Source organism: Onychomys torridus, chromosome 1 (assembly GCF_903995425.1).
Source record: "Onychomys torridus chromosome 1, mOncTor1.1, whole genome shotgun sequence".
Classification (NCBI taxonomy): Eukaryota; Metazoa; Chordata; class Mammalia; order Rodentia; family Cricetidae; genus Onychomys; species Onychomys torridus.
The window spans coordinates 152,949,179-153,003,148 of record NC_050443.1 but is presented as its reverse complement, the minus strand read 5'-3'; the positions used below and the strand labels follow the sequence as shown (position 1 = coordinate 153,003,148).

Below are 53,970 nucleotides of genomic sequence, written 5' to 3'. Positions count from 1 at the left end.
CTGTTGCCTATGCTCACATGTTTTATGTAGTCATAGAATAGACTAACCCACTAGATAAGCCAAGCTGAAGCAGACTGTCGGGTGATATTCTAATTTCCAGTTCAGTTCTAGCTCTAAATGAATCATAATAGCCAGAACAGCACAAGCGGCTGGAGCCCATGGCAGTGTGTAACAAGTGGAAGGAGCTGTAGATTGGCCTTAGTTAAGTGTCAATGTAGATAAGAGCTCCAAGTGAATTCTGTTAATCACCTATATGGCAGTACCCTGTTGTTGACATTCATTGGCCGTTTTGCTGAGACATTTTGGGTATATCTGCAGATAATCCTGAATACGAGGGCATTTGGATCGTCAATGCAAAAATGCACTGTGTTCCAGGATTCAGTTCTTGCTTTTCTCTGTAAACATCCAAACTACACCACGTTGTACCATGCTCATATCTGGCAAGGAAGGACAGACATCTCTTCTTGGGCAGGCAGGACAGAGTGGTGTTGTTAGGTTGACAGTAAGACACTAAATAAGTACACTTCCTGGGGCTCACCAAACCCCTCACCACCACACTAAGCACCCCAGATATTTACTTTGCATTAATGGCTATTGCTTTCAGATCATTTCACATCTATTTCATAATGCTTAGTTTAATCAAATCTCTATCAGCAAGTGGCTAAAGTAGTACTTCAGTTAAAACAGCAAAAAATGAGAAACTCATGAGGACAATTTGACAATGGATTAAATGTAAAACTTCACAGAGAAAGCAGACCTGGGTTGCATACCTGTTTGCTGATTTGTTCACTGGATTCAAAGCTGTGTGAAATTTAACAAAAATGTCTACCTCTTTGACTTGTATTTTAGGTATCTAGCACTAAATTGTTGGCTGACAAAATGAATGAATTAAAATGTTTGTATATGTAAGTCCAATGTTTTAATTACTACACATCTGCCCTGACTTTTTTCTACAATATGGCATTCACACAATACAGTCATTAGCAATTCATAAAACACTCTTTATTCACTGTTTTCTGAATGCAATTAGCATTTTACTGGGCTTGAGTAGCTGTTGCAAAGTTAAAGCATTATAGTGAATTATGTGATATGTTTCTGAAAGCAGCAATCACAACATGTGATGAATATGTGTAAACCTAAAAGCAAATGAAATGTGAAAGTGGCTGATATCTTAGCAGAGAGGGACCATGCTCCATACCTCTCCAAGTCATCAGTCAGCCTTCAGCCTTGCTCATAACATTTGAAGGCTGTTGACAAACCCAAGGATGCTACAGGCCTCCAGGTCTAATGCATTTCTCTTGTTTCATTAAAGACAATTTCTCTGAACAATCAATAATTTTATCCCTGGTAAATAAAGTATTTGTGGGTTATTTTTTATTGTTTGTAAAATGCCTAGTTGAATCAACTTCAGATTTCTTATGAAGAAAACTTGAATTCTAAATATTGGCCGTAGGAGAAATGTCCATCTTACAGTAACTGTTTCTCTGGTAGTTGAATGAATAATGATTTTTGGAAAACATTTACAGCTTTTCTGCAAGTCCCCACTTCAATGTACATACATGGTAGAAGTAGGACCATATAAGATGTGGGCTTCTGTGACAGACACATTAAAGATGAAACATGGCTAATCTTTAACCATTCTGTCCAAATACTTTCTATCCTGCCCCCTAGCGTGCGTACTTGTAGCTTGTTTTATTTTTGTGGTCCATACCATGAAATTTAGTCCTCAGGGAGGAGGCTTTCAGGTCAGTTCCAGTTCTGGGGCCTCTGGACCCTGTTTCTGCAATGTGTGGTGTCTTCAGCAACGGGGACTTCCCTTCTGCCTCTGGGGCCTAACCAAAGGCCACAGCAATGCTCTCTACTCTTTTGCAAGTCTTTTGGACCCCCTGGACCCACAACTTAAAGAGTTCTTCTCATGCCTGGTGTTGGGGGTTTTGTTAGATATTCTTTGACTCTTGGAGAGAACTTTGTCAGCCCAGATTGGAAAAGTTTATTTAAACTAAATATGTATATTTATCCATGTACTTACGTGTATTATAGGCTAGAAGTAGATAGTTAATAGTATAATTCTTTATTATGATTTTATCAGAGATCCTTACTATTATTCTTCTGTATTTATCTCCCTCCCCCTCCCCATAGATAATTTATACCCTGCTATTCCCTCTGTCTTGCTCCTCCCACCCTCTCCTTGGTCCTGTTTTCCTTTCCTGGTTTTTGCAGTTGCTCCAGACTGTGTACTCACGTCTGAAGATTGGGAGCTAGGAGCCTCCATTGAGAGAACACACAATTGTTTTTCTCTTTTCTTTCTGGGTCTGAGTTACCTCACTCAGTATCTTTTCTAATTCTATCCATTACCCTGCAAATTTTTTACTATTTCATTTTTCTTTATATCTGACTATCGTTCCATAGTATACATGTACCACATTTCATTATCCGTTTACTTACTTGTTGGAGTATACTTGGGTTGTTTCCATTCTCTAACTATTGTGAATACCAAATGATCAGCCCTGAAAACATGTATACAAGAAACATTATACAGAGTGAGCAGGTTGTATTTTTGTATTTAGGAATATGAGGGGGTGTGTGCATACAAGTGTATGTAAACGTATCTATAAATGTGTATAACAATAAAAAAGAGGCCATGAATTTGAAAGAGATCAGGGTGGAGTATGTAGGTGATTTCTAAGAGGGGAGATGGAAGGGAAAGAACAAAGTCATTATAGTAATTATGATATAATCTCAAAAAAGAAAAGAAATATTTAAGTAAAGAAAGTAAGAAAATGTCCAATATGTTCTGTGAAAGCCAGAGGAGCCACGCCTTGTTCTCCTTCACATCACCCACTATAAAAAAAGAGAAAGAAGCCATTTACTATGGTGTTTGGAAACCAAATCCAGTGTAACCAAGGGAGCATTGGAAAAGCCTTGTAGGACTTACAGAACCACTCTGCTAAGAACTGAAATGAAAGGGATGGAAGAATGAGTTTGGCCAAATGAATACTAATTCTCTTACAACTTTACCCGCGATCTGAGTAACTTTGTTATATTATAAACTCCAGCTAATCTTTTATTTGCTTAGATTAACTAGTGACGAAGGAACAGTCACCATGTGTTTCACAGTAGCTATGCAACTAAGTCAACCCAAACACTAACACTACCTGGAGTGACAGAGACACTCCTGTGAGTCCTTTCCAAGACTGAAGGGGTGTACATTCATTGCTCACACACGGTGATTCTGCAAATTGAGGCAAGCCTCCCTAGGAAAGTGCTTTGTATAGTCAGAGCTAAGGTTTCCAAGGAGTAGCTAGGTGAGCCTAAGATCCACATTATTTTCATAGGGAATGGAAAGTTTTCCTGCCCTAGTGAAATCTTACATAAGCCATTTCCCCTGAGACCCAATTCTCAGTGGGGTTTTTATTTTGCTCTTGCGTGGCCTGTTCCCTAAAGATTAGCTGTCCCTTCTACCTGAGATCTGAGATCTGTTTTCTGTTTTGCAGATTCATTGCACAGTCAAAATTAGCAGGAAATTCACAAACCTTCCCTTCCTGGGTACTCTCTAGCCCTAAATTACTGGAGTGGATCACACTGTCTCAGTGATGAGCTAAGAAACAGCATTGGAGAAGGAAGGGTACATGATGCTCACATTGGAAATGGGTTACCTCCAAACGTACTGTGTAGCAAACCTTTCACCACTCTGTGTAGGGACCTACTTCAAAAGAAGAGAGCTGCTCTCTGGTATTTCAGAGAATGGTCTAGGAGAGGGAGTGATTATAGGACTTCTACCTTGAAATTTGTGGTCCAGACTTCTAATTCTGGCATGCGTGTGTGTGTGTGTGTGTGTGTGTGTGTGTGTGTGTGTGTGTGTGTGTACTGTTAGTCTGTCTTCCCTTCCTTGAGTATATTTAGCCTGTGTTATGGCTTGAATGTGAAATGCTTCCAACTGGACCACATATCTGAACACTCAGTTCCCAGTTGGTGGTGCTGTTTTGGGAAGTTGTGCGACATGATTAGTGTAGGGATCACTGGGCATGGACTCTAATCTCCCTGCTTCTGTTTGCCACCACTTGAGGTAACATCATACCAGCCCCATCAGGATGGACTCTATTCTCTGAGCCAAAATAAAGACTTCCTCCCTCAAGTTGTTTCTGGCAGGTGTTTTGTTATCAAGGCACAGAAGTAACCAATGCATTCTGTATGGTTGCAAGTCTTTTCAACCTGTCAAATTGGAGAATGTGTTATCTTTTCTTAATGGGGGTCCTCTGATACTGTCTAGGAAAATAGTCTGATTATAATTATAGACCTGTGACCAATAAATAGATTGTATTTTATGGCACTGTGGCTTGGCCACAATATGCCTTGGAGTTTGTGCTGCGGATATTGCTCTGTATAAATAAAATGCTGATTGGTCAGTAGCCAGGCAGGAAGTATAGGCGGGACAAGAGAGAAGAGAATTCTGGGAACAGAAAGGCTGAGAGAGATGACGTTGCCAGCTGCCACCATGAGTAGTAACATGTAAGATACCAGTAAGCCATGAGCCATGTAGCAAGGTATAAATTTATAGAAATGGGTTAATTTAAGATGTAAGAACTAGGTAGTTAGAAGCCTGAGCTATTAGGCCAAACAGTTTAAATAATGTCAGAGTCTGTGTTTATTTTATAAGTGGGCTATGGGACTGCCAGGGTTTGGTGGGAGCTAGAGAGAAACTCTCCAGCTACAGGTTTGAGAAAGGTTGACTTAATTATTACAGCATGTTTAATTATATTTTTATTGTAAGAGAAAAAGATTATAGAATCCCCTTAAGTGTATTCTTTTATGATACTGTATGGTGATATGGGAAGACTGTGTTGAATCCTCTGATGGTTCAGAGGCCAAACAAGACCCGTTCTGTATTTTCTCAAAGAAAGTCTGGAGAGGAGGGAGATGATGACACAAACTGGGGCCCAAATAAAGCAGATGGGAAGCCTCTACTAAACACTTACCCCCATCCATTCTGGTAAGATTGAGACTGAGGCTCCCCCAAACAAAATCTTAATGAAGTAGGAGAGGTCTTGCAAAAAAATGCCTATTGAGACTCTCAAATGTAGAGAGAAAACTTACCAAGCTTTACCACTATCATACAGCTGTAGAGCCAGGAAGACCAGATTATTGAAATATGATAAATATGACTGTCAAGGCGATGTACCTCAGATAAATGAAAGAGGTGATGAACAGATGATATTGACCACATAATGAATGAGCTTACTTTAGCTAATAGCTGCCACATATAAGGTTTTTCACAACAAAGAATAATGCCTAAAGCCAGAAGTCAAGTGCCAATGGCTTCCTTTATCCTGGCATCTGGAGGAAAAGGAAGAAGGCCTGGGCAAAAGGTGAGCATGGACCAGGTAAAAATCAGTGCACTGTAAGGAAGTATTGGTCCGGGGTCTCGTAATAATGGGAGATAGACCATCAAAGTCTATTAAACCAAAAGCAAACTTTGTTTCAGAAAAATAAAAAAGTAAAAATTAAAAAATAAAGCACTGCGGAGCACAAAAAGCTTATCAGCTAGCCAATGTTGGAATTCTGGGCTGTGGCAGTGAAGGCAGTTACTAGCCCCCTTTTATAGTATCAGGCACAGGGTGCATGCTAGGAGTCACATATAAATAACTATTAAAGGTTAACTTTGGTCCAGGCAGTTGCTGCTATAAGGGACAAGGGGATTAAAAGTTAACCCCTGGCTGTGGACAGCAGAGCTGGCTGTAAAGCAGACAGCCATTGTTAGCAGTTAACCCTTAGAGCTGATGACTGTCAGTTTTCATCTCATAAACTTATAATTTTATATTTCTATACTCCTGGACCCTTCAGAAGATGGCCTTTAGGACAGCTATGTTTTGTAGTTTCCCTCTGAATTGAAACACTCCCTCATAGAGAAAAGAGGGACATTCCAGAAGACTCAGAAGCCAACACAACTAACAAGGTTCAGGAAGCTCTGATGCTTGGAGATTAGAGAGGCCTGTCTCTGAGGTTACATAAGTTCCCTAGTGGTGCTGATGGCAAATCATGCAGGTAGGCTCACAGAAGCAACCTTTGTAAGTCGTCATCCACACTGAAGGTGTGCCTTTGAGTCATCCACACTCCAGTAAGTAAGCCCAACGACCTCAACAGCTCTCTATGTAGACTCGAGTGGAATCATTTCTTTTGTCTGCTGATAGTGCCTTATTTGGTATGAGTACAAGTTTATTTCTCTCCAGAAAAAGCTGCCAAACAGATTGCCTTCACACTCCCCAAACAATGGGAAATTCTCAATAAAAGACTTGTTCTCTAAATGTTGGGGATGGAAGAAGGCTTGAATGAGGACTAGGGAGGCCTTGGGACTTCTACAGATTTGATCCAACCTATTTAAATTTCCCCCAGGATTCTTGTGGGGACCTCAAGATGGGTCCTTTCATTAGTTTTTTTAATGTCAGCCAGGTGATATCACTTTAAAATGTAGCTTTCTTTGCATTCTGTAGTTATCCAAATCCCTCTCAGGAAAACTAAATGATTGTTAAACCCTTTCCCCAGGACAATAAGATGAGCAGGCTCTTCCTTATAGTTATGGATAATCCCTGTGGGAAGGGAACAACAAATTTAAGAATAACTGTCTTCAAAATTTTATAAAAAGTAAAACCTGAACTCTGGGCAAAAAGCATTCTAGGAAGGACCAGGAACTTTCTACTCATGCATGTTGAGCTAAAGACCCCACATAGGACTCCACGTTTGAAATAATGTTATAGCAGGAAGCTCAGAGGGGCACCCACCCAGACAGTCTTAAAAACAACTTCAAATCATGATTTAATTTGACTCCTTTAGTTAGCCTCCAGTACTTCCAGTAAAAAACTTGAAACTTCAGCAGGTTGAAAAATAAATTAATTATTAATTAATTGAAAGCCAAATAAACAGAAAACAAAACAAAAACTTGATTTCGGGGCTGGAGAAATGACTCAGCAGTGGCTTCTCTCTCCAAAGAATCAGGGTTTGACTCCCAGAATCTACATGGCAGCTCACCACTGTCTGTTACTCCATGCCCAGGGTCTCGGACACACTCCTTTTCTGGCTCCATGGGCACTGCACAGATGTGGTACACAGGCATACTTGCAGGCAAAACACCCATACACATCACATATAAAACAAAGGGAGAAAAACAAAACAAACGAAGCTGATTTAGATGAATACTGATTCTTTCAGAACTTAGAGGCTGTAAGTGATATTGTCTAGGACATTCAACAGTGGTATGCAACCACATGCTTCAATGACTAATGTTCCAGAAACCTATGAATAGGTTCCATGACTTAAAAGATGCTGCTTGTGGTCTAGGGAGAAGACTCAGTGGTTAAGAGTGCTTGCTGCTCTTGCAGAGGATCAGAGTTCAATTCCTAGCACCCCCATGGCAGCTTGCAACCTTCTATAATTCCAGTCATAGAGAATCTGTTATTCTCTTTGGGGCTTTGCAGGCACCAAGCACATGTGCGGTACACATACATACATGCAGGCAAGCACCCATATATATAAAATAAAACGAATACCTAAAAATTATGTATATAGACACATTTATAGATTATACCCTAGAAAACAACTCTTACTTGCCTTAAGGGCAAGATTATAGCACAAATGCTTCAATGCTGCACTGCCTTTCCTCATAGGGAGGTATTACTAAATTTCATTTACTTTTCTTGGTTTTACTTTCATATACATGGAGAGGTACATGTTGCTCTATTGCCTCCAGTTTCTGTGTTTTTCTATGATCCAAACTGTGGGCATGAGTGATTGGTAAGTGCAGTATTTACCCTGGGACTTAAGCTCAGAAAGATTCAAAGTTTCCTACAAGCAATTCTGTGAATGAAAAGAATTTGGGTAACAAAGGATAAGCTATACTTTGAGGGGAGAAAGAAGAGCTGAGAAGACTCCTAATAAATATGAAGAAGGAGATGTTCTTCAGTGTGGCTTGCACAGTGATGGGGGTTAAAAACATTACTGCTCAACACCCAAGAGCCTGACTTTGATCCTAGGAGCTGATAAGAAGCTAGATATAGCGGCACAGATCTTTAACTCCCAGTGATCCTACAGCAGATCTTCAATCCCAGTGATCCTACAGCAGATCTTCAGTCCCCATGATCCTACAGCAGATCTGCAACCCTAGTGATTCTACAGCAGATCTGCCACCCTGGTAATCCTATAGCAGACTTGTCCTGAAGCTTGTAGACTATCCTGCTCGCTCTCTCTCTCTCTCTCTCTCTCTCTCTCTCTCTCTCTCTCTCTCTCTCTCAATATTAAAACAAAAATACCTTTTTAAAGGATTGTGTATGAGACAAGGCATGGCTTCACATCCCTTGCTTTCCTTTAACCCAGGACTCTGGAGGCTGAGGCATGACTGCAGTTTCAAGGCTAGCCCAAACCACATAGCAAGACCTTGTTTTTGTTTGTTTGTTTTTGTTTTTTTCAAGACAGGGTTTCTTTGTGTGTAGTCCTGGCTGTCCTGGAACTTGCTCTGTAGATCAAGCTGGCCTTGAACTCACAGAGATCCACCTGCCTCTACTTCCCTAGTGCTGGGATTAGACATGCTCCACCACTACCCAGATAAGACCCTGGGGTGTTTTTTTTTTTGTTTGTTTTATTTATTTTTTTAAGTTTATATATGATTGAAAGTATAAATAAGCCTTCCTGCCACAAAGACCCTGTTCTCAAAAGTTCTTTCTTGTAAGACCAAGTCTCTGTTCCTTAAGGATTTACTGTCCACTGAAATTTGTGCTTTATAGATTAACTTTACACTAATGTTAACCAGGAATACACAAACTCTCCCTTCTTAAGCTCCTCCTAGTTCCAAGTTATGAAAAAAGTCTCAAATGGAAGGGTGATTGCTGGAAATCCAGTTTATAAACTATACAAAACATCAGACACCAGTCACTTCAATATGCTCAGAAATTTATCACTAATGTTTTCTTCCAATCATGTTAAAGACCTTAACTCTGTGGATCTATGTAAAGTGCTGCAAGCCACAGGACAATGTAAGGAACCAGCTACTACCACAAAAGTCACGGACTTTTCCGACGGTCAAGCCATGGCTTAAGAAGTCTTGGTATGTATATTAGCTGGTTCCTACAAGGATTTTCTTGTAATGCTATGTGTGCTTCCAAGAACTCCTAACAGTGTGTCTACCTAAAATACCCATCAGGCATCCAAGGCCAAACGATCTGAACTGAGGGAAAAACCCTTGTGGAAATGATGCCTGTTTCCTAGGTCAGGCAGATAGCTTTATTTCTTGTGCAATTTAAGCTGAGACTCTCCTTTTTCTTACAGCCTTACTAACATTATAGATTCCTAACTTCTTCTTCTTTTATTATTATTATTATTATTATTATTATTATTATTATTATTTTATTACTATGTGTTTTAATTTTATACATCAGCCATGGGTTCCCCTGTCCTCCCCCCTCTCGCCCCCACCCCACCTTCCCCCCAGCTCCTCCCCTCCATTCCCATGTTCTCCAGGACCAAGACACCCCTGGGGATTAATTTAAACCTGGTGGATTCAGTACAGGCAGGTCCTGTCCCCTCCCTCCAGGCTGAGCATGTGTCCCTGTGTAAGCCCAAGGTTCCAAACAGCCAGCTCATGCACTAAGGACAGGTCCTGGTCCCACAGACTGGGTGCCTCCAAAACAGATCAAGCTATTCAATTGTCTCACTTATCCAGAGGGCCTGATCCAGCTGGGGGCTCCACAGCTTTTGGTTCATAATTCATGTGCTTCCATTTGTTTGGCTATTTGTCCCTGTGCTTTTTGCAATCTTGGATTCAACAATTCACACTCTTGCAGTCCCTCCTCCTTCTTGACAGTTGGACACCTGGAGCTCCACCTGGGGCCTGGCTGAGGATCTCTGCATCCACTTCCATCAGTTATTGGATGAGAGTTCCAGCACAACTGTTAGGGTGTTTAGTCATCTGATCACCAGACTAGGTCAGATCAGGCTTTCTCTCGACCATTGCCAGCTGTCTACAGAGGATATATCATTGTGGATTTCTGGGGACCTCTCGAGCACTCTGCCTATTCCTATTCTCATGTGGTCTTCATTTATCATGGTCTGTTATTCCTCATTCTCCCTTTCTGTTCTTGATCCAGCTGGGATCTCCTGCTCCCATAAGCTTTCTTTCCCTCAAATCTTGCCCTTCATTACTCCCACTGTTGTTCAGGTTGTTCATGTAGATCTCATCCATTTCTCTGTCATTGGGTGATCCCTGGGTCTTTCCTAGGGTCCTGTTTTCTAGGTAGCCTCCCTGGAGTTGTGTAGGAGTCTAGTCATCTTTGTTTTACATCTAGTATCCTACTATGAGTGAGTACATACCATGTTTGTCCTTCTGAGTCTGGGTTACCTCACTCAGGATGATTTTTTTCTAGATCCATCCATTTGCCTGCAAACCTCATGATGTCATTGTTTTTCTCTGCTGAGTAGTACTCCATTGTGTATATGTACCATATTTGCTTTATCCATTCTTCAGCTGAAGGACATCTAGGTTTTTTCCAGGTACTGGCTATTACAAACAATGCTGATATGAATATAGCTGAGCAAATGCCCTTGTGGTATGATTGAGCATTCCTTGGGTATATGCCCAAGAGTACTATAGCTGGGTCTTGGGGAAATGGATTCCCAATTTTCTAAGGAAGCGCCATATTGATTTCCAAAGTGGCTGCACAAGCTTGCATTCCCACCAGCAGTGGAGGAGAGTTCCCCTTGCTCCACATCCTCTCCAGCATAAGCTGTCTTCTGTGTTTTTGATCTTAGCCACTCTGACAGGTGTAAGGTGGTATCTCAGAGTCGTTTTGAAATTCCTTAAATGTCTTTCAGCCATTTGAACTTCCTCTGTGGAGAATTCTCTGTTTAGTTCTATAGCCCATTTCTTAATTGGACTGTTGGGCATTTTGATGTCTAATTTCTTGAGTTCTTTATATATTTTGGATATCATCCCTCTGTCAGATGTGGGGTTGGTGAAGACCTTTTCCCATTCTGTAGGCTGTCGTTTTGTTTTGTGGATCATGTCCTTTGCTCTACAAAAGCTTCTCAGTTTCAACAGGTCCCATTGATTGATTGTTTCTCTCAGTGTCTGTGCTACTGGTATTATATTTAGAAAGTGATCTCTGGTGCCAATGCGTTCAAGAGTACTTCCTACTTTCTCTTCTATCAGGTTCAGAGTAACTGGATTTATGTTGAGGTCTTTGATCCACTTGGACTTAAATTAAGTTTTGTGCATGGTGACATATATGGATCTATTTGCAGCCTTCTACACATTGACATCCAGTTATGCCAGTACCATTTGTTGAAGATGCTTTCTTGTTTCCATTGTACATTTTTGGCTTCTTTGTCAAAAATTATATGTTCATAGGTGTGCGGGTTAATGTCAGGCTCTTCAATTCTATTCCATTGGTCCACATGTCGGTTTTTATGCCAGTACCAAGCTATTTTTATTACAGTAGCTCTATAGTAGAGCTTGAGGTCGGGGATTGTGATGCCTCCAGAGGTTGTTTTATTGTACAGGATTCTTTTGGCTATTCTGGGTTTTTTGTTTTTCCATATGAAGTTGAGTATTATTCTTTCCAGATCTGTGAAGAATTGTGTTGGTAATTTGATGGGGATTGCGTTGAATCTGTAGATTGCTTTATGTAAGATCGCCATTTTTACTATGTTAATCCTGCCTATCCATGAGCATGGGAGATCTTTCCATTTTCTGACATCTTCTTCAATTTCTTTTTTTTAGGGACTTAAAGTTCTTATCATATAGGTCCTTCACACACTTAGTTAGAGTAACCCCAAGGTATTTAATATCTTTTGTGGCTATTGTAAAGGGTGATGTATCTCTGATTTCCTTCTCAGCCTGTTTGTCTATTGTATATAGGAGGGCTACTGATTTTTTTGAGTTGATCTTATATCCTGCTATGTTGCTGAAGGTTTTTATTAGCTTTTTGAGTTCCTTGGTTGAATTTTTGGGGTCACTCATGTATACTATCATTAGACTCCTAACTTCTTATCTAACCATTTCTAGGAATGTAGACTGAGAACATAAATCCCCCTTTTCTTGATACACTAACCTATCATTAGCTCTTAGTTGACTTCCTCCTTTACTACTCCTTTTTTGAATTGTAAAAGAAAGCCTGATGGTCACTCCCTGAGGAAAACTCTTGTCTGCCTTTATGACCCTGTAAGAATTCAAGCCTGGTGACCTTGCTTGGCCAGAAGATTGCTATTGCTTAGGTTTATAACTAAATACCTCAGAGACCTTGGGAGACCAAAGAGGGATAAGGAGAAGTATAAGGAGACTTGGAGGAAGATTTGAGGGAGAGAACTTGAGGACAAGACAGAGAAGAGAAAAGAGAATGGAAGAACTAGATCGGTAAGAACTGGAGAGGAACAAACTAGATGGGGAAGAACTAGATTGAAGGGCTAGAAGGGAGTACTAGAAGAACAAGATGGAAGATGAGGAAGAACTAGACGGGGAAGAACAAGATGAGAGAGAAGGAGATGGGAGAGGAGCTGAGATTGGAAGGAACTAGATGGATGAGAACCTAGATGGGAGAGAATTAAGATAAAACTTAGAGGGAACAGCAGATAAATGAAGAGAGAAATCAGGCAAGAGAGGAGCTAGGCATGAGAGCAGAATAGAAGCTGTGTAGAGAGAGATTTGGCTCAGAAGAATAAAGTGTGTGGACTAAAGAGTTTTGTGTACATAGATTCATTTCATATCATCAAAGATTAAATTATCATCTGGTTGCAGATTCTTCCCAGACCCTGGGAGGGGACTATTGAGGAGCTGGAATCCCATAGTCATCAATAGTGAAGGAGATAAGATAATAACCCTTCAAAATAATTCTGTTTGAAACAGAAAAATGAGGGACCTGTCTCTTTAACCTATGTATCTTTCCTTGAGAAATCATGCTAAAGACTTTCCTTTGGAGCAAGAGGGTAAAGGTCCTTGAAAGAGACAACCTGCTATCTTCTAAGATGCTGGCTTGTTAATAAAGCCTTCCTGACCCATCCTTCCTTCTTCTACCACTTCATTCTTGGACTCAGTCAACATGACATGAATTGTCTGTGAGCACACTAATTATTTCATATGCTTGCATTTAATGAACATGTTCTTGGCTTATCATGGGTAAATCTGAAAACAGTATCAGTTGTGTATCTCAGGTATTGTGTGAATGACTGAGATAAGCCATAGCATGAGACCCCAGCATTCATAAATGCCAACCCTTAGGGATGATGGTGACATGAATCAATCTTGTAATTCATGTCACATAGAAGTTAACACTTTACTCCCATTTATAAACACACACACACACACACACACACACACACACACACACACACACACGGCAGCGTTTATATGCACACAACTCCTTTTTCTCCATGCTTGCTACTGTTACATTCATTGCTTTTGCTGTTCCATGACCCCATGTGTTCTAATTTGCTTTCTATTGTTGTGATAAACACCATATCCAGAAACAACTTGGGGAAAATGTTCATTTGCCTTACACTTAAAGGTCACAATCCATCACTGAGGAAACTAGAGCAAGAAGTCAAGGCAGAAAATTGAATAGGAATTGTGGAGGAATTCTGTTTGCTGGTTCACATACTGGTAAATGCAGTGTTAGATATCTTATGCAGACCAAGAACACCTACCTAGGGATGAAACTACTTAAGGATGGCTGGTTCATCCTTCAACAGGTAAGACTAAAGACAAAAATCCCACACAATATGCCCACAGCAAGTTTGATGGAGGCAGTTCTTTTCAGATGAACCCAAGATATATCAAGCTGAGAATAAAAGATAAACAAGACACCATGTAAACATACAATTACATCTTTTATAATGTCATCAACAAAATATAACAAATTTGTTATTATTACAGTTAATTTTACTGGATATTTTTAGCATAAAATATTATATGAAGGTATTTATGTAATTTTTAGTCTATGTGACCTAAAGAGGGCTTTCCTTTTATTTATATCATCAACTGAAAGTCTACTTGGTTCCTAATAAGTGCCCAGTAACGTGAGACCTCTCAGGTTTCAAACTCTCCCTTTTGCTCACTTGGTTTTCTCTGACACTGCACTGTACTAAGAGTATCTGCTGACCTGAAGTGAAAGCTTCCTTAGAGAAGACTTCTTTGTCCATGACACTGGCAGGCAGAGGATGGAAGACATCCATTCCCAAGACACAGACATAAGGAAAAGATATCCCAGGATCCCACAAATTATTATAGACACCACAATGTCCTTGCTTATCATTTAAGCTCCACGGAATTATCCCACAGTGGGTAGAATGTTGCTTGTTGGGAAACATTCCTAATAGCTAGGTCAGCTTCTAAAACATCATTGACTCATGTTTGGGGTAAAAGACAAAGCTCTGTGTACATGCATATGAAAGCCAATCATGTTTGAGCACAATACTTCCATGAAAACATGTGGGAATGTTTCACTTTCCAAATCACCTCAGTCCATGGCAAGCAGAGGACCAAAAGGGCTTCTTCCCCTACTCCTATAATGTGACATTGGTGCCCGTTCTGTGCGGTTCAGGCTCAGGCTGGTATTTCACCTCTTCCCCCTTTGTCTCTGTAATAAATGGAACCATTTTCGATTATGTATGCTCTATTGACAGCAGGGTGCAGACAGATGTTAACACACATCTCCTGACATGGTACAAATATGCAGCATTAGGGAAGGTGTTCCATACAAAATACCTATGACTTATTCAAAGCCATCACTTAAAAAAAAAATCTATTATCTTAAGCCTATACAGAGTAGGTCTTTCTTAGTGACCTGGCTGCCTATCACTTTAGGAACAAATCCAACAGCTGGAGGTCACTGCCCACTCCACCCCCAGCTGGATATCAGTGTTCTGGTACTTCTGTTACATTAGCATGCACTGGAGAAATTGCTGTGCCATTTGGGGCAATTATAGCTGAAGGAAAGCATGGCAGTGACTGCAGCTGATCCCAGGATGCTTTCCTGCTAAGGTCATAACAAGCGTGAGCACAAAACAGGCCATTGATCCACACTCGCTTACTCTCTTCTCCATCTTTGCTATGGAGTTTCTATTGTCAGTCCACGGAAAGTCAGGTTGTAGACATTTGTCCTACATTTGACCATGTTCACCATAGAACATTTGGGACAGTAGTGGCAACTAAGTACACACAATCTACATTTAATTAATAAGGATGTTATTATAGCTTGATGCTCAAAACATAATGCACAGTGTATTTTCTTAACTTGATAATTTAATATAGTTCACATGTATTTACTTTGTGTTTGTGGGCTTTCTCATATTCCCTCTCTCTCTCAATCTCTCTATCTCTGTGTGTTGTGTCCCCCATGCTTGTCCTCGCACAGCTGTGGAGGGCACCCCTCAACTTGCTGTAGTTTCAGCCATGCAGTTGTGTGAATGAGAAGACTAGGATGACAAAGGAGACCATGCCCAGAGGGGATAAGGAAGAGCAAAGAAAACCCAACAGAGCTCACAGGACAGCTGAACAGCAGGAACAAGGAGAGAGGAGATGCAGAGGATGGGGAAGTGCTCCTGAGCATGGGCAGTGTGGGTCAGCAGACACAGAGCACATGGGTGCATGCTGGGCTTGCTGAGCCCTGGACCTAGGAACCACAGTGTACTTTAATCAAGGGGAGAATTTTAAGTGTTTATGTTCTCTACTTTAGACCCTATAGACTCCAAGTATCATGGAGGGAAGTGAAGGAGACAAGGATTATTCACAACAGGACACCCCAGGTGTCTGAAACATCCAGTGTCTGACACATACATCATCCCTTGAAAACCTAGTAAAGGTGTTCCCCTGGAGCCAGTGTGAAAATGCTCTCCTGGAAGAGAATTGTCTCCCATGTTCCCAGACCCAAGCTTGTGAATCAAACTGCATGCCCTCTTGCTGGCTCCCGATCTTTCTCTCTCCCATCCACTTTCCTTTCCAATCAGTTACTCTTCATCTGCCTTGGTTGAAACTATTAGGAAGCAGTATTGTGAATCCTGAGAGTTTTCTTTTGCTTGAATCTAAAAGACATGATTTTGGCTTATCAAAGAAAAATCTATTAAAAATATCAGAAGTATTTCCCCAAGTATCAGGTGTGGTGGTATTGTGTTGCCCAAAATATTTTGTACCCTAATAAACTTATCTGGGGTCAGAGGACAGAACAGCCACAATATTAAACATAGAAGCTAGGCAGTGGTAGCACATGTCTTTAATCCCAGGGAGTGATGGTAGAAAGGAAAGATATATAAGATGAGAAGACCAGAAACTAGAAGCATTTGGCTGGTTAAGCTTTTAGGCTTTGGAACAGCAGTTCTGCTGAGATCCATTTGGTGAGACTCAGAAGCTTCCAGTATGAGGAAACAGGATCAGCTGAGGAAATGTCAAGGTGAGGAAGCTGTGGTTTTTTCTGTTTCTGTGATATTCCAGCAATCACCCCAATAACTGGCCTCAGGTTTGATTTTATTAATAAGACCTTTTAAGATTCCTGCTATAATCAGGTGAATGAACCCTAAACACATCCCTAGCAACATAACCCCCAATGATAAAGAGCAGCTGTTGGTTAACAAGGCAGCATCAGTCATCCTTATTATCCCATGATGTGGAGAATGAATTATGGCCTTCATCCTTCCACAAATGCCTTGCAGGGTTTATATTCAGAACTTTCTTTCCTGCCTGCCACTAGACTTCTGTTAGTTGATTCTGCTGCTATCCCAAGCCTTCTTGAGGACACTGAAGGGATATCCTTTCCATTCTATCAACAAATTACACTGGAAGATTTTGTGATTCAAGGAATTTTACTGAATATACTTTAGTTGAGGTGAAAACATCACATATAACACACTATCAATAGCACAGAATACTGGACAAATCTCCTCATATCATCTTCTGTCTGTAAGGTCCTGGCAGGATTCCTTTGCTTGGCTATCCCCAAACTTAAGAGTCTTATTAGATGTGAATAATTGTGCAGTAAGGTGAGACCTTTCATCTTTCAAAGTCTCCCCTTGGCTCATTTGGTTTCCTCTGGCACTACACTGTACTAAGAGTATCTGGTGAAATAAAGTTAAAGCTTCCTTGGAAAGACTACTGTCCAGGACACTGGCAGGCAGAAGATGGAAGACTTTCATTCCCAAGACACAGACATAAGGAAAAGATGTCCTAGGATCCCACAGCTTAGGGAGTGCAGATCAGCAGGAGTCAGACCTGGTCAGTAAGTGAGTAGGTGCAGTGGGGTGCAAGATCCTTATAGACACCACAATGAGGCATGACAAAGAGTTTGGAGAAAGAAACTAGGAAGGAGGGTGGGAAACGTCAGTTATGAGTACATTCACTTCACAGAGGTGAGCTGCATTCAGAATTCAGGGTTCACCTCCTCAGTGAGCCTCAGAGCTGTCTCATAGCACTGCAGGGCCTCTTCCTTTTCCCCCTTCAGTTTGTGGACTAAGCCAAGCAAGCTATAGCTCTCCACAAGTCGAACATCCTGGCTAGCATGTCTTCTGGCCACTTCCTCCAAAGTTGTGAGTAGTTTCCTCCAGACAAAGTTTTTTTGTTTCAGATGAAGTCCTATTAAGTAATGGCTGATCGCCTTGTCCTCTGATTTCCGATGAAAGTCTTGGTAAAGGCCATAGCGGAAATGAATATCCTGCCTTTTGTGAAACTGAATAATCATGTTTGGTTCCTTCATGTTCAGTGCCTTCTGGAAATTTGCCTCTGCTTCTTCATACTGGCCAATTTCTGCCTGCACTTCAGCCATGAAAACATAAGCCATCTCAAATGTGGGCCTGAGTTTCACAGCCTCTTGAAATTCAAAAAGGGCCTGTTGTGCCGCCTGCCTTTGGGCCTGCTTATTGCTGGATGTCCTCAGTTGCATCACTTGTCGATGGTAGCAGAGCCCTAGTTGGTAATGCAGGTAGCTAGAGGCAGGGGATGCCTGCAAGGCCCTGTGTAGCAGAGGGAGAGCCTTGTCTATGCAGCCTTTCCTTCGATAATACTTGGCTACATAGCGCAAGATAGAGTGTCGGCAGGATGTGTTACTGAGGGCTTCTTCAATGTGTGCTTCTGCTTCAGCTGCTTCTCCCACATCCTGAAGCTTCAGGGCAAGGTACACTTTAATATTTGGATCTTCTGGATTTAACCTGACAGCCTTCCTTAGGGGTTCTAGAGAGATACTATTATCATCAAAGTCTATGTGATAGGCTGCAACTGCATAGCCAATGTTGTATTCAGGGTTTTCAGGCTCATCTTTCAGAGCCATCTGAAAGCAGGTCCTGGCTACTGCATAATTCTTTCCTCCACACTTCAGCAAGGCCCAGCCTTGCTCACAGTCATTCTCTGCACAATCTATATAATGGCGGAAAGGACTGCCCAATTCCTTGCAAGTGTTCTCTACCTTGTCCAGGTAGGTCTGGGCTTCTGACAAGCTGCCCATGTGGTAATGCACCCAGGCACAGTTGCCCCAGGTCACCAAGTTTCTCATGCCCAAGTCTTCTCTCTCGATCAAGGCTTCTGCTTCTTTCAAGCTCTGCAGGGCTTCCTCATGCTGACCTTTCAGGTGTTTCATATAGGCCCGGAAGTTGAGCATTCGCACTGTGTTCTTGATGTCTAGGAACTCAACCTCATCCAAGATCCTCATTTCCAAATCAGGTATGTCAATGTCTTCAAACAGCAGATCCCATGTGAAGTGACAACTCAGCTGAATCAGATTCTCCTTGACCTGATCACCACCAGCATTCTCCCTATGAGAGGGAAGCAGGTGATTGGTTATGTGAGAAATGACCCAAAAATTGACAATTAACTCCAAGGTAAATGCATTTCACAACATTCTTGCTTATTTCCTGAAAGTCTGACATTTTGTTCCTTTAGAATTTCTTGATTATTTTAAATCAATCTCTCAATTCCATTTATTTGTACTGCCAGAGACTTCTTGTACATTCCTGACAATGTAGCTGTGCTTACAATCTCAGGTAGTAAGTCAATCCTTTCAGTCAAGGCTGGACATTGCCACACAGATACAGGCACATAAACATACATGTCAGACTCCTTATCTGAGGTTTGGAACTCTGAAATTCTATTCCCCCTTTCCTTATGTCTTCAAGGACTATGTGTACAAGTTTATGTCACCTGAATGACATAGACAGGACCTGTCTGTGTGGTAAACACTGAATGTTGAGGAGAAGTCACTGGGGGTCTGCCTATTTCATCTCAGACACAAACAAGGAGCTGTTCTCCATAGGCGGATTCAGAACAAATGTTCTCTGACTTGTGATACTGGGGATATGACTCTTCTCTAGAACTTTTATCTTTGGATAATTTAGCTGGGGAGCTTCCAGAGAGTAAGTTAACTTAGCTCTCCCCTCTTATGGTTACGAAGAATCCCTTTATTTTAAAGATGCTTATACAACTTCATGCCTTTTCTTGTTTCCCTATAGTGCAGTACATGTAGTTCCAACGTATGTATCACTCCTGTCTCAGAGAAACACCTCTAGAATCAAGTCACTTAGCTTTAGGGTAATAAGGCAAAAGCAAGCAACTTGGAGACCTTCTGTGCTCAGAAGGCAAAAAGGCCCTTGGTCCTGTTGGCAGCTGTCTCTGCCAGATCCCAGAGATGTCATAGTGCTTAAACCAGCTGTCTTCACTTTTTACCTGGCCATGCCAAGAATAGTAGAATACAGGTGTGCTGTCCTCTTAGGTCTTACCCATAACTGAGCACACTAGCATTGTGTGATAAGGGTAGGGTAATGGAAACAGACAGCCATCTAGACATCTCATGGATCAGTCAATTGGTCAGGTTTGCACACCCATACCTCCTGCCTGCATCCATGAATGTTATGAACAATGCACTAGTGACCATTGATGGCCCTCTCTTCCAGGTCCCAATTTTACAAGACCATAGTGTTTTTCAACCTTCCTAATCCTGTAGCCCTTTAATACAGATCAGCATCTTGTGGTGACTGCCAACCTTGAAATTATTTCATTGCCACTTCATAACTGTAATTTTGCTACTGTTATCAATCATAATATATATATCTGATTTGCGTCCCCCAGATGGATGGTGACACATTATTGAGAACTGCTGTACAAAAGGAACTTTGTCTTCTTTCTTTCAGTGAAGTTCCCACTTATAATCCCACAATAAATCTTCTGGAAACCACCTAATGTGGAGCATTAACATCAGTTTTCTATACTGTAAGATCAGAACATAAAACCACCATTGACTCAATGGAAGCTTTGTGTGACTGAGAGCTTTGGCACACTGAGTCCTGAATTAAAATTCACCTTAGTCTAGGAACCTTCTGTCAAACTCAAATCCTCTTCCTTGTCATTTGACTAGTTTTCAATGCAGAACTTCCCTAAACATTATTGACTTGAGGACCATCTAGTGCATGGAACAGGAAAAGGACCATAACTGAAATGATGTGATGTTTGGTCAGGATAGTGTTTTCCTCCTAAACCTCTGAAAAGTATAGATACATGGAAAGCTTCCCAGTGAGTGCAGAACCCATCTTTCTCCTTCCCCCAGGGTCTTTCAACATGCACATCTTCTACAACTACAGTAAGAGAACAAGTGAGGGAGCTGAGGCGGTTGCTATGACACGTGGACCACTGTCATTTGTCCCCTTAATGACCTAAGCACAGGAACGGACATTCATCAGCTGATGTAGGCTCCTTCCTCACCACTGCCTCCAGTTCCTGCTGCCCTGTCCAGACACACCTGTAGCCTTAGTCCTCACACAGTTTTTAGGCTTTGGCAACTGTCAATTTGGTCTCTATCACTGTAATCAGTCATTTAAGAATGGTAATGTAAGTGTGAAATGACACACAAAAGTTGTTGAATTTGTAGAAATCAGTCACTGCAAGAGAGAAGGCAAGAGAAAGTTGGAAAAGGGTCCATTTTGCCAAAGGGATGCATGAAAGTTGTATATAAACAATGAACACAGAAAACTGTTCAATTATTTAAAATAAATTAAAATAGAAATTAATGGAATAATAACTTGTATTAATGAGGCAGGGCAACATTCAAATGGTTCACTATAAAGAAAGGCCCATTAAGGAAAAACTGTTATCTACTAGACTAAGTGGAAGAAGATCTACCACTAGGTGGAGACCTGCCCATGCCTCCTCACTTAAAAGCTATTCTAGTTGGGGAGGTCCTTGATCTGGCTAATGATCTGCCCTGGAAAGGCAAGTTTACCTTCATCCACACTGAAGAGACAGGAGGAATACTTCTCCCTTTTATGAGGTAATGAAGTTTTCTTTCCCAGAATGTCTTCTCCCTGTAGTGCAATGCCTAGCAGCTGCCATGAGTTTGGGCTGAGCCTGCCTGCCTTTGGTGCCCTGACCTGGAAAGGTAAGACTATTCTGCCCATCCCACCAATACTTGTCATTTCTTTCTCCTCTAAAGCTCCCCTCCCAGCCATGTGGCTGCTTGTATAACCTGTTTCTGTCCTTCACGAAATCTCAATACAATATGTGTGCATATCCCATACTCCTGTTCTTCTTTATTCTCCTATTCTGAGCATCTACTATGACTGACAACTTTCTTGCCATGGGCCTTGCCATTAAAATTGCAATCAATTATCCTGGATCTCTCTTTTCAGTCCATTTCTAAGTTCTTTTAAAAGGCAACTTGCCACGCCTATGACGGTGTCGCCTGCATGACAAATGCCTTGGATGAGGTAGTTATGTGGGAAAGGGGGTCTTGCAGCCCTCGGATCTATGCCCCCAGCCACCCCCTCATCAATCTGCCTGAATCAAGGTGCCAGGCTACTCAGAACCACGCAGATCTGCTTGCAGAGGCTGGCTGGCACTCTGCCTTCTTCTCTTTGCAGCTGTAATTATTGCTGTTTCCTTGTGTATTAATTCCAAGAAGTTAACTCTTAATCTTCCTGATGTGCCCCATAAAGAGAGTAATGATTCCTCAAAAGTGGCTTTGATACCCCCACCTATGATTCAAGCTCTTAGACAAACAGTTCAAGGGGGTCCCTAAAGTTTGGGGGAATTCATGAATGATTTAGAGCAGAAAGAACTTATGATTCAGAAGGACAAAGATTCTAGCGAAGAGAGAATGAAAGTAAAGGTACAGGCACTCATAGGCAATTCACACGCGCAGCCGACAGCAGCTGCGAGGAACCAGTTACAGGAATTAGCCATTCCTACAAGAATTATTCAGGGACAAATAAAGTTTCTCATCAAGGGTCGATGGTGGCAACCCCCTAACTTTAATCTTAGATATAATAATTATTTAGAGCCATTACCTTTTACGGGAGCTTATGACATACATGGGAACTGATGTGTGAATCATAATGGTATGAAAACAGAACGGCGTAAGTTACAGTTCATGGAAAGATTAGCTAGGTACCGACCCCCCGGGTGCCTTCTCACCCACAGACAAAGGTTAAAATATTTTCACACAAATGAAACCATGGTTAGAACAATGATGGAAAGGGTTTAATTTTGATACAGAACAAAAGTGTAGAAGGAAAACTACAGCTAGGGCCGTAATGTTCTCTGTCCGGATGAGGAACCACAAAAGAAAAAGTAAAGGCTATACTCATGAGATCTGTTAATCATTCTGAGAAAAGTGTGTGACTACATTGTTGATTCTATGTCTATCACCCTACTGGCCTATTGCCATGTTTCCTCAAGTCACTGTATAAAATTCACTGCTTGGTCTGAGTAAAATTGCAGCAGCTTCACAACATACTCTCGTGTCTGTGGCTGTCTGTCATTCGCCGAATCCCACTTATCCTGAGTACCTTCACCCCGTTCTCCCTTGGTCTGGTGGTCTAGCTGAGATCCAGTCCGCGGCAGCAACTAAGCACTCTAAGAGGACACCCACTCTTCACCTTATCACTAAGATAATACAACTCCCCAAAGAATGACAGATTCAATGCAATCCCTATTCATAGACACATGACAGTTTTGAAATGAAGCTTTAAATCTCAAATAGTATAAAATGTATCAAGATGCTACAATAACAAAAGTGATTTTTGAACACATCGAATTAGACTCACTATAGTTGAAACAATCAACGTAGTATTGTGCAAGAATGAGTACTCCTGTAAGAGAAAAGGGACATATAAGCCATGGGGATTTAATTACATGAAGCACAAAGTGGTAAACACCGAATGCACGGCTGAGCCCTTCTGCCTAGGCTGCCACAGGGGGAAAAAAAGGAACACAGAGGTATACACAACAGAACATTTTCACTTGTAACTTAGGAAATTATAAATCTCAGATTAAATTGCCTGAGTATATATTACCTCACCTAGTAGGTGTTCTTCCTGAATTGCAGAGGGCCACATGCCTGTTCCATGGTCAGGATGTCTTTCTAGTCTGAGCCATGAACTTTGAATGTATGTGGTGTGTGTGTGTGTGTGTGTGCGTGTATGTGTATTTATAAGGGGTGCTAATGTCAAGGCATCCATATGAACCTCAGAGGACAGCATTAGGACTCATCTTTACCAGCTTGTGTTTGCAGAAGGAAAGCCAAGTGGTTCCCTCTCTTCTCTCAGCAGGAAAACTGGGATTGTAATCCTCATGCTTGCTTGGCAAGCCCTTGACCCACTCAACCCTCTGAGCTGCACCATTTTATGTCTCCAAGGGAAGCAAGTGTGATGCTAATTCCCTCCTTTCTTAAGGCATTTCAGATATTAAGGAAAGTGTATTGAGATTGGGAACCACAAAAAGTGCAGCATCAATGACCATGAAGGAAGCCAGATTGCAGATGAACCTATAGCCCTTTCTTTACTAGGCATCAAGTAATGGACAGAGGATACTCAAAATGCCCTTGATGTACCAACCTGGAGAAGAGACAGACTCTTTGTTGATGCCACGTGGAATGCCATTTTGTATGCTGTGAATGTGTGTTGCTCTAATTGGTTGATAAATAAAATGCTGATTGGCCAGTAGCCAGGCAGGAAGTATAGACAGGATAAGCAGACAAGGAGAATTCTGGGAAGAGGAAGGGAGAGTCAGGAGTCACCAGACAGACACAGAGGAAGCAAGATGACAAGGCAGTGCTGAGAAAAGGTACCAAACCACGTGGCTAAACACAGATAAGGATTATGGATTAATTTGAATGTAAGACCTACTCAGTAATAAAGCCTGAGCTAATGAACAAGAAGTTAGTTATAAATAATATTAAGCTACTGTGTGATTACTTTATAAAAGGCTGTGGAACTGTGGGTGAGAGTCTTGTCCCAACTGTGGGTCAGGCAGGACACAGGAAACGTCTGACTGCAATGAGCCTCATGGCCCAGTGTAGCACAAAACTTCAAAGTTCTTATTAATAAAAACAAACCCAGAGCCAGGTATTGGGGTGAACCCTAAATGATCAGAGCAACAGAACAAGCCACAGCCACCTCGCCTTTCCAGTTCCTCAGCTGACCCTGTTTCCTCAGACTGGAAGCCTCTAAGTCCTCATCCAAATAGATCTCAGCTGAACTGCTACTCAAAAGCCTAAAAGCTTAACCAGATCTAGTTGCTTCCTGGTTTTCACACCTTCTATACCTTTCTTCTTTCTGGCATCACTTCCTAGGAATAAAGGCATAAGTCACCATGCCTGGCTGTTTCCACTGTGGCTTTGAACTCACAGAGATCCAGATGAATCTCTGCTTCCCAAATGATAGAATCAAAGGCATGTGTGCCACCATTTTCTAGCCTCTATGTCTATCTAGTAGCTGTTCTGTCCTCTGACCCCAGATAAGATTATTAGGATACACAATATATTGGGGGTCACAATATATCACCACAGCCCAGTGTCTTTTAACTTATCCCTCTGCTCACTAGTCCTTTGTCATTTTACAGAGTGCTGTTTTGGAATGAAATGTCTCTTTTTCTGTTACTAATCATGTGCCCTGGTCCAGTTCATAGATATTGAATGTAAACACTTGTATATTTCAAAAGTGCCCCAGGGAAGGTTTCCCAACTGTGAGTACACTCAGGTCTTTACCTGTAATATTTGATGAGCCAGGCTAGAAAGAGACAAAGGCATAAGAAGTTTCTATCCTCTCAGTCTCTGTCTCTGCCTGTTTCCCTCTGTCTCTGTCACTCCAAAACAACCAAATGCATGGTTATTTCTTCTTTTACAGAGCATTTAGATGTGATGGAGAGATTTCTGTAGGCAGATTAATCATGGCCCATGGGCATCAGATTCAATCCTGTTTTCTTTGCTTTCCCTGCCTACAGTAGAGCACAGTGAATTAGAGATTGTGCCCACACCTTATGGGAAATAAAGGCATTGGCAGGGCAGCTAAAATCACCTGAAATCTGAACACCAGCTGTCCAGGAAGATCTGCCTAGTTGCGAGGCTCACAAGGATCCTACTGGGGACCTGTGCCCTGAGGAGGTGCCACATGAACTTCTGCATAAGTCCTTGCACCAAGAAAGCTGAGCAGCACAGAGGCTACAGCCATTTCTGTGGGTAATCTGGACAGAGAGCAGCCAGGATCCCACTGCCCTGTGGTTGCTCAGGATCCACTGTGAAGTTGGAGATCTCCAGCCTTTCTCATTCTACAGAAATGCCTTTGGAAACCAAAGTCTTAAGCACCTGGGTCACTGACTCTATGGTAATGACCATCACCTGGCAGGTCCTACAGCCTTCTGCCCTCTACTTACTTTGGCTCCATACTTTCCTACCACTGAACTCTGTATTCTATTTCAACATTCCCCAACAGCTCTCAGCCTCCTCCATATTCATGTACAATAGATGGTCCTATGTATAAAGAAAGAAGAAGAATCCCCCAAGTCAAGGGATGCTCACTGTAGCAAAGAGTCAGTGCAAACACCTCCACTGACTAACACTTTTAATCGGAATGGCAAATTCAAATATAAAAACTCAGGGCCATTCACACAAATGAGACTCTACTTGAATATGTATAGTATATATTGCATATATAATGAATATATATGTTATATATATTTACACAAAAACCTTGAACAGAATCTCAAGGGGTCCTTTGTGGATCTGATGGGTACATCCCTAGGACAATGAAGGACTGGGGTTAGGGGATGGGAAGGAGGACACTCTAAGCATCTGCTCTCTTTGAGTGCTAAGTAGGTAGAGTGGGAACTTGTCCATTCCTGAAGTTCTCATTGGTAACCGTCTCTCTCTGTGAGATGAGCATGCTAAAGTCACCCCAGGTGTTTCTAAATACATGTGTGAGACAGCCTGAAACACTAAAGCCAGCTAGCTGTCACCCATCTATCACCTGCCAACAGCACACCCATTAAACAAGGTCCCTGGAACCTCAGGACAATTAGTCTCCTTGTTCCCTTTTCAGTAGCAGAAAGAGAAGGCAGAAGACAGAACAAAGGAATAGAAGCAGGCTCAGTCAGACCTGATCACAAGGAAATGTCTGTGTGCTGGGTTCACTCAAACTGCAGAGCAGGGAAATCCTTACCCCATGGATGCTGTGAAGGTGGCAGCAGTTCTCTGGGTTCTCACCAGGACAGGCTCCTCAGAATCCTGCCTTGACTCTCTGCTGTCTTGTGGACTTGCACACCAACTGCACTCTCAGAGAAGGGCTAGGAGACAGCTCTGGGAGCGGTGTGGGTGTGGGTGTGGGTGTGTGTGTGGGGGGGTGTGCTTTTATAGTCACAGTAGGAACCTGAAACAGAAAGTGAAACTAAAGCCTGAAGGTGTCTCCTCAGGGAAACTGAGGGCAAACAGGTGTGGGCCTTCTTTTCTCTCCTCTGATCCAATGGGAAGAGGGAATCTGGAACAGACTGACATGTCAGTTCCATCCAGCTGTCCAGAGAGAGATCCCTGGCACCAGTATATGCTGTTAGTCAGGGGTTGATGGAGGTGGTGTGGACATAAAGACCCATCCTGGCATCTCCACAAGCACCATTGTTCCTCAGTCAAAAGAACTGCAGTTCTGCACTGTCTGCTAGGGACTGAGACCACACTCATGGATTTGATGGCATGGCAGAGGGGAAGTTTGGGCATGGAGGAGTCCATCTGCAGGTGAGTTCCCCTGCAGCCCGGAAAGGATCCATCTCAGCTGGTTTGGTGTGTCCCTCTCCTTAGGAACTACTGCAGGTGTGATCATTCAAGTCCATTCCCTCTGCAGAGCTTCTCAGTCTACCTGAGGCTTTAGGAGTTAACCCTTCATTATTAACTAGGCCATTTTCCCAGAGCCTAAAGTCATGGAGTCTTGCTTTCTGTTACCTTCTCCTGAGGTGTCTGTTTGTAAAGGGCTCTTGCCACCAGTCACAGCCACATCATCAAGAGCCAAGCATAGAATCTCTAGTGAATGCTTTATTCACAGCCTTGATGCCATCCTATCTTAAATGCTGAGACTAGTGTAGGGAACTGCAGAAGGTGGGGCTCAGACTGGTTCAGGCCGAGGTCAAGTCCCTTAGTCTCTTGTCTTGTTTTCATGGTAACCTACTTTCTCAGCCCTATTGCTTTCTGGTTCCTTAGCCTGGCCATTCATTGCTGTGTCCCCAAATATAGCTCATCCTTCACTCCTCCAAATATGAAAAAAATCATTGAAAGGGACTTAAATATCTAACTCCATCTCTTTGATAGAATGATGAACTGTCCTGAAAGTTTCTCTGACCATAGAGTTTTATCCCTAAACCTCAGTCAGCTGACACCAACAGGAGATGAGGGCTCCTTGGCCACTTTCCCAATGAAGTTTAATTATAAAGAACCAGGAGGTATGTGTCTTTTAGGTGCCTAGGCATGTGACACAGAGCTTAAATGCTTTTTATAAAGCCTGCCTCCTGGGATCAGTCACCAGTATCCTTGGTTGTAGAGAGAATTAAATCAAGAGGGTTATACTGACTTTCACAATATGTCATGACACATTTGCTGAGGGCCATGGCAGTATATGACAGGTGACAACTAGTGTTTGACAGGTCGACCCACCAGATGTGTATGTCCCTAATGAGGAGTCTCACCTGGCAGAGCCATGGGGTCACTGGCTGTGGAAACCAGTTCCTTTCTGTCTGTAACTTTCTCTGGTACCACTGGTATGTCTCCCTAAAAAGAACAGCTGTGGGGTGCTTTCCATGGTGCTTTGCTGGTGTGTTTTACATCTGAGGACACACATTTAGCTGTGGATTTCTGTTTAAGCTGTACACTTCTGATGAACAGAAATATTACACTGTACACTTCTGATGAACAGAAATATTACCAGAGTATTCTTCTTTACTGACACAGGAAAGTAACAGTATTCTCCATCTATGATAGCCTTTGACTCATTTTGCAAATACCTTAGAACTAGTCCAAAGCAGACTAAGCTGCCTCTAGAGAGAATACACAAAGACTAATCCCTCATGTTGTTTATTGCTACATCAAGGCCAGGCTGTTTACATCAAGACACAGTCTAGTAGTAGCTCCCTTTCTGCATGTCCCCTGACCACACAGCTTCAGCCAATGTCTAAACCCCTCACCAACTTAGAGCTGCATGCATGGGTCAAGGTGACATTACTATCCTAAGAGAAGCTACATGACTTATCTTGTGTTATGAGAATGGGTGGGGCCCTGAAAATGTAATTTACACTTGTCCAGAGTTTGGTTATGGTGAGGCAGTAGCAGTGTAGAGAGAGATGGCCATGAAGAGCTATGTGAGTGTAGTGTGTGTGTGTGTGTGTGTGTGTGTGTGTGTGTGTGTGTGTGATGAAGATTCATGAGGAAAGTGTGAGGGAGTGAGTGGGTGAAAGAGTGAGTAAAGAGTGAGTGAGTAATCTAGCCCAAGTGTGTGTGTGTGAGTGAGTGTGAGAGAGAGCCATGTGACAGAGCTGCTGCTGTGTGAGGACCTCTGCCTAGGAACTGTGAAAAGTGCTGTAGGTGAGAGAGCTGTGTCAATGAGATGTTTAGCTGTGGCCGTGTGGAGATTTGTAACTGTGGAGACAAGGAAGATGAAGCTGTGTAGAAAAGAGATGCAGAAGTGAAATGTATGTAAAGAAAGATGTGCAGCCATGTGAAAAGATATGTGGCTGTGTGCATTATTGTGGAGATAGGCAGCAGTGTGGACACAAAGAGTCAGAGACCATTTCTTAAGATGAAGAGAAAGTTATCAGAAGGCTTGTGTGTTTTTTTTTTATTTCATCAGTCATAGATAGATTAAAATTTATTCCTAATTACCCTCAGATAAAAAAAAGTTTCCTATCCCTCACTACTGTGAGGCATTACTTTTGTTTTTGTTTTTGTTTTTCGAGACAGGGTTTCTCTGTGTATCTTTATGCCTTTCCTTGATCTCCCTCTGTAGACCAGGCTGGCCTTGAACTCACAAAGATCAGACTGCCTCTGCCTCCTGAGTGCTGGAATTAAAGGAGTGTGCCACCAATGCCCAGCTAAGGCATTCCTTTTATTATGTTGAGAGGATTGTGGAAGCTGGTCTTCAGTGTGTAGCTGTTTCAGCTTTGACCTAGAAGCACTATCCCTAGCGAGGCCTCTGGTAATTACCACTCCTACCTATGACCTGCCCCTGGGTGGGAGCTGACCTAAGATCAGCCTTAAGACTGAAGATCCATATGGGCCAGCTCCTTTGGTTCCTTATAATCCTGGATGCTGAAAGTCAGAGTTCTGCAGAGAACCCTGTTGGACTACATCTCACCTCTCCCACATCCTGTAACCACCCCTTAATGGCTGTAAGCTACCCCAAAATAAACCTCCTTTTAACCACATGGAGTTGCCTTGTTAAATCCCCACAATACTGGTCTCTCATAGTCAGCTATACACATTGGTTGTCACCCGCCCCCCCCATCACAAACATTCACAAGCCCATCATATACCTCAGAAATGGATGGGAATGATACCTTTTAAAAGCATAGCATTGAAAGGACCAAGGTGACTAAAGGGTCTTTACTCAAAACTGGCTTCTCTGAGCATTGAGTTTTCTCTCTTTGCGCCTTGGCTGAGTGTGAACTGACTGTGACAACTGTCTGTTCATCCAGTTACAGGACAACTGTCTGCTCATCCAGAGTCCACAGACAGCTCCTCAACCCAGCCCTGTAACTGCCCTGCATACAGCTCCTGGAACTGACCTTCAAGTGCATGGGAGTCACTCCAGCCTCTGCCCCTCAGGCAGCTTCTCAGAAGCATGTTGAGCTCAGGACATGTTCTATGTCGTCTAAGCTACTTCATGTTGTAGGTTTTCCAGGCTGTGCATGGCTAAAGGAGATTCCATTTTACAAGCCAGTCTAGCTTCCATTTGAGGAGATGTCACCAACTGCTGAGGGCAATTTTAAGAGACATGCCATATTGCCTGCCTGAGTTAAGTTTCTGTTGTCCAGTATTGAGCCACTAACCAGAAACTTTTGACATGCCTGGACAAGTCTTGAGTTATTAGAATATAACTTAACATTTCCTTATCTTTCTGCTACAGTGATCATTAGTAACAATGTTTTGTGGTTAGGTTGCTTGGTTGGTTGCTTGGCAACTCAACAGTCCCCTGATCTTTTCCCAAAGAAAGTTTCCTGATCTGCTTACTATAAAACCCACCTGAGAAAAATAAACTTTTGCAGCTTGATCAGAATACTGTCTTACTGTCAATTCTTTGTGTCTCTTGTTCCTTTACATTCGCCATTCCCCTTTCTAGGGTCTCTGCTGAAGATCCCACTGGTCGAGACAACAAACCTGTGATCCACTTGCAGAGCCCTTAAGTGCACCAAAATGATTCTTTCTTCAACAGTTCAGTGCTGTATCTTCAAAAAGGTGAAACAGAGAAGAACTGGAAGGTTTCCATTTTTCAATCCTTAACTGCATAGAGTGAGTGTTCAAATGTTGTCTGCTCATATTCTCCTACTAATTATCCTTGCTTATCATTTAAGCTCCAGGGAATTATCCCACAGTGGGTAGAATGCTGCTTGTCAGGATCATTCCTAATAATTGGTTAGCTTCTAAAACATCGTTGACTCATGTTTGGGATAAAAGACAATGCTCTGTGTACATGCATGTGAAAGCCACTCATGTTTGAGCACAATACTCCAATGTAAATGTATTGGGGTGTCTCATTTTCCAAATCACCTCAGTCCATGGCAAGCAGAGGACCAAAAGGGATTCCTCCCCTACTCCTATAATGTGACTCTGGTGCCTGTTCTGTGAGGTTCAGCCTCAGGCTGGTATTTCACCTCTTCCTCCTTTGTCTCTGTAATAAACGGAACCATTTATGACGCTGGCCAAACAGTGTGAGGAAGAGAAGAAACAAATAGCTAACTGTATATGGGTACTTGTGCCTACAATCAAGTATTTTTGATTACATGTAAGAGAGAGAGAGAGAGAGAGAGAGAGAGAGAGAGAGAGAGAGAGAGAGAGAGAGTGTGTGGTGTGTGTAATCCACAGGGGAGAGATAAATGGGAACAGGAAAAAAAAGAAACCTTCAGGAAATGATGTGTCAGCATAGGCTATCAGTCCCATCCCAGTTATCCAAAGCAACTGCATGAGACTGACTCTTGTGAAAGGCAACATCACCTCTGCTAGCTCCCATATTCCTGGCTCATTAGTGAGTGATTGGAATGGCCTGGCAGATTTTAATCCTCACTGCATGTTAGAATCATTGGAGAACATCTAAATGAATTTTGCTCAGGCTCTTGGATAGCCCAACTGAACACACCCCAGAATCAGATTTAAAATCAGCTTTAAAGCAATCAATCAAGCCAGGTGGTGGTGGCACATGCCTTTGATCCCAGCATTCAAGAGGCAGAGGCAGGCAGATCTCTGTGAGTTTGAGGCCAGCCTGGGCTAAAGAGTGAGTTGCAGGACAGCCAGGACAGCTTCACAGAGAAATGCTGTCTGAGAATATCACTCAATCAGTCAAACAAATCAGAATTATAAGTGATTATGATGTGTACCTGGGTTTGAACCAGGGACAAAAAGGTCTTAGGAATTCTCTATCAATTTGAAACTACCTGAGTGTTAATCTGCGACTCAGTTGAGGTTCCAGTCCATTTTTCAGGGGTATGGTGAGAGTACCCAGGTGCAGTATCCTTTTTACATTGTACCTATTGTTCTTGGTGACTCTCTAGAGAAGAAGATGGGCAGTGTCTTCCTAATGCACAAGAAGACATGGGAAAAGAATGTGATTATGTATGCTCTATTAACAGTAGGGTACAGACAGATGTTAACACACATCTCCTGACATGGTACAAATATGCAGCATTAGGGAAGGTGTTCCATACAAAATACCTATGGGGGCTGGGGATTTAGCTCAGTGGTAGAGCCTGGGTTCGGGCCTCAGCTCTGGAAAAAAAAAAAAAAAAAGACAAAACAAAATACCTATGACTTGTTGAAAGCCATTACTTTTCTTTTAAAATCTGTTACCTTAAGCCTACACAGAGTAGGTCTTTCTATAACTTTAGGAACAAATCCAACAGCTGGAGGTCAATGCCCACTCCACCCCCAGCTGGATATCAGTGTTCTGGTACTTCTGTTACATTAGCATGCACTGGAGAAATTGCTGTGCCATTTGGGGTAATTATAGTTGAAGGAAAGCATGGCAGTGACTGCGGGTGATCCCAGGATGCTTTCCTGCTAAGGCCATAACAAGTGTGGGCACAAAACAGGCCATTGATCCACACTCACTTACCTCCTTCTCCATCTTTGCTGTGGAGTTTCTATTGTCAGTCCACGGAAAGTCAGGTTGTAGACATTTGTCCTACATTTGACCATGTTCACCATAGAACATTTGGAACAGTAGTGGCAACTAAGTACACACAATCTACATTTCATTAAGGATGTTATTAGTTATAGCTTGATGCTCAAAACATAATGCACAGTGATTTTTCTTAACTTTATTAATTTAATGTAGTTCACATGTATTTACTTTGTGTTTGTGGGCTTTCTCATATTCCCTCTCTCTCTCAATCTCTGTGTGTTGTGTCCCCCATGCTTGTCCTCGCACAGCTGTGGAGGGCACCCCTCAACTTGCTGTAGTTTCAGCCATGCAGTTGTATGAATGAGAAGATTAGGATGACAAAAGGAGACCATGCCCAGAGGGGATAAGGAAGAGCAAAGAAAACCCAACAGAGCTCACAGGACAGCTGAACAGCAGGAACAAGGAGAGAGGAGATGCAGAGGATGGGGAAGTGCTCCTGAGCATGGGCAGTGTGGGTCAGCAGACACAGAGCACATGGGTTCATGCTGGGCTTGCTGAGCCCTGGACCTAGGAACCACAGTGTACTTTAATCAAGGGGAGAATTTTAAGTGTTTATGTTCTCTACTTTAGACCCTATAGACTCCAACTATCATGGAGGGAAGTAAAGAGGCTTAGTCATAGCAGGACACCCTTGGTGTCTGAAACATCCAATGTCTGACCTACATATCATCCCTTGAAAACCTAGTAAAGGTGTTCCCCTGGAGCCAGTGTGAAAATGCTCTCCTGGAAGAGAAGTCTGCCAAGTCCCCAGACCCCAGGTTGTGAATCAAACTGCATGGCCTCCTGCTGTCTCCCAATCTTTCTCTCTCCTGGCTTCTTTTCTTCCCCATCAGCTACTCTTCCTCTGCATTGACTGAGACTGTTTGGGAGCAGTATTATGAATCCTGATTGTTTTCACTACATTTTTCCTTTGCTTGAATGTAATAAACAAGATTTTGGCTTATCAAAGAAACAACTAGTAAAAGGTATCAGCTGTATTGTTCCATGGTGTCAGGGGAATAAACCTTAAACCCATCTCTAGCAACATAATTCACAAAGTTAAACAGCAGCTGTCAGGTAGCAAGGCAGCATCAGTCACCCTTACTATCCCATGATGTGAAGAATGAAATATAATCTTTTTTTTTTCACATACCCCTTGCAGGGTTTTATTTGCACAACTTTCTTACCTGCCTGCCACTAAGCTTCTGTTAGTTGATTCTGCTCTCCCAAGCCTTCTTGAGGACACTGAAGATATATACTTTCCATCTTATCAACAAAAGACACTGGAAGACGTTGTAATTCAAGGAATTTTACTAATGAATTTTAGTTGAGTGGCAAACATCACATATAACACACTATCAACAGCACAGAAAAACTGGACAAACCTCCTTATATCATTCTGTCTGTATGGTCCCAGCAAGTTTGCTTTGCTTGGCTTTCCACAAACTTAAGACTCTTATTTGCTGTGAATAATTGTGCAGTAAGGTGAGACCTCTCAGGTTTCAAACTCTCCCCTTTGCTCACTTAGGTTTTCTCTGACACTGCACTGTACTGTTTCTGCTGACCTGAAGTGAAAGCTTCCATAGAGAAGACTTCTTTGACCAGGACACTGGCAGGCAGAGGATGGAAGACTTTCATTCCTAAGACACAGACATAAGGAAAAGATTTCCTAGGATCCTACAGCTCAAGGGAATGCAGATCATCAGGGGTCAGTCCTGGTCAGTAAATGAGCTGGGGCAATGCGGTGGAGCTTCCTTACAGACACCACAATGAGGCATGACAAAGAGTTTGGAGAAAGAAACTGAGAAGGAGGGCGGGAAACGTCAGTTATGAGTACATTCACTTCACAGAGGTGAGCTGCATTCAGAACTCGGGGTTCAAGCCACCAGTGAGCCTCAGAGCTGTCTCATAGCACTGCAGGGCCTCTTCCTTGTCCCCCTTCAGTTTGTGGACTAAGCCAAGCAAGCTATAGCTCTCCACAAGTCGAACATGCTCGTGAACATGTCTTTTGGCCACTTCCTCCAAAGCTGTGAGTAGTTTCCTCCAGACAAAGTTGTTTTCTTTCATATTAAGACCTATTAAGTAGTGGGTGATCGCATCGCCCTCGGATTTCCGATGAAAGCCTTGGTAAAAACCATAGCGTAAATGAATATCCTGCTCTTTGTGACACTCAAGATTCATGTTCACTTCCATCATATTCAGCGCCTCCTGGAAATTTGCATCTGCTTCTTCATATTGGCCAATTTCTGCGTGTACTTCAGCCATGCAAACATAAGCCATCTCAAATGTGGGCCTGAGTTTCACAGCCTCTTGAAATTCAAAAAGGGCCTGTTGTGCCGCCTGCCTTTGGGCCTGCTTATTGCTGGATGTCCTCAGTTGCATCACTTGTCGATGATGGCAGAGCCCTAGTTGGTAATGCAAGTAGCCAGAGGCAGGGGATGCCTGCAAGGCCCTGTGTAGCAGAGGGAGAGCCTTGTCTATGCAGCCTTTCCTTCGGTAATACTTAGCTATATAGCAAAAGGTATAGTGTTGGCAGGATGTGCTACTGAGGATTTCTTCAATGTGTGTTTCTGCTTCAGCTGCTTCTCCCACATCCTGAAGCTTCAGCACAAGATATGCTTTAATATTTGGATCTTCTGGATTTAACCTGACAGCCTTCCTTAGGGCTTCTAGAGAGATATTGTTGTCATCAAAGTCCATGTGATAGGCTGCAACTGCATAGCCAATGTTGTATTCAGGGTTTTCAGGTTCATCTTCCAGAGCCATTTGAAAGCAGGTCCTGGCTCCTGCATAATTCTTTCCTCCACACTTCAGCAAGGCCCAGCCTTGCTCATATTCTATCTCAGCACACTCCACAGTATAGCGGAAGGGACTGCCCAATTCCTTGCAAGTGTTCTCCACCTTGTCCAGGTAGGTCTGGGCTAGTGCTACCATGCCCATGTGGTAATGCACCCAGGCACAGTTGCCCCAGGTCACCAAGCTTCTCTTGCCCAACGTTTCTCTCTCAATAAAGGCTTCTGCTTCATTCAAGTTCTGCAGGGCTTCCTCATGCTGGCCTTTCAGGTGTTTCACATAGGCCAGGAGGTTTAGCATTCCCACTGTGTCCTTGAAGTCTAGGAACGCAAACTCTTCAGAGATCCTCCTTTCCAAATCAGGTATGTCAATGTCTTCAAACAGCAGATCCCATGTGAAGTGACAACTCAGCTGCATCAGACTATCCTTGACCTGATCACCACTGCCAATCTCCCTGTGAGAAGGAAGCAGGTGATTTGTTAAGTGAGAAATAGCCCCCAAATTGCCAATTAACTCCAAGCTAAATACATTTCACAACATTCTTGCTTATTTCCTGAAAGTCTGACATTTTGTTCCTTTAGAATTTCTTGATTATTTTAAATCAATCTCTCAATTCCATTTATTTGTACTGCCAGAGACTTCTTGTACATTCCTGACAATGTAGCTGTGCTTACAATCTCAGGTAGTAAGTCAATCCTTTCAGTCAAGGCTGGACATTGCCACACAGATACAGGCACATAAACATACATGTCAGACTCCTTATCTGAGGTTTGGAACTCTGAAATTCTATTCCCCCTTTCCTTATGTCTTCAAGGACTATGTGTACAAGTTTATGTCACCTGACTGACATAGACAGGACCTGTCTGTGTGGTAAACACTGAATGTTGAGGAGAAGTCACTGGGGGTCTGCCTATTTCATCTCAGACACAAACAAGGAGCTGTTCTCCATAGGCGGATTCAGAACAAATGTTCTCTGACTTGTGATACTGGGGATATAACTCTTCTCTAGAACTTTTATCTTTGGATAATTTAGCTGGGGAGCTTCCAGAGAGTAAGTTAACTTAGCTCTCCCCTCTTATGGTTACGAAGAATCCTTTTATTTTAAAGATGCTTATACAACTTCATGCCTTTTCTTGTTTCCCTATAGTGCAGTACATGTAGTTCCAACGTATGTATCACTCCTGTCTCAGAGAAACACCTCTAGAATCAAGTCACTTAGCTTTAGGGTAATAAGGCAAAAGCAAGCAGCTTGGAGACCTTCTGTGCTCAGAAGGCAAAAAGGCCCTTGGTCCTGTTGGCAGCTGTCTCTGCCAGATCCCAGAGATGTCATAGTGATTAAACCAGCTGTCTTCACTTTTTACCTGACCATGCCAAGAATAGTAGAATACAGGTGTGCTGTCCTCTTAGGTCTTACCCATAACTGAGCACACTAGCATTGTGTGATAAGGGTAGGGTAATGGAAACAGCCAGCCATCTAGACATCTCATGGATCAGTCAATTGGTCGGGTTTGCACCCCCGTACCTCCTGCCTGCATCCATGAATGTTATGAACAATGCACTAGTGACCATTGATGGCCCTCTCTTCCAGGTCCCAATTTTACAAGACCATAGTGGTCTTCCTAATCCTGTAGCCCTTTAATACAGATCAGCATCTTGTGGTGACTGCCAACCTTGAAATTATTTCATTGCCACTTCATAACTGTAATTTTACTACTGTTATGAATATAAATATCTGATATGTGTCCCCCAGATGGATGGTGACACATAATTGAGAACTGCTGTACAAAAGGAACTTTGTCTTCTTTCTTTCAGTGAAGTTCCCACTTATAATCCCACAATAAATCTTTTGGGAACTACCTATTGTGGAGCATTAACATCAGTTTTCTATATTGTAAGATCAGAACATAAAACCACTATTGACTCAATGGAAGCTTTGTGTGGCTGTGAGCTTTCGCACACTGAGTCCTTGTAGATATAACCATTTTGTTAAATAAGAAACACAGATCCAATTGCAGAGTTAAAAGCCACAAGGTCAGAGCAAGAGCTGAAAATCTTACCCTTCACTGCTTCTGCTGTCTTTCCTTTTCGCAAGAGTGCTACTTCTGTGTGTTTTTTCTTTTTATAGACTTTCTGTTCTGCTTTCTCATTGGTTGTAAACCCAATCACATGACCTCCTCGTCACTGCCTGTCTGTACAGACCTCCAGGTCTTCTATGGTTAGTATTGAGATTAAAGGCGTGTGTCTCCATGCTCGCTGTATCCTTGAACACACAGAGATCCCCCTAGCTCTGCCTCCCAAATGCTGGGATTAAAGGTGTGCACCACCACTGCCCAGCTTCTGCTCTGGTTTGCTCTGATCCCAAGGCAACTTTATTAATATACAAATAAAATCACATTTTACAAATAGAGTATCACCACATTTCCCCTTTTCTATTTTAATAAAAGGAAAAACGTTATAACTAAAATGTCTAGTCCATTTGTATTTGACAAATTCAGAGAAAATTATTCCATTATCTATCCTATTTTGGTAAGTCCAAAATGTACCTGATTCACTTTCTATCCTAACTTATATTACTAATGGAACTGTCTTATAACGTTTTTCAAATTTATACACTCACACCTCTTAGTGAGTTTTTCTGAAATCCTTAACAAAGATAATTATAACTATAACTAACTGATGTTCAACTCCCTCGGAGACCCAAGAAGGAAATAATACTACTTAATAAAAAATAAAACCAGGGAGTGCATGCAAGCAGCTTCCAAAAAAAATGTGAGTTGACAGAAACAGCCAGCTACCTGGACAGTCACCTGAGGTTTGTCCGCAGTGTTGGGGCATCATCTTCAGCCTATAGGCTTAGCGTATCTGACAGACTCTTTTGTGAACTAAGATGTATACAAGGTCAACAGTTTGACCTCACATTTGGTGAGAGCAGTCCATGTACCAGAAACACCTGAATTCCATTAGTGTCATGTCATGATTCAGTATTTTAAATTCTGGAAATTGTTGATTTTCTTTTTTTTAAAATTCAGCTGTCCATTTTTCTCAGCTGTGTATATGTGGCTTCATCTTGGCATCCTGTTCTTCTCCACATCCCTCTATTAAATGCCAGTCTACTATTGAGAGGGGTGAGCTTAGTTATCCTTCAAGAATAACTGTTTCATCTGCTGTTCCATTGCACATCAGAAGCCATCGGCCTACTCCCTGTTCAGCTGCCTTTGAAGAAAAGGGCATGGTACCTTTTTCAGATTGCAAAGGCCACTCACTTCAGGGATGGTGCCATATTGCCCTGGCTTCAGAAGATGCCTTTTGTTAAAGTCACAACCACACTTGTTTGGTAAGAATTGGTAGTCCTTTGTTTTATGCCCTGACTGTCCTGTTGGTCAGCAGTTGATTAGAGGATACTTTGTTGTTCAGTGGCTAACTTTTGGCACAATGAAAGTTAACTCCATATGCAGTTTCTTCAATGCCCATATTTTCTCTGAAGTAGATTGGTACTGCCAGGAGCCAACATGTCTCATAGTCACAGAAAAAGGAAAATTAAAACATTTTAAATGCCATATTCTGTAGATCTCTGAAGGGTTTCAAGATGACCTGTCTATCTAAAATATATCTGTTCGATTTTGAAAACACACCTAATATGACTACAAGTTCAATTGTAATGTCTAACTACTAACTTTCATTTCTATGTATCCTAATAGTTGGTAAAAATAACATTCAAGGATTAGCAAATTGCATTACATTGTTAAATTAATGGTATAAGTACAATGAGCAAGATTAGAAATATGTGTATGACATATTCTAACAATCTCAATCTCAATATATATATATATATATATATAATATTTATATACAATATAAAACAATCCAATCCAATGTAAAGTATTTAAAAATAGTAACTGTCTTTTTCTTTTTCTCTTTTTTTTTTTAAACAAGCACCTTAAATCTAATCTCCTTTGCCTAGCCCTTTTCCTAACCCTTAACAACAACTTGTAACCAACCCTCCTAAACAATGAAAACTATCCCAGACCCAAAACCCATAAAAAGACCAAAAAACCACCCACCCCACAAAACCCATTTGGGAATGTGGGCGTCATATTCTTAAAATTGCTTCCTGCTGGGTATGGGCGAAGGTATCTTTATTCTGAAAAGAAAAATTTTGGGTTAATTGTCAATTTCTAGGAAAGGTAACTATATTCTTTGTTATCCATAATGCCAAAGTTCAGGGTTTATCTCAAGTCCTTATTCAAGTAGTCTTTGAAACTGGATCATCTCAGCTAAGCCATCTCAGAATTGCTCTAAGCACTTTGTAGTCCAAAGCTGAGCTGTAGATGATGTTTGTCAGCTTAGTGATATTATTATTGTCCACATGGAATTGTTGTTGTGGGGCCCCATCTTCTTCCTGGAGATTTCAGTTGATGTTAGGCCTACCCGTGATTTCCTGCAGAAAACTAATGACATACTCAAACACAAAGACATGTATAGGCAGCTAATTGAGGCCTTTTCTCTAGAATTAATTAGTACTCTATATGACCATTATTATCATAACAAAGTTTAATATATATATATATATATATATATCTTGAAAATTTTGATACAAAATTCATACTTTAAGAAAAGTTTAAAGAATTAGAATAGAATCAAAGAATTGAGATTAGTAATAGAATAGTCCCTTAATTAATTTGGTTTTTATCCTGTCCCATGTCAGAAGATGGCTCTTTCTTCTGGTATGATACAGGGAGTTTGCATTTTCTTTTTAACAACATGCTTGAGTTTAAAGAAGGAGAGAGCCATGCTCCAACTCCAAAGTCAGCTTTAAATTTTAATTGAACTGGGACTATAAGAAGACTAATAGTGTTATTTTTTTTAAAAGAACAGAAACAAACATTTAGGAAGATTTATGAAATTTTGTAGATGATATACCAATAGGCCATTTTACTCTTTTTCCTGGGACAGATGATTTGTCCTTTTTCTTCAGTTGTCTCATTTGTCCAGTGTTCTTCAGATTCCTTAGCCTTCATTCTCCTAAAAGACAAAAACAAAAACCCTTCTCCAAGACTAATTTTGGGGAGGTTCCCTTTTGGCAAGTTATATCGGAATAAATGAAAAGGCATGTATTAATGGTATAAGTTAGTTTAAATTGGATGGTCATATCAGTTGTTGAACTATCACCTCCTCTAATTAAGAGGTCTCTCTTGTTCAAATCGGACCTTCATCAATTTTGATGGTACCCACAGCTTATCTTCTCCTGCAGAAACAAAAGCAAAACCTCGTCCCCAACATAACACATATCCTGGTTTCCATTCTGAGGTCAGCACATCCTTGGAGTATATAGGCTGATTTAATTCAGTAGTTTTTTATTATCCAATGTCTCTCTGCATCTGTTGTTCCTTTCTCATTAGCACTGAGGAAATTCAAAGTTAATAGAGCATTGTGCAGTCTATTTCTGGAGGTTTTTGTTACCCCTTTCTATTTATTTATCATGTCCTTTAGAGTACTGTTGGATCTTTCTATAACTGCTTGGCCTGTAGGATTTTGTGGTATACCTGTAATATGCTTTATATTATAATAAGCAAAAAACTGTTTCATTTTAATAGAGACATATGCTGGAGCATTGTCAGTTTTAATTTGTGCAGGTATACCCATGTTGGCCATAACTTCTAGCAAATGAGTGATTACAGAATCAGCTTTTTCAGAACTCAAAGCAGTTGCCCACTGAAATCCTGAATAAGTATCAATGGTATGATATGCATATTTCAATTTTCTAAATTCTGCAAAGTGAAACATGTCCATCTGCCAGATTTCAATCCTCTGAGTACCCTTTGGGTTACATCCTGCTGGTAATGGCGTCTGATTGTAGAAGGAACAAGTAGGACATTTCTTTACAATTTTCTTGGCTTATTGCCAGGTTATGGAAAAATTCTTTCTGCTTGGTCTATTCCTACTAATTGACGAAGTCTCAATTTTCCTTTCAAAATTAAGTCAGAGATTTTTTTCACATAAGTTTTTAATTTTTTATTTGGTTTATTTTGTAAAAATATCCATTCCAATATAATATCTTCTCTCTGCATTAACATTCCTGTAGGAGAATGCCTAGAAGGTAAAATAACCAAAATGCAATCCAGCTTTGGATCGATACGATCCACGTGTCCTTCATGTACTTTCTTTTCTACCAAGGCCAATTCTTTCTCAGCTTCAGGTGATAATTCTTTTGGACTATTTAAGTCCTTGTCACCTTCTAAGGTTTTGAACAAATTATTCAGTTCATCATTTTTTACCCCAACAATAGTTCATAGATGAGAAATGTCTCCAAATAATCTTTGAAAGTCATTAAGAGTCTGTAGGCCATCTCTCCTAATTTGCACCTTTTGAGGTCCAATTTTTTTGTAGCTCTATTTTATATCTTAAATAATTAATATAATCTCCTCTTTGTATCTTTTCAGGAGCAATTTGTAGTCCCTAGCAAGGCAATATTTTCTTTACTTCTTCAAACATTCTTTCTAAAGTATCTGCATTTGAGTCAGCTAGTAAAATACCATCCATATAATGATAAATTATAGATTTTGGAAATTTTTTACGTATCACTTCCAAGGGCTGTTGTACAAAATATTGGCACAGGGTTGGACTATTCAACATTCCCTGTGGGAGGACTCTCCATTGAAATCTTCTAACCGGTTGAGAATTATTGTAAGTAGGCACCGTGAAAGCAAATCTTTCTCTGTCTTTTTCTTGTAAGGGTATTGAAAAGAAACAATCTTTTAAATCAATAACTATGAGAGGCCATCCTTTAGGTAACAGAGTAGGTAAAGGAATTCCAGACTGTAGAGAGCCCATTGGCTGAATTACTTTGTTAATTGTTCTAAGGTCTGTTACCATTCTCCATTTACCAGATTTCTTTTTAATAACAAATACAGGAGAATTCCATGGGCTGGTAGATTCTTCAATATGCTGAGCATTTAACTGTTCTTCTATCAGCTCTTCTAAAGCCTGGAGTTTCTCTGTTGTTAAAGGCCATTGATGAACCCATACAGGCTTGTCAACCATTTTAAAGGTAGAGCTGTTGGTGTCTTTGGAAGATCATCAGTTTTTGTGCCCTGTTCTTGTATAATATGGATGGCTGGTGACCACTCATTATTATAAAACCTTCTAATATTTCTCTCAGAAACATGTGCTAGTTTATGATTTATTTCTGAGGTTGGAAGGATGTTAATCTGAGTATTCCATTGTTGTAACAGGTTTTGACACCACAGGTTCATAGCTATGTTAGTCACATATGGTTTTAATTTGCCTCTCTGTCCTGGGCCTATACATTCGAGCCATCTTGCACTCTGTTTCACTTGAGATAATGTTCCAGTTCCTAACAGTTGAACATTTACCTCTGAAGAGGCCAAGATGGATGCCAAAATTCTGTTGCAATTATTGTCACATCAGCACCTGTGTCTACCAGACGAGACAACAAAACACCATTTATTTTTATTGTTAATTTTGGTCTTTGTTCATTTATAGAAGTTTGCCAAAAAATTCTCTTTATGGTTTCTCCTGAATTCTCTGTTCTCTCTGTCTCAGTTGTTCCATTACTCTGAGTAGCCTGGTTTATTCCAATAGGCATTTGGTTATTTAACTGCTCTGAGTAGGGGTCTCCTCTACAATTGCAGGAAAGGTCTGAACTGGATTCACTGTAGGGGCCTGAGGCCCCTTTGGGAGTTTCCTGAAGACTGAGGCAAAGTGTTACCTTGTCTGTCCCTTGTTGATCTACATTTGTTAGTCCAGTGTCTTCCCTTACCACACCTTCTACATACTCCAGAAGGAAGGGGCATTATGTTGCCATTGTTCCTTGAAGAAACATTGTTTCTAGAAGTGCTCTGTTTACAGTCCCTTTTCAAATGTTCTTGCCTTCCACATCCAAAACATCTTACATTCCTCAAACCTCTTGAAATTTTTTCTCCTACCCACATATTATCATGATCATGAGCCTCAACATTAACCGTGTCTCTAATCCAATCTTCCAAGGGTGCAGATCTTGCCTTTAACAGCCTGATTATTCTCTTGCATGCTTCATTTGCATTCTCAAAAGCCAACAATTCAATTATTATCTGGCTAGCTTCTGAATTTGGGACCATTCTCTTTACTGCTGAAATCAGTCTTTGTAAGAAATTTGTGAATGATTCTTTTGGGCCCTGTATAACCTTTGTAAATGACTCAGTTTTCTTTCCTGGTTCCTCAACTCTGTCCCATGCATTCAAGGCTGCCATTTGACATAGAATTAGAGTTTGGATATCATATAGACATTGTGTTTTTACTGCAGCATATTGGCCTTCTCCAACAAGCTAATCCTGGAAGACTTGTATACCTTTATCTCTTCTTTGTTTTGCGATGTTTTTAGCTTCCTCTTGGAACCACATTTGCCACTGGAGCTGTTGTCCAGGTTCCAGAACAGCCTGTGCCAGCCCCTACCAGTCCTGTGGTATTATCCTATTATAAGTTGACCAGGAATTTAACATTTGCTTTACATATGGGGAATGCATGCCATAAGATACTATTGCTTCCTTAAACCTTCGTAAGTCTAACATTTCAACTGGAGTCCAAATATTTTTTGTATTCACTTGACCAGGTAGCTGTTTTATGGTTACTGGATAAATTAAGGGTGATTGTGTGAAAATATGCTTTCTTTCTGTAACCTTATAATCCAATCCTGAAACAACTTCACTGTTAATTTCTTCTGTCTGAATCTGAATTTCTCTATAATTCATTTTAACAGGTTTAACAAGATTTTCTAAAATTTTTATCCTGGCACTTAAATTGACTATCTTTTTAAATTGTAGAATAGGGATAAGAAGAATAATAATGTACATAATTCGATCAACATTAATCTTCTCATATAGTTGTTCCATTGTCAGACTGCCTAAAATTTCAAACAAAGTCCAATTTTCTTCCAATGTATACCTAAAACCCAATTTTTTTTAAATGTGGAAAAAAATCTCTTAAATAGTTTCCTTTAAAATATCTGATATAATTGACTTACCAATTCTGCATAGAACAGTAGAAATTCGAAGGAATTTCAACACAGGTACCTAGCATCCAAGGTGGGAATTGAGAGAGAGAGAGAGAGAGAGAGAGAGAGAGAGAGAGAGAGAGAGAGAGAGAGAGAGAGAGAGATTGAGAGAGAGAGAGAGAGAGAGAGAGAGAGAGAGAGAGAGAAGTCACATTCTGGCTAAAAGCTTGAATCCAACCACTTCAATGTTCCCGCTTGAGCTGAGTGGAGCCTGGGCTCTGGCTTCCTTAAGCTCCGACTGACCACATGCAATGGCGTTTCAGCCAAAAGCAGCCTATCTGCAGTTGCATGTAGCTACTGCAATTAGTGGTAGCTCCCACGGGCCTGAATTGTTTGTAACACCAGCTTTTTGAGCAAGTAACTCCAGCTGTGGTAACCACTTGTACCTAAGTTAGGTTGGGCCTGAGTCCTAAGCTGAGCTAGGCCCGAGCTAGGGAGCAGGGCTTGCCTGGGCGGGAAGTTGGACCCACAGCCAAGCCAAGGGGTTTTTTTGTTTTTTTTTTTTTTTGTTGTTGTTGTTTTTTGTTTTTTTTAATGTATTCTTGCCACGTTGGGCACCAAATGTAGATGTAACCATCTTGTTAAATAAGAAACACAGATCCAATTGCAGAGTTAAAAGCCACAAGGTCAGAGCAAGAGCTGAAAACTTTACCCTTCACTGCTTCTGCTGTCCTTCCTCTTCGCAAGAGTACTACTTCTGTGTGTTTTTTCTTTTTATAGACTTTCTGTTCTGCTTTCTCACTGGTTGTAAACCCAGCCACATGACCTCCTCGTAACTGCCTGTCTGTACAGACCTGCAGGTCTTCTATGGTTGGCATTGAGATTAAAGGCATGTGTCGCCATGCTGGCTGTATCTTTGAACACACAGAGATCAGCCTAGCTCTGCCTCCCAAGTGCTGGGATTAAAGGCGAGCACCACCACCACCCACCTTCTGCTATGGCTTGCTCTGACCCTAAGGCAACTTTATTAATATACAAATAAAATCACATTTTACAAATATAGTATCACCAAAAGTCCTGAATTAAAATTCACCTTAGTCTAGGAACCTTCTGTCCAACTCAAATCCTCTTCCTTGTCATTTGACTAGTTTTCAATGCAGAACTTCCCTAAACATTATTGACTTGAGGACCATCTAGTGCATGGAACAGGAAAAGGACCATGACTGAAATGATGTGATGTTTGGTCAGGATCGTGTTTTCCTCCTTTACCTCTAAAAAGTATAGATTCATGGAAAGCTTCCCAGTGAGTGCAGAACCCATCTTTCTCCTTCCCCTGGGGTCTTTCAATATGCACATCTTCTACAACTACAGTAAGAGAACAAGTGAGGGAGCTGAGGCGGTTGCTATGACACATGGGCCACTGTCATTTGTCCCCTTAATGACCTAAGCACGGGAACGGACATTCATCAGCTGATGTAGGCTCCTTCCTCACCACTGCCTCCAGTTCCTGCTGCCCTGTCCAGGCACACCTGCAGCCTTAGTCCTCACACAGTTTTTAGCCTTTGGCAACTGTCAACTTGGTCCCTGTCATTGTAATCAGTCATTAAAGGATGTAATGTAGGTGGAAAATGACACACAAAAGGTTGTTGAATCTGTGGAATCAGGCACTGCAACATAGAATGTAGGAGAAAGTTGGAGAAGGCTCCATTTTGCCAAAGGGATGCATAAAATTTGTACATAAACAATGAACACAGAAAACTGTTCAATTATTTAAAATAAATTAAAATAGAAATTAATGGAATAATAACTTGTATTAATGAGGCAGGGCAACATTCAAATGGTTCACTATAAAGAAAGGCCCATTAAGGAAAAACTGTTATCTACTAGTCTGTGGAAGAAGATCTACCACTAGGTGGAGACCTGCCCATGCTTCCTCCCTTAAGAGCTATTCTAGTTGGGGAGGTCCTTGATCTGGCTAATGATCTGCCCTGGAAAGGCAAGTTTACCTTCATCCACAGTGAAGAGATAGGGGGAATACTTCTCCCTTTTATGAGGTAATGAAGTTTTCTTTCCCAGAATGTCTTCTCCCTGTAGTGCAATGCCTAGCAGCTGCCATGAGTTTGGGCTGAGCCTGCCTGCCTTTGGTGCCCTGACCTGGAAAGGTAGGCCTAATCTGCCCCCCCCCAATACTTGTCATTTCTTTCTCCTCTAAAGCTCCCCTCCCAGCCATGTGGCTGCTTGTATAACCTGTTCCTGTCCTTCACTAAGGACAATATGCGTGCATATCCCATACCCCTGTACTTTTCTATTCTATTCTCAGCATCTACTGACACTGACAACTTGCTTGCTCTGGGGCTTGCCTTTAAAATTGCAATCAATTATCCTGGAACTCCCTTTTCAATAAATTTCTAAGTTCTTTTAAAAGGCAACTAAGTACCCTAAGAGGACACCTACTCTTCACCTTATCACTAAGATAATACAACTCCCCAAAGAATGACAGATTCAATGCAATCCCTATTTGTAGGAACATGACAGTTTTGAAATGAAGCTTTAAATCTCAAATTGTATAAAATTTATCAAGATGCTACAATAACAAAAGTGATTTTCGAACACATTGAATTAGACTCACTATAGTTGAAACAATGAACATAGTTTTGTGCTAGCATGAGTACTCCTGTAAGAGAAAAGGGACATATAATCCATGGGGATTTAATTATATGAAGCACAAAGAGGCAAACACTGAATGAATGGCTGAGCCCTCCTGTCTCGGCTTCTAAAGGAGGAAAAAAAAAACTATGAATACACAACAGAACTTTGCTACCTGTAACTTAGCAAATTATAACTCTCAGATTAAATGGCCTGCCTATATATTACCTCACCTACTAGGTGTTTCTTCTTGACTTGCAGAAGGCCACATGCCTCTTCCATGGTCAGGCTGTCTTTCCTGTCTGAGTCATGACTTTGAGTGTGTGTGCCCATGTCTGTGCGTGTGCATGAATGTATGTGTGTGCATGTGTGCATGCCTGTGTGCACGTGTGGGCATTCCTGTGTGCCTATGTGTGCATGCGTATGCTTGTGAGCCTGTGTGTGTGCTTTCTCACGTCTGTACGTGTTTGCGCGCGCGTGTGTGTGTGTGTGTGTGTGTGTATGTGTCCATGGGTTGGCATGTGTGTTGGCACATGTGTGTCAGTGTTGTAGGGGTGTATAAATAAGGTGTGCCAATGTTAAAGCATGCATATGAACCTTAAAGGACAGCATTAGGCACTCATCTTTACCAGCTTGTGTTTGGAGAAGGAAAGCCAAGTGGTTCCCTCCCTTCTCTCAGCAGAAACACTGAGATTGCAATCCTCATGCTTGCTTGGCAAGCCCTTGACCCACTCAACCCTCTGAGCTGCACCATTTTATGTCTCCAAGGGAAGCAAGTGTGATGCTAATTCCCTCCTTTCTTAAGGCATTTCAGATCTTAAGGAAAGTGGCTTGAGATTGGGGACCACAAAGAGAGCAGCATCAATGAACATGAAGAAAGCCAGTTTGCAGAGAAAACCTATAGCCCTTCCTTTCCTAGGCATCAAGTAATGAACAGAGGATGCTCACAATGCCCTTGATGTACCAACCTGGAGGAGACACAGGACTCTTTGTTCATGCCATGTAAATGGTCATGTAGAATGTCATTTTGTATGTTGCTCTGATTGGTCATAAATAAAATGCTGACTGGCCAGTAGCCAGGCAGGAAGTATAGAGAGGATAAGCAGACAAGGAGAATTCTGGGAAGAGGAAGGGAAAGTCAGGAGTCGCCAGACAGACACAGAGGAAGAAAGTTGAAAAGGCAGTGCTGAGAAAAGGGACCAAACCACATGAGTAAACATAGATAAGAATTATGGGTTAATTTGAATATAAGAACTAGTCATTAATAAGCCTGAGCTAATGGACAAGAAGTTAGTTATAAATAATATTAAGTCTCTGTGTGATTGTTTTATAAAAGGCTGCAGAACTGTGGGTGAGAGAATTGTCCCAACTGTGGGTCAGGCAGAACACAGGAAACTTCTGACTGCAATGAGCCTCATGGCCCAGTGTAGCACGACTCTTAAAAGTTCTTATTAATAAAAACAAACCCAGAGCCAGGTATTGGGGTGAACCCTAAATGATCAGAGCAACAGAACAAGCCACAGCCACCTCACATTGCCAGTTCCTCAGCTGACCCTGTTTCCTCAGACTGGAAGCCTCTGAGAACTCATCCAAATAGATCTCAGCTGAACTGCTACTCAGAAGCCTAAAAGCTTAACCATCTCTAGTTCCTGGTTTTCATGCCTAATATACTTTTCTTCTTTCTGGCATCACTTCCTGGGATTAAAGGCGTGAGCCACCATGCCTGGATCTTTCCAGTGTTGCCTTGACCTCACAGATATCCAGATGAATCTCTGCCTCCCAAGTGATAAGATTAAAGGCGTGTGTGCCACCATTGTCTAGCTTCTATGTCTGTCTAGTGGCTCTGACCCCAGATAAGTTTATTAGAGTGCTCAACATATTGGGAGTCACAATATATCACCACTACCCAGTGCTCTTTGAGCTGATCCCTCTGTTCTTGAGTCCCTTCTCATTTTCCAGAATGCTGTTTTGTAATGAAATGTCTCTATTTCTGTTGCTAATCATGGTCAAGTTCATGGATGTTGGACACAAATATTTGGATATTTCAAAAGTGTCCCTGGGAATGTTTTCCCAACTGTGAGTACACTCAGGTCTTTACCACTAACATTTGATGAGCCAGGCTAGAAAGAGTCAAAGGCATAAGAATTTTCTGTCCACTCAGTCTCTGTCTCTGCCTGTTTCTCTCTGTTTCTGTCTCTCTCCAAAATAACCAAATGCATGGTTATTCCTTCTTTTACAGAGCACTTAGAAAAGATGGAGAGATTTCTGTAGGCAGATTAATCATGGCCCAGGGGCATCAGATTCAGTCCTGCTTTTCTTTGCTTTCCCTGCCTATAGCAGTGCACAGTGAATTAGAGATTGTGCCCACACCTTATGGGAAATAAAGGCATTGGCAGGGCAGCTAAAATCACCTGAAATCTGAACACCAGCTGTCCAGGAAGATCTGCCTAGTTGAGAGACTCACAAGGATACTGGTGGCTACCTGTGTCTCGAGGAAGAGGCACAAGAACTTGTGCATAAGTCCTTGCAGCAGGAAAGCTGAGCAGCACAGAGGCTACAGCCATTTCTTTGGGCAACATAGACAGAGAGCAGCCAGGATCCCACTGCCCTGTGGTTGCTCAGGATTCACTGTGAAGTTGGAGATCTCTAGCCTTTCTCATTCTGCAGGAACACCTTTGCAAACCAAAGACTTAAGCACCTGGGTCACTGACTCTATGGTAATGACCATCACCTGACAGATCCTACAGCCTTCTGCCCTCTACTTACTTTGGCTCCATACTTTCCTACCACTGAACTCTGTATTCTATTTCATCATTCCCCAACAGCTCTCAGCCTCCTCCATATTCATGTACAATAGATGGTCCTATGTATAAAGACAGAAGAAAAATCACCCAAGTCAAGACATGCTCACTGTAGTCAAGTCTGTGCAAACACCTCCACTGACTGGAGCTTTTAATCTGAATGGCAATTTCAAACATTAAAAACCAGGGCCATTTGCATTAATATAATTCCACTGGGTGCCTTATATTTCTTGAATTGCATATGCAGTGAATATAAATGGCATATGAATTCACACAGAAACCTTGAACAGAATCTCAAGGGGTCCTTTGTGGAACTAATGGGTACATCCCTAGGACAATGAAGGACTGGGGTTAGGGGATGGGAAGGAGGACACCATAAGCAGCTGCTCTCTTGAGTGCTAAGTAGGTAGAGTGGGAACTTGTCCATTCCTGAAGTTCTCATTGGTAACTGTCTCTCTCTGTGAGATGAGCATGCTAAAGTCACCCTAGGTGTTTCCAACTACATGTGTGAGACAGCCTGAAACACTAAAGCCAGCTTGCTGTCACTCATCCATCACATGTCAACAGCACACCCATTAAACAGGGTCCCTGGACCCTCAGGACTATTAGCATCCTTGTTCCCTTTTCAATATTAGAAGAGAAGGCAGAAGACAGAAAAAAGGAATAGAAGCAGGCTCAGTCAGACCTGGTCACAAGCAAATGTCTGTGTGCTGGGTTCACTCAAACTGCAGAGCAGGGAAATCCTTACCCCATGGTTGCTGTGAAGGTGGCAGCAGTTCTCTGGGTTCTCACCAGGACCGGCTCCTCAGAATCCTGCCTTGACTCTCTGCTGTCTTGTGGACTTGAACACCAACTGCACTCTAAGAGAAGGGCTGGGAAACAGCTCTGGGAGCTGTGGTGTGTGTGTGCTTTTATAGTCACAGTAGCAACCTGAAACAGAAAATGAAACTAAAGCCTGCAGGTTCTCCTCAGGGAAACTGAGGGCAAACAGGTGTGGGCCTTCTTCTTTCTCCTCTGAACCAATGGGAAGAGGGAATCTGGAACAGACTGACATGTCCACAGATACATCTGTGGTACCAGGACATGCTGTTAGGCAGGGGTTGATGGAGGTGATGTGGACATAAAGACCCAGCCTGGCATCTCCACAAGCACCATTGTTCCTCAGTCAAAAGAACTGCAGTTCTGCACTGTCTGCTAGGGACTGAGACCACACTCATGGATTTGATGGCATGGCAGAGGGGAAGTTTGGGGATGGAGGAGGAGTCCATCTGCAGGTGAGTTCCCCAACAGCCTGGAAAGGGTCCATCCCAGCTGGTTTGGTGTGTGGCTCTCCTTAGGAAATACTGCAGGTATGATCATTCAAGTCCATTCCCTCTGCAGAGCTTCTCAGTCTACCTGAGGCTTTAGGAGTTAACCCTTCATTAACTAGTCTAATTTCCCAGAGCCTAGAGTCATGGAGTCTTGCTTTCTGTTACCTTCTCCTGAGGTGTCTGTTTGTAAAGGGCTCTTGCCACCAGTCACAGCCACATCATCAAGAGCCAAGCATAGAATCTCTAGTGAATGCTGTATTCACAGCCTTGATGCCATCCTATCCTAAATGCTGAGACCAGTGTAGGGAACTGCAGAAGGTGGGGCTCAGATTGGTTCAGGCCGAGGTCAAGTCCCTTAGTTTGTTGTCTTGCTTTCATGGTAACCTACTTTCTCAGCCCTATTGCTTTCTGGTTCCTTAGCCTGGCCATTCATTGCTGTGTCCCCAAATATAGCTCATCCTTCACTCCTCCAAATATGAAAAAAATCATTGAAAGGGACTTAAATATCTAACTCCATCTCTTTGATAGAATGATAATCTCTTGTGAAAGTTTCCCTGACCAAAGAGTTTTTCCCCTAAACCTCAATCAGCTGACACCAACAGGAGATGGGGGCCCCTTGACTATTTCCCAATGAAGTTTAATTATGAAGAACCCAGAGATATGTATCTGTGAGGTGGCTAGTTGTGTGATACAGAGTTTAAATGCTTTTTATAAAGCCTGCCTCCTGGGATCAGTCACCAGTATCCTTGGTTGTAGAGAGAATGAAATCAAGAGGGTTATACTGACTTTCACAATATGTCATAACACATTTGCTGAGGGCCATGGCAGTATATGACAGGTGACAACTAGTGTTTGACAGGTCGACCCACCAGATGTGTATGTCCCTAATGAGGAGTCTCACCTGGTAGATCCATGGGGTCACTGGCTGTGGAAATCAGTTCCTTTTTGTCTGTAACTTTCTCAGGTACCACTGGTATGCCTCCCTAAAAAGAACAGCTGTGGGGTGCTTTCCATGGTGCTTTGCTGGTGTGTTTTACATCTGAGGACACACATTTATCTGTGGATTTCTATTTAAGCTGTCCACTTCTGATGAACAGAAATATTACCAGAGTATTCTTTTTTTACTGACACAGGAAAGTAACAGTGCTCTGTATACATGACAGCCTTTAACTCATTGTCCAAGACCTTAGAACAAGTCCAAAACTGTAGTTGGAGTTTTCCTGCCTGGCCCAGTCAGGACTAATCTCTCTTACCCGCCAGTCCCACAGTCGCTCAGAACCAACCAAGAAAGCACACAGAAACTTACATTGTTTATAAACTGTATGGCTGTGGCAGGCTTCTTGTTATCTACTTTTTCTATCTTAAATTAACCCATTTCTGCTTATCTATACTTTGCCACATGGCTTGTGGCTTACCAGTATCTTTACATGTTGCTTCTCATGGCGGCAGCTGGTAGTGTCTCCCCAGCCTTCTACTTCCCAGAATTCTCTTCTCTCTTGTCCCGCCTATACTTCCTGCCTGGCCACTGGCCAATCAGAACTTTATTTACACAGAGTGATATCCACAGCACAAAACAGACTAAGCTGCCCCTACAGAGAATACACAAAGCCTAATTCCCAGTGTTGTTTATTGCTACATCAAGGCCAGGCTGTTTACATCAAGACACAGTCTTACAGTAACTTCCTTTCTGCATGTTTCCTGACTACACAGGCTTCAGCCCATGTTTTAATGTCTAAACCCCTCACCAATTAAAGCTGAGTGCATGGGTCAGTGTGATATTACTATCCTAGGAGAAGCTATGTGACTCATCTGTGTTATGAGAATGGATGGAGCCCTGATAATGTAACTTATACTTGTCCAGAGTTTGGTTTCTGAGAGGCAGTATTGGTGTGGAGAGAGATGGCTGTGTAGAGCTGTGTGACAGCTGCTACAGAATGTGAGTGAAGTGTGTGTGTGTGTGTGTGTGTGTGTGTGTGTGTGTGTGTGTGTGATGAAGATTCATGAGGAAAGTGTGAGGGAGGGAGTGGTTGAAGGAGTGAGTAAAGAGTGAGTGAGTAATCTAGCCCAAGTGTATGTGTGTGAGTGAGTGTGAGAGAGAGCTGTGTGACAGAGCTGCTGCTGTGTGAGGAGCTGTGCCTAGGAACTGTGAAAAGTGCTGTAGGTGAGAGAGAGAGCTGTGTAAATGAGATGTTTACCTGTGGCTGTGTGGAGATTTGTAACTGTGTGGAGACAGGGAAGATCAGCTCATCTCACTCACAGATAGAGAAAAGAACCCCTAACAATTAAATCTTCAACCCCTTACCTTCACCCCGGGTTATTTACACAAGACCCTAACTTAAAAGATTTACTGCTCACATTCCTAGGATAATGATTTAGCCATTTGCTAAATATGAGTTAAGGTAGTTATTTCCCACTGACCCAAGGAGATTGCCTCTGGCCAGGCCTGGTAAGAGGTGCCAAGCTTCTTTTCTGTGCAAATTAAGTTTTCATTCCTCCTTCGCCAGGTGCTATTCCCAGATTTACTCCTCTTCACTTACTCTGAGTGAAAGTGCTTTTACAAACAAATACTACGCGCTCTGACATAGGTTGCTTAGCCACCTAACGTATGTCCCCCTCCATGTCAGAAATCATCTGCAGCTGGGTGAGTGGGAAAAGAGCACCAAAGACAGTTTATTTTCTTGTGACTTACTGACCCCAAACATTTTACCTAGCCATTTCTAGATTATAGTTTGAACACATAAATTCCCTGATTGATCTTCCCTGTAGGTGGCCCTACCAAGAACTCCGCCTTATCTCTCTCAACAACAAC

The 53,970-nt window shown here is 41.9% G+C and overlaps 2 protein-coding genes across 2 annotated transcripts; both read right to left on the bottom strand.

Annotated features, from left to right (window-relative positions):
• Nucleotides 1–17,384: 17,384 nt before the first annotated feature.
• Nucleotides 17,385–32,657, bottom strand: LOC118578189 (interferon-induced protein with tetratricopeptide repeats 1-like). The gene is made up of 2 exons (XM_036178917.1): nucleotides 32,575–32,657; nucleotides 17,385–18,768 (listed from the first exon to the last, which is right to left on the bottom strand). The coding sequence occupies exons 1-2, from the start codon at nucleotides 32,655–32,657 to the stop codon at nucleotides 17,385–17,387; spliced, it is 1,467 nt and encodes a 488-aa protein (XP_036034810.1).
• A 1,828-nt stretch (nucleotides 32,658–34,485) lies between these two features.
• On the bottom strand, nucleotides 34,486–36,784 carry LOC118578178 (interferon-induced protein with tetratricopeptide repeats 1-like). The gene is made up of 2 exons (XM_036178906.1): nucleotides 36,777–36,784; nucleotides 34,486–35,869 (listed from the first exon to the last, which is right to left on the bottom strand). The coding sequence occupies exons 1-2, from the start codon at nucleotides 36,782–36,784 to the stop codon at nucleotides 34,486–34,488; spliced, it is 1,392 nt and encodes a 463-aa protein (XP_036034799.1).
• Between the last annotated feature and the right edge of the window lie 17,186 nt (nucleotides 36,785–53,970).

What these genes read in the sequence shown, in the direction of transcription:
- LOC118578189 (XM_036178917.1), bottom strand. Translation starts at nt 32,657, where the DNA reads ATGGTCAAATGTAGGACAAATGTCTACAACCTGACTTTCCGTGGACTG. An exon ending in CAGCAAAGATGGAGAAGGAG is followed by an intron (nt 18,769 to 32,574) that starts GTAAGTGAGTGT and finishes TCCCTCTCATAG; the next exon opens with GGAGAATGCTGGTGGTGATC.